This window comes from Antennarius striatus, chromosome 7, assembly GCF_040054535.1.
Source record: "Antennarius striatus isolate MH-2024 chromosome 7, ASM4005453v1, whole genome shotgun sequence".
Classification (NCBI taxonomy): Eukaryota; Metazoa; Chordata; class Actinopteri; order Lophiiformes; family Antennariidae; genus Antennarius; species Antennarius striatus.
The window spans coordinates 25,740,400-25,812,488 of NC_090782.1; the positions used below are offsets into that span (position 1 = coordinate 25,740,400).

At 47.4% G+C, this 72,089-nt stretch overlaps 1 protein-coding gene across 1 annotated transcript; it reads right to left on the reverse strand.

Moving 5' to 3' along the window:
• Window positions 1-6,620: 6,620 nt before the first annotated feature.
• On the reverse strand, window positions 6,621-43,142 carry LOC137599412 (BMP/retinoic acid-inducible neural-specific protein 3-like). Its single transcript, XM_068320333.1, has 8 exons — window positions 42,693-43,142; window positions 42,193-42,515; window positions 29,924-30,114; window positions 28,544-28,728; window positions 16,174-16,279; window positions 15,543-15,779; window positions 12,466-12,688; window positions 6,621-8,502 (listed from the first exon to the last, which is right to left on the reverse strand). Exons 2-8 carry the CDS (start codon window positions 42,459-42,461, stop codon window positions 7,386-7,388), a joined length of 2,328 nt encoding a protein of 775 aa, XP_068176434.1. The 5' UTR covers window positions 42,462-42,515; window positions 42,693-43,142; the 3' UTR covers window positions 6,621-7,385.
• Between the last annotated feature and the right edge of the window lie 28,947 nt (window positions 43,143-72,089).

Below are 72,089 nucleotides of genomic sequence, written 5' to 3' on the forward strand. Positions count from 1 at the left end.
CCTCTACCACCAGGCCCTGACATGATCACTGTGCCTCCCCCCCGCTGTGGATCCTGGGGGTTATCTCCAGCTCAGATCATGTCCGTGTTAGAGAACACGCTTTAATAAAAACCTCACTGACCTCTTTACTCTCCACTGCTTTTGACCTTTTGGCAGAACTTCCTCTTTTTTCACACTTTGAGCTCATTTTATAAAACTCATTTTATAAAACTCATTTTATAAAACTCATTTTACAAAACTCAGACCTTTTCTTCGTTCTTCCCATGTTTTATTCACACTCGACCCGAGACAACATGATCTTCTTCCACTGCTTTGCTGAATTACTGCGATTTAGAAAATAAAATGAACAAAAGGTGTCTCCTGGTGAGAACTGGTCATGTGTTTCAGGCTGAAAGCTTCTTAACCTTACAGGAGAAAGTCACCAGAGTCTGATGGTGATGGAGTCAGGAGAGGAGCGAGGCTGGGGGGGCAGAAAAGAAGAGAAGAGAAATGTCTGATTAACACTGGGAAATTACTTTGACTACATTTCAAGGCTGTATATAGTGCAGATGGTGCAAAAACTGAAATATTCTCACATTTTAAAAATGGCAGAACAAGCTGAAAACGGGCTCTTGCGTCGTTAGGTAGTGATAATATTTATTTATTTGAGAGCCTCAAACGTCGATATATGAAACGCTATTAAAATAAAAGAACAAAACCAGTACTGGCTGTTCATTTCCAGCATTTCTCTTTTGAAAATGATTCTTTTCTTCCTCTAAACAGAAGCAAACGACTCTCCAGACATTCAGGAAGTGCTTTGAGATGGTTCCTTTAATCTAACCATCATCCATCTAAGACCCAACGGATGAAATCCGTCTCTGAGTGTTCATAAAGGACACGCGCTGCTCTTTCCAGACAAACTCCACTGACTGGAGGAACACTTGAACTTTTCTCATTAATACTCCATCAGCCAGCGGCTCCGATCCTCCAGCCTGGACTTTGCTTGCGGACCCAGACCGGCAGCTCCGGGCAGGTGCAGGAGAACCAGTGATAATTGGCTGGCCGGTGTGTCCGGGCGTCCAATGGGGTTGGGCTGCGACTCCAGGAAGACTCACAGAATGAGCTACTGCATCAAAAATTGAGGTTGGCAACCTCCGTGCACGTCTGGGCCATTTTTCAAATAAGCCTTTGTGGGCCCCGGAGGAGAGCTCGGCGCTCCCGCTATGATAAGCAATTGAAATAGAAATGGACACAGAATGTTTTTTTTGCTGGCGTGCATAAGTAGGCTGGGCAGGAGGGCAAGCTGTGATGTTCAAAGACCACCGGATAAGAGAGCAGGAACAAAATGAGACACTTTTTATTCTCCGAACCAACAAGGTTAAACATTTTTTTTGTTCTTCCTTCCTTTCTTTTAAGCCTCATGTTTCCGATTTCTTTTTGTCGCATGATGAATGGAGGTCATAGAAATGTGCTTTGAGAGCTAAAATGAATCATCAGAGGTTGTGATGCATTCTGCAGCCCTAACCTCCATTGTGACACGAGAGGCTGTAAACCTTGAGGAATGTGTTCTGGATCAGATCTGCATGACTGACGCTCAGATCGTCACTTTTTTCTGAGTTATCGTGAGAACGTTTTGTTATTGCCTCTAGAAATATCCAGAAAACCCAATATTTCATCTGTAGATCTCCGATAAATGAAGTCTGTTTGACACTCCAACAATCCTCCTGATCGACAAGAAAAGAATCAGCAGGAGCGCAAAATAGTCGTTCCAGAGCTTTGATTAAAAAAAGAAGTAATCCTGTCAAACATAAACCAGAAGAAGTCAAAAACCCTCCCCCCCCCCGACTGACTGTAAACCCCAACCCCCCAGTCCTTTTGGATTCCATCTTCACCGTGGTCATACCACCTTCAGGTGGAACCAGTTCTTGATGTTCTCCGGCTCTTGTAGTCCATCAAAGAAGTTTTATTGGTGATAAATTAGATTCATTTACCCCCCCTGGGAGAAATGCATCACATGCATAAAGATGACTTATACATCCCACCCCCCACCCCCCCAAAAAAAACAAAAAACAGTCACCGTAGGTCCAGCTGAACGTCTTCAACCTTCACGGCAAACAGGCCAGAACCCTGAATCAGCTTCATAAACACCCCCACAGCGTGCGTGGGGGTGTTTATCCACCCCATGCCCACCCCCACTCAGATCCACCTTTAATGTATATTTGCATTCATTTTACGCTGCGTTCATTTAGGTTGCTCCCGGGGCCAAACATTCTTTTACCCGGTCTGTTGGCGGCACGACGAGCGCAGGGGCCTGAAGGGGTGATTATCATTCAACTTGGGGGCAGCCGAGGGGCAGAAGTGAACGTGTGTGTGAACGCCTGAGCGGCTGGGGCAGCTGGACGGAACGCCGGGCTGTGATTGTAGCTTTAATGGGCGATGGGGGGCGAGAACACAACACATTCCAGTGGAATAAGGTCCAACTGATGTTTCTGCACACAGCGCTGCTCGACCCTACGCTCACATTGCTTTGCCTTCTGCCTGCACTACTCTGACCGTCCACCAGAGCGGCGCTCTGGCGTCCTCCAGAAGTTTTCACGTCTTTGCCAACCTGGCAGCGTCTTCCTTTCCACAGCGAGCCAATTGTTCGACTTTGAGGAAATCTGGGTGTCGGTCCAGCAGTCGGGGGCTCTCTCCTGCCCCCGGAGCTGGCAGCCGATGGAGACGGCAGGTGTTGGTGGTGGGGCCGCTTCCAGCCGCCTCGGGGTCACTTCCACTCCTGGTGCAGGTACATCTGCACCTCCGCTTATTATTTCTCTTTTTAACTCTTTCCAGTTTGTTGCCTTTGCTTTAAACTGGTGTCGTTTGGTGTTTTTCTCTTGAAGGGAGGGTAAATGGACCCACCAGTAGGGGGCGGTATTCAAACACTGTTACCCTCAGGTGACGGAGAATACAAAAAGGAATAAATATATGTACATATTGATATTATTGATTGATTACGTCCACCTTCCACCACAGGGATCCGTCTGAAAGCCGTGCTTTGAATCTGAGGAGACGCGTGAACGTCCATCCCATCTTCTTCTAACAGAAATTGAAACCAATCTTCAGGGAGTTGAATGAACACATCCCAAGACTTTTTTTTTTTTCAATAATCACCACCACAGCTCCGTTTCCAGCGGTAACAGGATCAGATCGCGGCGCCGGCTTGGAATGAAGCTATAAATTAAAACCCCCCGCGGACGTGGGCCTTTGGAGTGGTTATAATAAAAAGGTCACGTCTGAAATGTCATCATTTGTTCTTCATTTTGAAGTGTTGTGACCTGTTCATTACTTAGTCTTGAATAATACATGTAATAACGTCTCAAAGCCTCGGCTGTGATTCCAACTCATTTTTGTCTTTGCATGATAAGAAAATACAAAAGACACAACGGTCAGTTCATTAAAAATCACAATCAAATATTAAAATTGCCAGAATAATTGTTTGCTTTGAAGGAAATTTGAACCAGAAGAAGTTAACTGGTGCTGCTTTTTATCTTCACGCCAAATCTGACTCCTCAGAGTAAAGCAAGAAAAAAAAAAAGATTAATCCGTCCCAAATATCAGCTGCTTCCAATTAGTTTTTCACCAAAAAAAGAAAATGTTTCCTCTTGAATTTTTGCCATGCAATGACTTTGGTTTTAAAGTAAATGACTCTACAGCCCCACTAATGGGAATTACTCTGCTTTAGTTACCACCTGTGATGAGGTTAATGCCCCATTAACAGCCTTTATGTCCCCTTTTACAATCTGTTGTCTACTCCGGTCGTGACAGCTTTACGTCTCGTCTCTGTTTGGGCCGGTCAGGTGACCTGAGCTCCTACGTCCTGTTTGTGTCGGAATTTTTCATGAAAATGTAAAATTTTGGGGGCGAAAAAGACGTCGACTCGCTGCGGGTTCCACGGACGTCCCTGCTGGTCGCTGCACCGCGTGGATAATTTCAAACCAAATCACCACGCAGAAAAATAACCACAAAAAGCAAAACGACCGGCATCCTGATGCATGATGGGACTCTGTTCCATTAAGCACTGGAAAGGGAACGCTCCCCGCTGGTTGGGTGCAATTACAGCATTAGTCTGCTGCAGCGTTTGGGCTCCGGGTTGAGGAAATAAATGAGGGAAACATTGACGCTTGTGATGTTTGCTTTAACCAACTAAAACGTATGTTTTCCTGTTCAGTTTTGGGCGCCGCTGCAGAAACGTCACCTCTAAACTCTTTCATTTTTTATGTTTTCCTTGTGGAATTGAACTCAAAGAGCATTTTTTAAGAAGACAAACATGCAACAGAAGCGCATTTCCTGTTTTTTGGTTGTTTATGCTGATTTAATGTCAGTCTGGGGGAAATAAACGCGATGGAGAAACGATTCAAATTCAACATGTATTTTCCTCTTGATCCATCCTTTCATTCCACATTCTAGTAGAAAAAGGAGCAATTTGCGTTTTCCTGACAACTCTGGCAGAAAGCGTCCCGACTGTCTCCACGTGTGATGGGGAACACTCTGGGCAATCGCCGGCTCTGAACCTGAGTTTCCACGTTGGCTGCTTTCATCATGTGAGATGGTTAAACATCAGAGGGCAGTGAGAGAATGGCTCCCCGTGAACAGGGGGGGTGAAGCTCTATACGAGCAGCACAAAGGACCTGGGGGAGCCGCACTGCCGTGCTTTATTCCTCCACTTGGAGTGAGACGTAACCCCCCCCACAAATTACAAGAGACGACACACCAGTGGGAGAAGCACCTGAGATAACCAGCTTTGATGCTGCCCCCCCCCCACACCGCTTCCAGCAGACGTCCATCAGCACGGATGGAAACCAGGAAACCAGAAGGAAACCAGGTCCAGAGCCTCCAGAGACTTCCTGTTGCCCCATGTGGTGCACGAGTTAAAAATCACCCCCACAAACACCAAACTCTGGGTAATTTCCTGTCGTATCTTAGATCCAGGTAAGGATCCATGTAAAAACAGAAAGTAATTGAGTAAATTGATTATATTTCTTAGCCAAATCCATTCCAAATTACCACCGGGAAAAAAGTAACGCAGGGCTAAAATAAAACTCCACCTGGAGATTGGCAGTGTTGAAAACTAACAAGAATAGCTCTTAAGGATCTTCTCCAACTGTAGAATTGTACATTTGTTCCCAAGTGTTTTCAACACTCTGATCCAATTTGTTTCATTCTCTTAATCTCCTAAGCTTCCTGCTTTGAACAAATCTTTTTAGTTTTTTTAATTACTTGGTATAAAAACATGAGTGAATATCAGGACACCAGGTAGAGGAGCGTAGAGCCGTCTCCTGCCCAGATTCCACCTGGTTCTTTTACCCATTGAAGTGATTTCCTGCATTAACATCTCTCATTGTCTTCATTTTACAACCCAGTTTGTTAAAGTTGTAAAACAAAAACCAGGTTTTAAAGGTTAAAATATAATTATTTAATGAGCCAGGAGTTTCTCAAAGGATTTGCTGAGGGTGATTTCACAAAGAGAGAACAGCACAGGGTCGATGGACGCAGCTCAAACCAGGACAAAAACAGGGCTGATAAAACCTGCCAGTCCTCCTTAAACCCAATGAGCAGCAGCTTCTCTCCTGCTGAGTCCAACAGATGAAGACCTGCTGGACCAAACTGGGACTAACTTCACCCATTCTTCCCCAACTCAGTCACAAAACATCTCACAAACGGACAGACTTTAGAACCACTGCCACGCCCCAACAGCTGCAGACTATTTGAGGGCTCCCACTCTGATTGAAGACCTGGGATTGGAACACACCCAACCAATCAGGAGCCTTGAACTGGAGGAGTGGGAGGAACCAACCAAGGAGAGACACGCCTTCTCCTGATTGGACGTTTGGACTGATTTCCTGGTTTTGTGAACTTTTGGAAATGAAGTCCAGATCCGGGTTTCACTCTCCTGTGGAACTTTTGGGTTTTCTCCCTCAGTTCTGTAATAATAACGCGACGATGCTAACCGCTCCTGAAGACAAAGACTTGTGAGAGATTGGTTTGTTGTTAAAGACAGTTAAAGAAACTGAACAAAACATGGAGCTGGATCCGCAGCAGACTTTAGGATTCTTTCCTGCGGTGCACCAGCGCTACACATAATCACACGAATGACAGACAGTCTACAAAAGCATGCCAGGTTCACCTTAGATGGTGTGTGATGGACTTTATTAGCAGGATTGTGATGATTACACCAACGTGGTCCAACGGTATCTTGGTAACCCAACATGTTCTCAACTAAACCTGATTATTATACCAACATTCACCATCGTGGCTCTGCAGACGACAGAACGTTTGGACACGACCCACTGAACAATCTGGGTTCATCAGTTCTCATTTATCACCAGATAAATGAAGGCCAGAGGTTTTAACACGGCAGATATTTGATCTGTCACTATAACAAAGATATGTGTGATGTTATTAACCTCAATAATGGCACAGAGACGTGTTGGAAATGCTGGGGTTTGACTTTCCAGGTTCTCTCTGGTTGAAACAGGAGAAAGAACAAGGGGACGGCTGATTGGTGGCCAGGTGCAGGAGGCGGGACTTACAGGTCGACAGGAAGAAGGGTTGTGTGATGTATCACATGCAGGAAATCAAGAAACCACAGCTTCTATAGACCACACATAAAAATGTATTTTATTTAGAGTATTAACAAATTGTATAATACATTTTATAGACAGAGTTTTGTAACCTTTGTTTCACAAACAACCGCGTTATAAAAATAAAAGCACGTGAAACATGTATGACGTGACGCTGTGTCGATTTTCTTTTTTAGCCTTCGCCTCTCATCCGACCATCCTCTCCGTCTTCACCTCAGTTTTCCTCTTTTCTTACAAAAAATGTGACGTCGGCTTTAAAAACAGGAATGAATTTACGGCGTGAAGCTAAAAAACAACCAGATGTCCAATCAGATTAAAGATATGCAGCAAAACTAGTTGGTTTACTTGTTTACTTGTTTACCTGGAGGGTAAACCTGATGCCAAAACTACAAACAGAAACACATGCTGGTGTGTGTGAGATGATTACATTGCTCAGGTAATATTTTTATCCACGTATGTGCGTGACATGTGCAGCCTACAGACGTCATCACACTGGAACAGACTAGTGGCGGTAGAGTCTCCGATCACCTTATTGACTGTCTAACTTACTTTCACCAGGAGAGAAATAAAAGCTGTGAGGCAAATTTGGTGAAATCCTCCTTAATTCGACAGTGTTCAAATTTATACCCCCCCAAAAAACCCCTATAAGAATCTTAAATGCACTCTTGAGATCCATGACAACAATGAGAATGTCCCCCAGAGGTCCCTTTGCTGCTCTTAACCGTCACCAGGCCTGGGGAGTGTCTGCTGGGCCATCTGCACGCCTGGCCGCTAGCCCGCTTATTAGCTACATAATTTGGTTGTCTCGTATTCCATGGAATGGGGCTGCTTGGCGCTAAAAGTCTGCAGTGCCGCCTGGATCCGGGCCACGTCGGTGGTGGACAGTTTGAGTCTGTGTCGGAGCAGACAGGAGAACAGGTCCAGAGGCTGGGCTCCAGGCGGGGACAGCCGGTTGACCCGATCCCGGATCTCCAGCAGCTGCAGCAGGGCGGAGTCCTGCGATCCCTGAGTATACGGGTAGTCCAGCTGTAGAATCAGGTCCTGGATGGCCTCGGGGTCAAAGTGCATACTGTAGCCGTACACCTGGATGCTGTTGATCTTCATGTAGCCCAGGTTCCGTCCCGGTTCCAGGTACTCCAAGGGTTCATAGTAGACGCTTCCGTTCCCGTTGCTGGAAGGGCCTCGGATCCGGCTCCGCAGGTAAAAATGGACCGTCTCAAAAAAGGTTTTCCACTTGTTCCCCAGCGTTAAAGTCCAATTGTAGCAGTCGTAGGGAAGGTCTAGTTTAGTCCTCTCCCACTCCGGGTACTCGCTCTGCTCGATGGGCATGACCCAGCTCTCCGAGTGGCTCCCCCCAAACGGGTTGATGTAGACGGACATCATGGGGTCCAGGGTGCTGTTCTTGGTAAGGCAGATCTGCAGAGACATCCCCAACAGCATGTGAACATGGTTGGACTTGTACTTGTTACTCTTCAGCGTCAGCAGCATCCTCTTCCTCCACGACGGGTCAAACCAGCTGTTCAGGCGGACGTCGTTGCTGACGAAGATCCCGTGGATGCTGATGCGGTTGTCCCGTTTCTGCAGCAGGTAGCGCAGCTCCAGGTCCTGCAGGTCGGTCTCGAAGCCGATGTAGTGGTCGGTGGAGTCGGGCACCTCGTTGCGACACGAACCCTGGCTCAGCATATAGCCCTGGTTGCAGGTGGCGCAGCGGGAGCGGTTCTCGTAGGAGCAGGAGGCGCAGGAGGTGCCGTCGGCCACCGTGCACGGGATCACGCCTTGGCAGGGAGGGTGTTCGTAAGGACAGGAGCAGCTCCTGGTCTCCTCCAGGTAGGAGCCGATGTGGTTGTTCTCACTGCAGTACATGATGGACAGGATGTAGTTCAGCCAGTAGCTGAAGGGCCTGCAAGAAACAGACAGAGAATAGATTGAACATCAAACTGACAAACACACGATGTAAAGACAGAGGAGACAATCCTCTGGATTGACGATGTCACCGCTAACTAAAATCAATACATCTTAAAATTCTGATCTGGAAACAGTCCTTCATTTTCCCCCACAGTCTCATCCACTTCAAACCAGCCAGAAATCTTTCTTCAAAACAACAGCCTCCACCTCTGAACAGTTCCCTGTGAATCCCTGCTGGTCCAGACCATCTGCCATCTTGGCCTTTTGAACTCACTTCCATAAATCTCCAAAAAAGAAAACCAGATTTGAAAATTGTGTATTGTGAATAGACGGCGCGGCCCGAAGAAGATGTTTGGTGTTCAGGATGAGGGCTGAGAAAGCAGCGGTTGGCAAATGTTTGAGACAAACTATGATGCAAATCAAATTTCCTGAGATTGTTTGTGAGAAAAGGAACAGATGGACCGCATGACAAGAAAGTAATATCCCAAATCAGTCTTCCACTGTTTTTTTGTTTTTTTCCGTGCCACATCTGTCAGACATTGTTCAGAGTTAGCAATTTTCTTATTGTGGTGCAGCTTCCAAATTAGTTTGGGGGAATAATTTTCCACATGTAAGTAATTTAAAATCAGAAGCATATTTTTGAAGGCAAACAAATGAATAGAATTGTCCAAACAGGCAAACAAACAGCTGGGCTGCGCGGCACTGGGAATTTAAACTTAAATTACAAATGTTGGCCTGAACCCAATAAAGTCTGTTGAGCTTCTTTCATTTTACAAACCAGTTTTACCAATTTACCAACACTGAAGGAATTTTACCTGGAAAAAAAGTTTATTGAGATGTAGAAAAGATTGATTTTTTTTTTTCTGAGACGCTCATAGACTTGATTCAATTTTTTGAAAAGACAACTGGGTTTGATTTCAGATAAATGTGATGAATCAAGGACGGCCCACAGCTCCTCTTAAAGATTTCTACGACCAGACAATCCAATAACCTTGGAAATTGTTGTTATGCCGGAATCCCACAGAAATTGGAGAAAGAAAATCTAAAATTAAGACTATGTATGTGTGTGTGTGTGTGTGTGTGTGTGTGTGTGTGTGTGTGTGTGTGTCAGTTTATTGTGCACAATGTGAAAAAACAATTCTACAGAAAAATGTGCAGCTGTGAGACTCACTCCAAACAAATAGGGGGCAGTACAGCAAAGCAAAGCTGACCATTAGCTCAGTTAGCTGTGTGGCTAGCACCACCTTAGCCTTCTGAGAACTTATAAGTTTTTATACGAAAATGACAGGAATACATGTACAATGAGATGGAATCTTTTTATGTCTCAAAGAGTAAAAAAACATTTTTTTTTCTGCTTCAAATCAGTTAAACACAAAAACTCCTCACAATGAGGAACAAAAAAAAAAGAGTTAAAAAAAAGGCACAAAAGGCATTCTTTTCCAAATCATCAAATTTCCAATCTGGTGACGGTTTGGAGACAATAGAACGTGTTATCATTCCAGTGAAACTCATCCGTCAGGCAGGCGGAGTGTGTGTGTGTGTGTGTGTGTGTGTGTGTGTGTGTGTGTGTGTGTGTGTGTGTGTGTGTGTGTGTGTGTGTGAGGGGGAGAGCGTCGCCGCCAAACGCTGTGTCAGCAGGATGTGTCTGTCACGCAGACGCGGCGTGCAGCACGGGCCAAAGACGAGCCGGGTGTTCATTCCACAATCTGTTCATCGTCTGTCGGCTCATTTCACACAGAAACGTTCTCGTCTGCCAGTCTGAAACCCAAACCAACCCAACCCAACCCAAACCAAACCAAACCAACCCAAACCAACCCAAACCAAACCAAACCAAACCAACCCAAACCAAACCAAACCAAACCAACCAAAACCAACCCAATCCAGACCAACCCAACCTAAACCAACCCAATCCAGACCAACCCAAACCAACCTAAACCAAACCAACCCAATCCAGACCAACCCAACCTAAACCAACCCAAACCAAACCAAACCAACCCAATCCAGACCAACCAAAACCAACCCAAACCTAACCAAACCAACCTAAACCAAACCAACCCAATCCAGACCAAACCAACCTAAACCAACCCAAACCAAACCAAACCAACCCAATCCAGACCATCCAAAACCAACCCAAACCTAACCAAACCAACCCAATCCAGACCAACCCAAACCAGACCAACCCAACCTAAACCAACCCAATCCAGACCAACCCAACCTAAACCAACCCAACCCAAACCAAACCAAACCAAACCAACCCAATCCAGACCAACCCAAACCAACCCAAACCAACCTAAACCAAACCAACCCAAACCAACCCAGACCAGTGAGGAGAACTTTCCTCCACAGAACAGCCCCCCATATCGGTGACCCCAAACGACAGGAAACACCTTCAGGGTCGTCAGGCGTGGCTTCAGCAAAGCCCACTCCACCCAAAGTACGGGAAGAGAGACAAAACACCAGATCCTGTCTGTTTGCTCGCTGGAGGATTTTCATTACACGTTGTGGCGTACTCAATATTGAGAGACGGAAATACGATTTTTGAGGAAATCAGGGAACAAATAGAAATCCTGAATCCTCACATGTTTCATCATCACTGTCAAACCACTGATCACACGTATGGATCACACAGAATGAACTGCAGACTTCTCATTGCGTTTCCCTGCAGTGAAGCTGATCTCTTCTAGTGAAAGTTTTGCAGAAGTAACTCTGTTATCCAACTTTTAATGCGTCTCTCTCTACCTGGATGGAGTGTTCCACCGCTGTCTCTGAAACACTGCTGCGTTATTACGCCGCATTTCAGACAAATTACATTCCGGATGCAGTTTCCTCCGAAGCGGTGGTCAGTCTCTGATTATAAATCAGACTCAGCAGCTATTTTTATTACGCCACCCTCCTCGTGTATTTGGAGCATCTAAATAGGAAAGGTTCAGAATAAATATTGCATGAGACTAAATTCATGCTTTTCACCTGTGGCGCATTTCTTCCACTTCACCGGTGGCTGAAGTCTGTTTGTTAGTGGAGGGACAGAATGTGCTTCGCTCTTAAAAGGGGCTGAAATTCTAAATATACAGTAGACTACTCCATTTATTTATATCTTGCCATTATATCATATTATCATGTATGCGACAGCATCTGATATGTGTGACAAGAGGGAAATTGAATCCAGCAGCCTATGGTTAACAATATATCACTATTGCATGTCTTGATATTATTCAAAATGCTGGTATGATGGGATTCCGCTCTATTTGACGAGGTGTGATGAAGATGAGGATGTAGCTGCAGCTGAACCCCCCCACAGCAGAGGAGGAATCTCTGATTTCTCACCTGAAACTGCTCTTAAAATAAACTGTCTCTTAGCCGCGCCGACTGCTTTTTCAAAGGTCGCCGTCTGGCAAACCACACGACTCAAAATAGACGATGATGATGGTGATGATGATGGTGATGATGGTGATGATGATGATGATGATGATGGTGATGATGATGATGATGCACAGAGGAGATGAGGAAAAGCTATTTTTCTTTTCATTTTCCTTTCTTCGCAGTCCCTTCCAAACAGCGTGTTCTTTCCCAGCAGCGCTGTGGAGGTTTAATTTCACAGGAGGCTGGCTTTGATTTCCGGATGTAAAGCCGACCTGGGCTCTGCAGCCGAGTCATCAGTTGTGATGCTGTGGTTCCCTTCAGAGGACCCTACGCCTGAGAATCAAAGCATTAATATACTGTGTGTATGATTACCATAATAACTAGTGGGGGGGTTGGAATGGACTGGGGAAACGAAATGAGCGCTGCCGTTCACAGCCTGCTCGAAAGGACTTGTGATGGAGCTGCAGGCTTTGGAGTTTTTGCTTACTTTCACACACAGCATCATAGTATCACACACACACACACACACACACACACACACACACACACACACACACACACACACACACTGACGCTCGGCGGGGGCTCGTCGTCTCACCTCTGCCTCAGCAGAATAATTGTGGGCTGGCTGCGACACCTCTTGCTCAGGGTGAAGAGCTTGCTGACGATCCGGCGCGCTTTGCTGCCGAGCTGCTGGCTGCTGAGCTCCAGCTGCTTGTAGCGCGTCAGCACCGGAGGCTCCGCCTTCCAGAAGTACTGGATGGCCGACGCGTTCAGGGCGTAGAACGTGGGAAGCCTCCGCACGAAGTTCTGGAACTCGTCTGGAGGGCAAAGGAGACGCCAGAGGTCAGACTTCGTTTGCTGGGGTCAAACACGAGAGACTCTTCTGTGGGGGCTCAGACCCACCGGGGGTGGGGGATCATACAAAGCTTATGCTAATGCTCTGCACCAGAGCTGGACCAGGAGTAATAATCCAGGTCTGATGACAGAGGATAACATCTGCACAGCTGCTGCACACAAATGGAACACAGCAAACATCCAATAATAATAATAATAATAACAACATCATCATCTCTGGGATGAGTCGACGGGTAACTGACAGTGCTGTTTGTAATTAGTTAACGCCACCTTGATAACACAGCATCTGATTAAAAAACCAATTAGGGGTCAACGGGTTCCCAGGCGTTCGGTGTTCCTGTGAAATGAATACGTTGATTAAACAGCCGGTAATAAAACACCTGAAAGGCTGTTTGGAGCCGCTGTGCACCGCCTGCACCTTGAACCAGGAGCGTCCACCTGTGTCTGTTCACCGGCGCCACGCCATCACAGGAGAGTGGCTTTGTTTCACATTTAATCTGGATTAAATTATTAACGGATGCGTTTCTTTGAAAACGGGCGATAACGTTTGTATTTACTTTCATCGTAGCGACTCTTTGTATTTATTAGTGAGTAGGATTCAATTTGTGTCTTTTTTTTTTGTGTGTAAATTTATAATTTTGTAAATGATTTCCACTTTTTCTCAGGTGACGTCTTTTAGAGACGTGGTGTTTGCTTCTGAAAATATCAAGAGGTGTGATCTAGAATGCGTGTTGAACAGAAGACGTGAGCGCCGTCCATCGCCTTCATCAGGTGAGTTCTGTTCTCCACAGCTGATGTTTGATCGTCCTCGACCCGTCGGACCGGGGCTCCTGGAGGGGTGTTATTATGTTCTAAATGAGGACATTTATGTAACATGCCTTCAATGTTCCATCCTGATGTTGCTCATTATTCCCATTATGCCCACTTTTCCTTCCTGGTTTTCAGAATGAAAATGCCAATAGAATGCGACCGTTACACGTTGGTGGATATTTCCACATCCGAGCTAATCATGAGTTAAATACAGTCCTAACAACAGCAAATGCACCTGTTAATGGTGTCTGTTTTCTGGGGGGGGGGGCACTGCAGGCTGCTGCTGAAGGAGAATATTTTATCGGTGAGAACAGAAATATCTCATCCCCGGGAATCCAATCTCTCCTCGCCACGATTACCCTCTGGTTTGGTAGGAGGAGTACTTCAAGAACAGACGACGCTCTCCGCTCCGGAGTAACACGAGTACAAAGACACATTATGGGATGGAAATAACTGTTCAAGTGAGGGAAAGTCAAATGCCTTCACTTACAGTAATTTCCACACTGTAAGGCGGGATCTGCAGGTACAACATCAGCTTTGACATCATGGATGTTGGGTCGGTATCACCAACACACCACGGAGGTGTCGGAGAACTTCCTGCTAAGCGCTATCTCCTGTCGCAGACACAGGAAGTCCCGGATGTGCTGGCTGACCATTGGCCGTGGCCTTCGTGGTGCGTTCGGGTCCCGTCGTCTCGTCATGAACCCAGAGACAATCTGATTGGAGCGGCTTCCTGACTCCATGCTGGTCCTCATGGGGGGTGTCGGATACCACATTTTTAATTTTACTTTCCTGACGGAACCTCCTTAAGGAATCGATAACGTTCTACTGTCTGTACTCTGTCAGATCGCTCTTCTTCCCTCCGCATCACTGCTGATGTTCCTCCGTCAATCAAACACACAAGCAGATCTGGGGTTTCATAGGGAGCCACTGATTCAGTTCTTTATTGAATCCGGCACTGCAGGGCAGCCTGCAGCTCGTGTTATTACCACATGTGTTCATCAAGTTGCCCTCGGTGCAGAAGCGAGCATCCAGGTGATACCACCTGCATGGTGAGCGACCAACAGCTTAAAGCGGGGGGGACGTTTCTCAAACTGTCCATCCGGCCCCTGGATGTGGTTCACGGGAGGAGTGGGGGTTAATGGGTTAAACTGGGAGGGGCTAATGTCTGGAAGGCTTTTCCTTTGGTGGCTGCGATGCTTCGCTGACCTTAAATGAGGTCAACAGATAAAATGGCTGCAGCGGAGCTGCAAAGCGTTACATCACCGGTTACATCACAGGCTGCCCAAATAGTTCAGCGATGCTTCAGTCCTGGGGAGGGCCAGCTGGTCCTGTGGAACCTGCCTGGACCAGAGCTGTGAACCCCGCCCTGTCCTGGACGCTCATGACGGACTAAATCCATCAGTTTGACGTGTTTCCTTTACAGTCGGTCATGTTTGTAATATCTCTCTCTCTATGGGACACAGAGGGACACACAACCAATCAATGGCCAGATCTGCTTCGCTGTGGTATCGGATTTAAAAAGATTTGTCTGCTTTTTCAAAGTTATTAGCTGCGACTCTCCTCCCCCAGGAAAACAAGCATGGAAAGTAGAAAAAGTGAGAAAGTTTGTGAAGAAAAGCATTTTTAACGCCACCAAGAATCCTCCGGATTAATAATCTGCACCAGGATTTGGACACGGACCAACAGACTGCTGGTTGAAATCTTGCTGTAGAAGCTACAACATCCCTCATCCCCATCCGTGCAGGTTGGTTCAGAAGCCAGTCGACTGCTCAGAGTTTTGATTCGTCCTTGAAGGACCACGGCCGCAGTCTGAGAGAATCAATCAAATCAAAATACCCCCATCTCGGCTGTTTCAGTAGAACCTGCCCTCTCTGGTTTCTCATCCCACGCCACCGTTACCCTCCCTCATTTTCTCCGCCCGTCGGGTATAAATAGGGTCTAATTGCTGTCAGTGGGGGGGTCGTGAGATGATCGCAGAATAAATAAAAAAACCACCAAACTGACCCGACTCCTCAAAGTCTTGGTTGGCTGTTTTCCAGGATTCCTGGATTTTCAACAAGCTGGCCTCCATTGCCCTCAGCTCCACCTCGGGGCAATTACACTGCGGGTAGTCGGCGGTGCATCGGCACCAGCAGTCGTTCTCCCGGCACACAAACTGGCCCTCTTCATTACAGCCGATGTAGCTGAGCGCCGCCTGCACAAACCGGGCCCTCAGGTACTCTGGCAGGATGGCTTGAAGACCTGCGGCGAGGGCAAAAAGCACAAAACAAGCATGGAAATGTTGCCTGGATGGATGAGGAGGGGGCTGCTGGGGTGGAAAAAGAGGCTCCTATGGCTGCGTTAAATCACAGACAGCCAGAACTCATTTCCTCTGTTTGTTGCCACGCTTGACATATGCTTGGTGTCACATGCGATACGCCGGGATTCACTTAAAGTTTGATTTTTACTGCATAGTTCTGCTACCGACGTGAATCATTACTGACTGGGATCCGCCAGCATGCACAGTAAAGAAAAAAGCCAACGTGAGAGAGTGATTGGAGCTAAATTCGTTGTGACACTCTGAGGAGCCAGCCAGAGAACAGACACTGTGACAATTCCATCAGAAATTGGGGAGTTCAATTATGGATGGCCAAACCTTGCAAATGAATCTTGTTTTCGGGGCTCTGAACCAAAACGGAGCTGACAGAATCGAGGTTGTCATAGTTACTGCATCCGAGAGGGCCCGTCCTTGTTTCGGTCACCTAAAGGGAGACAAACAGGCACATGACAATAATCCAGAGTGAGGAAGCTGTTGGTGACGGCATTAAAGATATACAGGGAGACGGGCAGAGATACAACCATGAGGAGGGAGGCTGAATGAGATGAACTTCTCCTCTTCGGAGAAACACAAAACATGTTATGCATCCTTTAGATTGTGCAAATCACATTTAGGGGACTGACTTTGTGAGTCAGTGGGCTGGAAGTGGAGCCGGAGCCAGATCCCGGGGGGGGGGGACGTAATGAGTAAGTTCTGCTGTCATCTGTCAAATGTAGCCCCGCGTTTGGGTCGACTCATTACGCTGCCCACTGACACTCCTAACGCGCTAAAATCAATTGTGATGCGGGTGTAAGCACGTCCTATTCAATTATCAACGCACCTGAGGATCCACATAATTGTTCGGTTCAAACTTCCGCATGTAGTCGGCAATATTATTGAAGAACACGGGCTGAGATGTGATCAGAGATCAATTGTGGATATTTTCTTCAAATGTCGCTTGAAGGCGCAATCAGCCATACCGGACAATTATCGACCTTCATTCCCAGGGTGTCAAACACAGATAATTAAGTTTGTGCCGGCACATATTTAGAACTGTACTCCTGTTACTTTAACTTTGTTGAACTCAGACAAAAGTATTACAATCAATGGAGGAGAAGCAGATGTACTTTGTTGCTTCTTCTTCAGCAGCAATAATTCTGGTCAAGCTCTGAAATCAATCTTTATTCCTCAGTGGTGTGAAGATGACAAACACCTTGCATGCTAAACATCCTCTGTTATCTCTCGCTGCTAGCGGCTACCAGTATCTAAGCCTTGCGGTTGATTGGGGCTGTAAATGGTGAAAGATATAAGATTAACTCTATTGTTGTTGGGATTATGGCACCAGGTTCACAGCAGAGGCAGTTTCTGATGCAAGTAGCTCATTGACAGAATAAAATACCCAAGAAAAAGCCAGTAACAATGACACTAAATGAACGACTAAAAGTGTTCACATTTCCTGGCAGCTCTTTCTGGCTGTATTTCTATAACATTGACACACGACACACATGGCGCCACAAGTGATTTCTGGTCATTTTGAGGCTCCTTTGTCGGAATTGAAAACACAACCACAATGCAATTATTACCGCCGGTCGGTGTGATTACTTCAATCATGGACAATCAGGCTTTTTTTACCCCCATTATCATCATCAGAGAGTAGTTTGCACAATTGGTGGCAGAGAAACCGGCTCAGGAGACCCGGACACCTTTCTCGCGGGACGCCGGGACATCGAGTCTCCTTGAGACGCCGTGTGACACCTCGAGGAGCTGCTGAGGGCTGGGGGGTATTAAATTACTGCAGCTTGAGGGGAGAAACACATTTGGTTTGCCTGAGGTTTTTTTCTCGTCTCAAGAGGAGTCTTGTTCAAATCTAGGAAACGGTTCAGTGACATGAAGTGAGGCGGCAAACAAGTTGGCACAAGTTGTTGGTTGGGCCCAGAGAGAGGATCTCTTTCCTGGAGATACCACCATCGTACCCCAACCCCACACATCTGACAGTCTGTCGTACAAAAGCTGCGTAGCTGCAGGGAAAACTTTGGATCTTTCTCACCTCTCTGCAAACGGTTTGCATTGGGGTGTCTCAGTGTTGGAGAACGGCTAAAAGTCTGGGGACACAGGAGACACTTGGTTTTGCACAACTATGCTAATTTGGGCTAATTGCCACTGAGCTAATTACCCAGCACCTGTGATTCATCCTCACCTTCACATCTGTGGCAGAAACCCACGTCTCCGTAACGCCCGAAGCTGCTTCTGTTTAATCTAAGAGATTGGGGTGTTGAGGGTCTCGCTGCCGGTAAACAGGAACTACATTACAGCGTTTCAGCGGCGAGCTTTTGTCGCTTGATGTATTGACCTCCGATGGCGTCGAACCGACCCGTCGCCTTCGTGATTTTAATCAAAGCTCCTCCCGCGTGCAGCAGGAAATGATTCTCCAGGACGAACGTTGCTTTTGAAACTGTTGAGGCAGATAAGTGATACTCCCGCCGACGTGTTTACACTATTACCTCATGGGTGACCATTAACATCTGCCACCCATCCCCCACTCCAACACTAATTCTGTTTTTAAATTCTGATCTAAACGCTGCCGTTCCACATGTGGGTCGACGACGTACGACATCGCAGATAGAGCACCTGTTTCTGTCGGTGCTTTACCACTACTTACATTTTGCAGCCATTATGCTGAACTCCATCTGAATTAATCACTAATACATGAAGACGCTCCACAGACGCACGGCTGGAACACGTGTGTGAGCACATGTATGTTAGACACTCCAGGTACAAAAAAGTAGGGATTAGGGTTGAGCCAAGTACTCGTTATCCGCTACGGATAACACTTTTTTGTACGAGCATGCTACGATACGAGTATAACTTGTCAATATTTGTGCTCGTTCATTCATTCATTCATTCATTCATTCATTTTCCTGACCGGTTCTTCCGCTCTCGCGCGTCACGGGGAGCTGGAGAAAGTTGTGTTGAGTACAACAATCCTGACAATTTGTAGTTCATAGTTTCCTATTGCATACGTTGTATTCATTAACGCACTTCAAAATTATGTACCGATTTAAGCCCCACCCATTTCTGGTCAAACTACACCCACTTCCGGTTTAAGCCCCGCCCACCCAGAGTACAGATACGGATACAGATAGTGGTGTACTCGCTCATCCTGGTAGGGATGTTCCTTCAGTCAGTTTCATTTTTTTATTTCTTATCCCCCTCCATTCTTTTTTGGGAAACGTTGGATGGGAACCAGAACAAAGTGTTCTCCAGTGTTCTCCAGTGTTCTCCATCTCTTCTTGGGGGACGTGAGACGTGATGCTGACGACATGGACCGGCGCTGGCGAGCGTCTCCAGGTGATTAGACGGAGCTTCTCTTCTCAGAGACGCTGGTCATTTATTAAACTGATGATGGACTGTTCCGCCCAATGGAGACTGAAGGGCCAATCACAGTGTAGAACAACGTGAACGGTGAGGAGGAAATGAAGTGGACGCTGTTGGGGGTGGACGTCGTTATTAACCCATCGACTACAGTCAGCATGAAAGGATCGATCTACAGTTAAGGAGATGATGTCATCATCACATGTGTATGAACGCGCCGGTCGGTCCCTCTACCACTCTGTCTGTCCATCATTATCTCTCTGTCTCGCCTCCATCTTCAGAGTTCTCTGGCTCTCTCTCCATCTCAAGCCCTTTCTCTATTTCTCTTCATCTTCATCTATCTCATCCTTATCTCTCCAGTTCTGTCTCTCTATCTTCATCATATCTTTCCATCTCCCCCTCCCTCTCTCCCTCCTTATAAAGACCATCCATTACAAGCTAACGATGCTTGTTAAGTGTCGTGTCTAAAATGTTCCTGAAGAAGTGGGGAAGTGTTGATTGAAGTGAAGTGTTTGATTGTTTAACTTCTTCTCTTGCTTGTTAACTAGTCCTCCAGATCCACCCTTCTCTTTAAATATGAGGTACTTATTTGTTAGGATTATCTCAAGTGCACCAAAGCGATGCAAACGTAACTAAAGCAGTCGGGATCCGCCCTTAATTATTGCTGCAGGGGTGGAACCGAGGCAAATTAAGCAGAAAACAGATCACCTTTAGATAAAAGTAGAAAGACTTGGTTTCCACAGATCTCACAGTAACATGAGCGTAGCCAATGGATGACTTTAAGAAAAGAGCCTCTAGAAGTCAAATGAAAAGTGGTATTTCAAATATAGACTATCCATAGATACCGACGTGGATCCAAGCCTTGAAGGCAGCTCGTCGGATTTGTGCTGGATATACCCAGATTAAAAAAAGTCAGACTATACAATCTCCTCTGCTTGGAGCTCATGGTTTGATTGTTCGCAATCTCGACTCAATCATGCTTGAAGAAATCCTGATTTGGAACGTACATATCTCCAGGCGTAACGGACAGACTGTCAACCGGAGGGGAAATCCATCTCCTTCGCTGTCACTTGCAAACGATTGTCAAACACCGTGATGGTGTGTTCCTTTAATATTTTCCGACAAGTCCGATAGCATAAAAACAAAAAAAAAAAAGCCCATCTCCTTGCTGAATTAATAATAGCGGCGACGGTATCCAGGAGGAAAAGGGAGCCGCCGTGGGCAAGGAGGCGGTTTTTCTTCTGACATCTACTTCTGACAGCTACAAGGTCAAAGGAAAGAGACACGATGGCGAATGAGCTGAGAGCTTTTAACGTGCGACATGCACCCGCAGACACAGTCTCCTCCACAATATTTTCAATTTACATTTAGTTAGAGTCTCTAGAATAACATCATTTTGGGTGGGATGGAAGCAAAACGCGGGTAGGGGGGAGGAAGAGCACCTTTGCTTCCATTCACCTCCATTCAATTTTATTATTATTGACGTGTTAACACAATTAATTAAAATCTGAGCGGGCTCTGTAGGGATCCGCAGATAATTTCCAACACAGACAGATGCCCAACTTAAAGGGGAAAATTGGCCAAATGCTAATTTAAAGAGAGTTTTTCTATGCATAGCAATGAGGCCATCTGCAGAAAGAACCCAATGGAGCAGAGCATGTGTGCACACTCAGCCTCCTGCATTAGAAACCCACCCCCGAAAAGAAAAAATCCTTTCTGTATATTTCACAACTTTCAAAGCCTTGACAGGGCAGCGTTTGCTCGGAGCGAAACGATTCCACCAATGTGATGTGGGGTATGTAAACGGCACGGTTCGCTCGGCGGGGGGAATTATTAATGCACCATAATTGAGTACATGATAATTGTGCTGACTGTGTTGGAATAACTAACAGCTGCATTTAATGGAACATTTAATTGCACTTAAAGGCATTTCCTGGTATAAGCAGTTTGTGCTGCTTACACATGCTGCAGACGAGATTTATTGTACGTCTTCACGGTCCAGACGATTCCCTAAAATATTCCTGATTCCAGAAGGGGTTTAACTTCTACTGACAACACTGTTTTCACCTGAGTCCACTTCCTACCAATAAACAAGGGGCGGACGCTGGTTAGCATTGGTTAGCACTGCTAAAGCATGTCACTAGAGCAGAATTTTAGCCTTATGATGCGGAGCCTAACGCATTATGTGTGTCCATGGAGGAGGTCAGGGTTTAACAATGTTGAGTCCATGGTCCTCTTGTTCTGACTGGCGAACACACAAATTTGTGAAGCGCCTGGAAATTGCAAATCAGTGTTCAGTATGTAGCCCAGACTGCAGGGGCCGGGGATCGAACCGAAGCAGACAGCAGATCTGCCCCTGAGCCGCACTGGCTGTCTGTCTTCCACAAAAATCATGCACAGAATCACAAACCAGCCAGCGATTTACCACGAGATCCGCCCTGAGCTCGGCTGGTTTCACTCCACATGCAGGCCCATAAAACACAAACTAGAACAAACAAGTCACCGGATGTAGTCGGTTACAGATGGACACGGAATTACTGGAAAGACTGTCGGTCCTCAGAGCCAGAAAATAACAGTAAAGAACCAGCAGGTCGTTAAAACTTGTTCAAAATGTTAAATTCTGCTTTTTCTTGTCATGGTGCTGATGGGAACCTTCCCTTTTCTTTCGCATGTCACTTGAAAGTTGCACATACGTGATCTTTTTTGCCCACAACTGAAAAGCCTGCTTTAATTTCTGATAAAGATGATGATGACCAGAGAGTAAAGAGTAAGAAAGAGTAGCTGTCTGGGTTACCGTTCAGGGCAGTCGACCAAAAACCGTCTCCTGTTGCCAAGTCGTGCTCAAAGCTCAAATTCTGGAATAGTGACGTTAGCGTCACGTAGGAACGGGACGGTTTCTGTTTCAGGTAGCCCTACCCATGTTAATCCAAGCCCCGCCTCCAGGCACATGAGGTAGCAGATGCACGACGACGTTTGACCGGTGTGAGGTCAGACAGGAAATCTACTGTAGGCCTATTTTGTCAAATGTGAATATTGACATATCTGTAAAACTAAATACATGATGATGAACAGTCAGCCGGTGAAAACACTGTCTTTCTGGAAGCATTTATTTCACTTCAGATCAGGAAATAATCTGCCCTGTTTGAGCTGAGTGGTCCACTGCAGTGAATTTAACCAGTTTTAAAGTCAGGTTTTTAATATGGCGTATTTTGCCAGACAGAGAGGTAAATACGCCACTTTGTCTGGCTCGAACCTCCGTGAACCTCACCACACGTCACTGACAGCTACAGAAATAAATCTAATTTGACTGTTTTCAGATAATTTTGAACTACAGTAATTTGCAGTACTTTTACCAGTAAATGTCAGCCGCTAAGGAAAACACCCAAACGTGTTGACTTCCTTCTAAGCTGATCAGAGGTACTCACAGTCATGAATGCTCCATCTAGTGGAAGGGTAGCGCAGCTACACCCACTAGCTTTTTAAATCTATCTTCATTTTTTTTATTACATGCACCTTATAATCCAGTGCGTCTTATATATGGAAAATATTATAAAATAAACAATTCATTAAAGGTGCGCCTTATAGTGCAGAAAATACCTCATACGAGTTTGTTAAACCGTGAATCTGTTGGAATCGGACCGCTGACGTCTAACAAGCGTCTTCAGTCTCCTACAGACGCCTCAAGAAGCTCTGATAGCCTCACATAGTCTCCTCGTTTCTATCAAACCTCCACCGGGTTTGTTCCTGCACTGGTTTATTTGTTTCCCGTGTTGTCAGCAGCCCGCCTGATCGGGGGGGGGGGGGCAAACCCTCCCATGTGAGCCCCGGAGGAACCCGTTCTCAGCTTTGTGTCACATCCTGTCAGAGAGCCGGGATCCGGCTCGCCGTCAGACACACAGTTTAGGGAGACGCTCACAAAGCTGACACCCCCCCCCCCCGCCCCGCAGGCCGGCGTACGAGCGTGGGGTTCAGGGCGCCTCGCTTCAGCTCAGAGCAGGTGGAGCCGGCGTTTGGCGTCAGAACTACGACCAACAGCTGCAGGTTTGAGGCGGTTTTCCTGCAGCGAACGGAGAGTTTAGTGTCCAAGAGGAGTAACGAACAGAACCGGAGAAAAACGCCAGAATAATCCTGAAACAGGAAGTCCCTGCTACAGCTGTTTCTGAGAGCTCCAGTGAATATTTAGAGCTAATAAATGGAATCAAATGAAGAAGCGGTGCTATTAACACACCTGTGTGATCCCAATCAGATCACGGCTCATTCAGATGGATTACCCTGGGTGTTAGCGGTGTGGGGGCTCTGCAGGCTAACGCAACACTTAGCCTGTTAACATGGTGCGCTGATGGAGACCGCTCACAGGAACATCCATTATTAACCACGTAAAGCTTTAATATTATTATAAGAGCGTTACGTAAGAGCATTCTGATGATTAAAATTCATCACCGCTGCGAATCCCTCCGATGAATTATTCCACAAAAACAGTGTAAATGTCAGCGAGTGAGCGGGAGTGGTCGGGCTGAGCAACAATGGACTTTAAATGGCTGCACTCGCTGCTACTTAGAAAAAAAACCTACATGATAGCATTAATGTTTCACGGAATTCATCGCTCATTTTTAAATTGCCTCATTCGCGGAACCTTCAGGAACTGTCGCTCGCTTAATCACCGCGGCGTAGTCGATGTGAAAATCCACATTTGCATCTGAGATGCATTTATGCCTGTTTATTCAGTCTTTGAGGATTTCCATGCACGTTTTAAGACCACTTTGTTGCCATGGCTTACGCTCTAATGTCAACCCGCGACGGATAAGCTTATAAAGTATAGGCAAGAAAAAGGAAAGAGGAAGAAAACAGCGTCAGATTTTTTATTATATGCCCTAAAAAAAAAGATATTAAAGCAGCTGGAAGCCACAGGGGCGAGAAGAGAACCTGGAAGATAGAGGAAATAATACTTATGTTGTGTTAAATTCACAGAGAAACTAAACTATTCTATTTTACAGGAAGCTTCCGTCATTTGAAATGAGGCCAGAAGAGGAAATCTGAATTCTTTTTCTTCTATATCGCTGGAACAGATTAAAGGGAAACAGCAGGAAGATGCAAACTTATTTTAAATCTTGACTTTGTATTTAGATCTGGGACTAAAGCTGAGGCTGTCTTCGTCTAAATAACCGAAGAGCAGAGGCGTCCAAACCGTTCCCGTTGAACTATCATCGCATTTGGTACCAAAATCTGATGTTACCTGAGACTAAAATACGTGACGCTGAGGGCATTCCAGCACAGCCCTGCTGCTGGTATGAAGGTACGGCTCCTGGTTTTCTCCTGGTACAGCCGTCTAAACGACACCTTAGAGTGTTCATATAAAATACATCAAGGAGAGACCCGACACATTCTCCTTCAATTTAAAGGACCTGGAAACATGATGAGAAGACAAAAAAGAACCTTTATGCTCCTCTCTGAATAATGAAATCTACTTTAATGAATTATTCATCTGTGCTCACGATAACGCCTCTTTTCTTCCCTTAAACTTGATTGTGTTTTGTGAATCTTGCCGTCCAAACTGCCCAGAAACCCAGTCGGCCGTGTCCCCTGCAGCCGCCTCTCAGCAGACATCATCTGATCTCCCAGGCTCCAATATAACTTGTGTTCTCTTCTTCTTCTTCTTCGCTAAATGAAGTGTAACGCCGCACGACTGCCTCACCGCTCAGGCTCGCACGGAAAAATTGGGTCAAACATTCCTTATCGCTTCTCCCTGTCAATGATATTCTCCTCCCAACTTGGGTTCAATGAATCTCGGATAGGGAGGAGCTGAACCCGACTGCCTTACACCTTCATCCCGGTTTGGCTCAATAAAAGCCGTCTGTCCTCGTCTCGCCTCTCGGTGGGTCACGTGTGACGCCTGAACTCGTACCGCCAAACGCCTGACGAAAGACACGTCTCTCAAAGGGAACGACCCGAATGGAACGGCTGATTCGTCACACGATGTACGGTAGGAGCCGTTTCTGCCACTCGTCCCTCTCCCGTCACGTCTTTGGTTCTTTTCCAGCGCTGCTGTGGGCCAGGCCTCCCGGCAAAACACTCCAAACACTCCTACCCGTTAGAAAGACATTATCTCTGAAAACCAGGGGACCAGCAGCTCCTTAAAGGGGGCTCTGCTTTGGCATGAGGTAAAGACCCGTGTCAGAATTAAAGAATGCTGACGCCGTGAATATTTCACATCAGTCACCTGAAAATGCCTCCCAAACAAACCTACCCCGGGGGCAACTTTCTCTATTCATCTCAATCAGGGGGGGTTTTAGCAGCACTTTGGTTCACTGGCGGCTGCCAAATCAGCTCAACATCCACTTGCCAATTCACTTTGGAGAATGTACAGTTTTATCTGTGATGGACTGTATAGTGGGGCATCAGGAAAGACAAGCCAATGAAAAATGTGCTGTGGCTCAGAAAAGGAAAGTAATTTAGCCGTTTTAGCTGCAGCTACAGAGGCAGGATGAAGGAAATGGACTCGGAGTTCTTTTCCCGAGACCGTTCATCTCCGTTTTCTACCCCGTATTAGACGTGGCATCCCTTACCAACATATCACTCCACCAATAACTCTGTGCAGGCATGCAAAGTAATAGAAAACTGAGCTCGCATCAGTGGAATGCTGCTGAAAGGCCGGATTGGGGGGGCTGACCACCTCCCTGTCCAATCTATGATGGTCTTCTATTATAGACTGGACATCCACGACTCCTCCTGCACGCCATGCAGCACTAGGGGTTACCTGTCCTGCTAGCCAGGTGAGGTTTCTGCCTCTACTAGTAGTGGGTGGGGCTTAAATGTCAGCAGACATCTCCTCTGTGACGTCCAGACCAGTCCTGAACATCTTCTCTGCACTGATTTGGGAAAGTTTCCACAGATCTTACGGATGTGGACACAGATGAAGAGCTTATCCTGCACCTCTGGAAATGTTTGGGGGGGGGGGTTCGCTATAAATCCAGTAAGGGACGACAACAAAGAAGAAAAACCCTCCCCCATGCCTCGAGTCCTGGATGTATTATCTGTACTGTAAAGTCTTTTCACCGCCGTCGACCAGCCGACTCCGACTGGTCGAGGTTAACGCAGAGCTCTCCTGGTTCTTTACAAAAGCTCTTCCCTCCCCTTTGCATCCTGTTCCTGTCAGATTTTAGTCTCACCCCCCCGGTACAGCATGTTGGGATTGTGGTGAATAAATATGTAAATATACAAATATTTTAGCTAGATTACGGAACCGCCGCTACAACAACCGGCTCTTGTTGGGGGGATCTGAAGGGTTTGCGTGTGGTGCATCCAGTCAAAGATCTGCCCCTGCAGAGGCATATAGCTCATGACAAACAGACTGAAGACGCACGCGTTGTCTCTGAAGGTTTGTTTCGGCGTGATATTGCGTGACGTTAATCTGTTGTTTACCTCGAGCCGCCGTAAACACATTAAAGCTACGTGAGGAAACAGATTCCTCAGAAAAGCAGAGGATTCAGCCGGCGGTGCGAAGGGCGAATTCAGCTGATTCAATTTATTCTCCTTGATAAGAAGTGACAGAGTGATGAATGAACACAGCCTGGAGGTATTAGGAGGTAAAAGATGCAAGGCGATATTTACATCATAAGCATATCTTGATGCGTAGCGTGGAGCTGAGGATGCACACATGACGGAACGAGGAGCAACACAATCTTGTCGGCGTCTCCTCGTCTCGCTTGGACTCCTGCTGGTTCATGAAGCGTGACTCGGAGGCCAGCGTGAAGACTCCAACGTCACAAAGCAAAGCCCAACCCCAGACTGAATTCATAATCTTAGAATAGCATCAACTCTGATGATTTTCATGTCTTGATTATAAAAATCTGTCGCTTTCAGAACCATTTTCTCCTCATTCACTTTAGATTTCTTACATTTCACTCATTTATTTCTTATTTGGTTCAGTTATTTTTAAATATTTCAAAATGAAAAATTCCTTTGGGGTTTCTAATGAACTGCTTTATTTATTCCATCATCAGAGCATTTATTGCCTTTGGGATTTGGCACCCTGGGGTGCTGATGGCACTGTGTCATTTCCAGTTTGGAGTGTGTACTTCTATCCTTTAAATAATAAATACATTAAAACATATATGTTTCCCAGCTGCGGGGCAGTCACAAACAGAAAGTTCCAGAGCAAACGGGGGTGGGGGGGTCGTCCTCGAAGCGGTCCGACATGAACACGTCTGAGCCCAGAGACAAGACTTCCATCAGACACAGTGGAAGACGCCGGATTTATGGGTTCACTAAGATATGTGAAAGCTGGTCGCCCCGTAAAACATCCTGCATCCAGGGGGGGGGGTGGACAGGGGGGGTGGATGGATGGGTCAACAAAGCTTTGGGTTTCAATGTGGGGTACTGTCTTTCTTCTGTAACCACGGTGATAAAGGGCCACTAATCCGGATAACACCATCGCTCCTGGTAAATATTAAGCTACTGCCAGCAGCCAGGCAGCGTGTCATCAAGAGGGAACCCAGAGGGGGGGTCTAATCTGAAGATGCTGTGGTCTATCCAGACCAGGAAGAGGAGGTGACCTGAGGAGCGTTTGGCTTGGACATCAGTGGAGCCGTTCTGAAGGCTCCATCATCACAAACTGGTAAAAGCAGCTTTTAGACGCTCCGTCTGCAAATGAGGTAAACCTCTGCACACCACGGACCGAAGCTTCACGTCCTTTGAAATATGCTCCAATAATCTGCAGCGCCATGATGTTGTGCCGGCGTCCCATCGACGGGTCATTAGCAGTAATTGGTGCGTGTGAATACGTTCCATACCTCCGTCCTGAGGGGACGACATGCATCTTTAATGTCTCTAAACAAACCATCAATCCTGCTGCATGACGTCAATTATTTTCATATTCTTATTTAATAAATCACATCAAGATTATTGATTATTTTGCAATATATTCTGCACTGGAGTCACCAGGGAGAGTGACTCCAGAACTCAATATTTATATCTACGAAAACAGGTACACGATGAGTTAAGTTGGTGATTATATCCACAGAGAGCAGCAAAGTGAGCCCTGATTGGCCGACGGCGCAGCTGCTCTTCTACCTGCTGATTGCAGGATTTACATTCATATGGTTTCCACCTGCCTTGATTTAAAACATTCTCTCAACAAGTCAGCTCATCAAGACCGCCCGCCTGCGTGCAATTATTCCATTTATCCAGAAAAAAGGAGTTATTTCAGCAAAACAATGAAGAATTGACGCAATCATTTGAGAAAAAAATAACATAATATAGGCAATTTGAAAGTCGCGTGAGGATTTGATGTGTTTGATGGTGCTGACGACAGCCCCCGGGGGCGGCGGCGGCGCCCTACCTTGATGGCGGTGGAGGCGATCTGGATGTGGTGCAGCTTGTGGAGCGTGTTCTCCCGGTCGATGAAGTAGGAGGCGGCCAGCTGGTGCAGCGCCTCCAGAGTCACCGCCGTGCCGTTGGACTCGCTCGCCTCCGACGACCGACTCAACTTCCGCTTGTCCACAAAGATCATTAACGACTCTTCCCCTGTCGGGACACAACATTTCATTTACGACGCGCCGCGGTGAGAACATTCCCATAAAATATTCCAGGAGTGCGGCGGTAAAAATAACCAAGGACACCTTCTGTCGTTATATAATCACAAGAGGAGAAAAATATCACTTCTCAAAAACAACGTAGACGGCGATACGATATGACAGCTAACGATTTCGCCCAATGAGATTTCAGAGGACTAGAGACAAACTGTAAAACTATGAAACCCAGATTTCTCTGTTTGCTTCATCGTCTCTCTACTATCGTCTATTTTAAAAACTGTCGGCACTCATTACAGCTTCAGAGATGAGATGAAACGAGCTGGAAGCAGATCGCCATGCTAGCTTAGCTACGACTTACATTCTCTGGCTAACTCACGCAGATCATGTGAGAAACAAAAGGTCCACCCAAGCGACGCCGTGGCAGAGACCATATCTTCTAACATGTGTAACTCGTTGATATCCCTCATGACATTCGACGGACAGGAGGAAGACTTTCGGACACCAGTTGTTTAATTTACTCCTTTAAACACATATTTACAGGAACAGGAGGACAGGAAGTGAACTACAGTACGCCCTCGTTCCTCACGGTTAACGCGTTCCAGGAACCACAAGCAAATAGTGAATTCCGCAATAGAGCGACAAACTATTTATCCTATTATTTAGGGTAATTTAAACGTTTCTTTGGTGTCTCACGGAAGTCCAACACTCACGTCAGTGCGCTGCGTTCCGTGAGTCTCTGAACATAGTGCACTTCCTGATGTTGTCAGCCAATAGAATGCGCGTACGGTATCACATGATGGGCTACTTAAAATCCAGGATGAGGTGAAGTCGTGACTGTTGACGCGTGAATACGTGAGGGATTACTATATAACCCGTCTCTGCTCAGGGTTTGAAGTCTTAACTTCAGGATTTCTTGGTGCAGCTCTTGAACAGACCTTGGTCTGGTCCTCATCGTCCTAAAGGTGTGCCGAGTGCTTGAAGCAAACTGCGAACTCACTGCATGGCAATTCTGTTTCCCCCAAACCTAAATTTAGCCCCAGCCCTTCCATTAAAGCAGTGATAAGCTTCCTGGAACACTTCCCAATGTTTGGCCACCTGGATGCCCAATCGCTTCACCTCTTAACACCTCCTCCCTCCCTGGTGTTCAGGTAGCTCGCTAAAGTACACAATTCGTCTAATGTGTTTACCTCCCAGAGTAGCAGAGAGCAGGAAGTGGGTTCCGTATTTTCTGATAATGTTGTCAGTGATGGCGCCCAGGCTGGGCCGCCTGCCCAGCTGCCTAATGGTCTGCAGGAACTCGGGGTCCAGCGGCAACGAAAAGCCATTGTTCTCCTGTCTCTCCAGGGCCAAGCTGTTCACCTTCCAGCGGCCAAACTCCCTGCAAGACACAAAGACACAAAGACGCGCTCAGCACGAGGCAGGAGAGACGCCGTCCAACGGCACCTCGCTTTGTTTCTACTACACAGGACAGACGCCCATCGAGGAGACTTTCCATCATCGTCAAAACAGGACAGGGATACCGAGGCTGTTTGGAAACCTTTCTATTAAAACACCAACAAAGGAGCGCCGGTCCGAACAGCCGTGTTCTGTTTCCAGTGGTGATCCTAAAGCAGATAGAAGCGAACAGGAGAAGAGCTTCTGCCTCAGGAGGGGGGTCGTCTTCAGATCTCTTCCTGTCAGGCATGAAATATGACGTCTGGACAAGCTGGCGGTGAATCTGGTATGCGTCTCTTTAGAGGATGAATGGTCTCACGCTGTTTCTACCTCCAGCAGAGAACTGCCATGTTCCAGAACAGAAGGCATTGTGTTTCTGCAGCGGTTCTAAATAATAGCCCCGTCTCCCCCCGTCGAGGCGCCGGACAGGCTGTAATCACGGGTGAGGTTTTGCTGCGTTCACAGCCTCTTTCAGAGGAAACGGCTTCCGCTCCGTCCTTTGATACTCATCCCGGCCCTGAAACACGCCAGCAGCCTTTATCTACCCCCCCTCCAGACCGGGGGTTGCTGGAGATGCATAGATAGTCTTCAATTATATGTTTGGAAAAAGTATTAAAGACCTGCCAATCACACGTAGATGGGTGGTTCTCTGGCTGACGTGAGAATCATCCCACATGTGATTTTACAGGTTAAGGCTGTAATTGGCTGTTTTCATCTGTAATATGTAAATGAATAAATCAATATTCTGATTTCTGTGGGTTAAGGCACAAAATGTCACCATTTTGCATTTTAGCGATTTAGCGCGTGGTTGAACACAATCTGGTGCCGGTGTGTGTTCTGGTCCGTGACCCGTTTGTGTGTTAACGGATGAAGAACCGCAAACAGACATGATGTGGAACACGTGGTCTGTAAACCCAGTCCCATCGCCACACGTGTGTGCCGGAGCAGGGGGGGGGGTCGAGGTGTTGGTGCGTTGACCCCTCCACGACCCCTGTCCCCCCTACCACCCCCCTCCTGTGAAGGAGCGCCGTGCCGTTTAACCCCGTGATGACGGCGTGACGTTAGAGTTCCCATCATGCCGTTGATGAGGATGAAGGGTAAACTCCGCTAACGCGCCGTCACTACGTGGGCGGCTAACGATCCTCCGTGGGAGGCGGAGGTTATATATCGAATTATTTTTTCCTCTGGTGATGAAGTTCAACACGTCCATCACGGCGCCATCGCCCCCGCCCCCGCCCCCGCCGCAGCATCAGCAGCTTTTAGCCGCATCCCGTTCCAACAGTTTGAGTCCAATGGGATGCAGGCTGCCCCGACTGCACCAACTTTAATACCCCAAAATATCTCCAGACCCCCCCGGGGGGAGGGCAGCTGCCAATCAATTTCTCTCCAAAAGCGTTGAACCCACCCCCCACCCCCCCGAGACAAACAGGAAGCAGCAAACAGCTCATTAAGACCTGCTTCATGTCAGGGCTTCTCTGTAACGAGCCGCCATTAGTGCCCCCCCATCCACTGGGGTGGGGGGGGCAGCAGGGAGGCAACTGATGCACACTGATGGATGTTTATAAATGGACACACACACACACACACACACACACACACACACACACACACACACACTTCATGGATGACTGCAGGTTTGTTTTACTCCTAACTGCCCCAGTCCTTTGCTGATTGACTGTTACTTCACACCCCACACCCTAACCTAACCCCCCCATCGGGGGCAGCAGGGGTCTCGCTGCACGCCCCACCTGTCAGACCCTTCTGGCCAATCACAGAGGTCACGCGCCGGCCCGTGGAGGGCTGGGGGGGGGCGGTTGGACAGACAGGGGTCAGGCGCTGCTGCCCATCCATCACGCCCCCGGGGGGGCAGGGGGGGGCATGGTGCAGCCCGGAGGCGACACTTTGTGCCCAACATAATAAATCAGAGCCCCGCCCCCGGGGGTCACGATGCAGTTCAGACTGACCAATCAGGACAGACGAATGAACGATGAATACATGAGTGGTGACAACTTTAAATCGCTCTGAAATGAAATAAAAACATCTTCATGTCGCGTCTAAGGCAGAAGTCACTGCATTGTGTGTGTGTGTGTGTGTGTGTGTGTGTGTGTGTGTTGGGGGTTAATTAGTGAAGCATGAAGGAAGTGAACGGCCCCACCCTTCACGTGTAGCTGCAGCCGTGTTCCTTCTAATCATAATAACAGCTCTGATCCAGTTGGTCACACAGAGTAAACCTGGAATAAAGGATTACGTTCCTGGTTTAATTATTTGTGGAACGTCTCCATTCCCACACAGGAAGTCGTTCCCTCCCCAGCTCTGTTTGTGATCATCGGTCTCCACATAAAGGTGATTTACTGCACAATGTGAGCAAACTGGAAGGACGCCGACTGCAAGGAAACACGCGTGTTCTTGCTATCGGGGTAATTAGTGCACATTCTGAGGCATAAAGGGCTGCAGGTTAATTAAACCACTTCCTTTATGTGATGGATTGACTCTGGAAAACCTCATTTCACATCCGACTTAACGCCTCAAAGCCTTTATTTAAATTAAATACGGGGATCTGTTAATATCCATACGGTCACACCTGCAGCCACACGTAGGGATGAACGCTGCTCATTAGCATGTTTAACATAAATAGAGAACACGCCACGCTGTCGTGTGAACGGCTGGACGTCACCGGAGCACCGCTTCGCATTGTTTGTCATTTCTGGGGGGTTTGTCTCAGAACGAAGGAACGATGGAATCTTTAGTGGTGGTTTTGGCGTCCTCAGACGTTTACCTCATCCTGGCAAACATTTGCTCATCATCGCCCACGAGGCCGCGGCGGGAACACGGCGTGTTTTGTAGCTGGGTTACCCCAGATACCAGAATAACCTGCTGTGGAAAACAGTTGTTTGATGAAGACTCAAAGTTATTTCAAGGACCTCCCCAAAGAGAATTGAGCAAAATAAATAAATAACTAAACAACTAAAAACAGGCAGTGGAGGAGTCCTTCACGCTCGGTGAGACGAACCACGTCTCACTGGTTTGGAAGACCTTCCTCACGTTCAGCGCTGCAGCGTTCTGGGTTTAGTCTGGTTTGACATTGATCCTCCTCCATGTGCGGGACCATTTCAGAAATTAAGACTCGCAAATAAAGAGGCTTTTCATTCCAGCCACATCAAAAGATATTCCCTGTTTTTCTTCCTGAAAGGCACCTTGGTAGCAGCTCACTGTGAACTTTTTAATTGAACGGCTGATGATCAGCCTGAACAGAAGGAGTTTGGGAGTGAAATGGGATGTTGGGGTGGAGGCAGCAAAGAGAAATGTGTGTTTTAGTTATTCACGCGCCGCGGGGACGAGAAAACCAAAGCGAGATCACGACGGAGGATGAGAGCGTAATGATGTCGCTAATAGCTGCTGCGTGTGAACGCTCCTCAGAACCGCCACCGACGGCTGCTCCGGCATCTAACACACAGCACAACATTCCTTTGTGGAAATCCCATTAAAGCTACTGGGGAGGCCCCGTGAACACGCCGCCACGCCGCCTCCTGTACCGGATACTTGAGGAAAACGTAGTATTTGATGGTGGCTGGAGATGGAGAGGTCGCCACGGAAACGCCCACAGGGGACCAGTTTGAATTTCTACCAACAGATGGACCGTGGAACCCGTCGGGGGTGGCGGTCGGTTTCTTTTCTAACTGGTTTCATTTTTGGACTGAACTGGTCCCCATCAGATGTCGGTGAGCGTGGCGGCGTGTGGCTAGTTAGCGGGAGCCCTGCAGCAGCCAATTAGCTCGCGCCACAGCGTGAGGCGTCGTGTTGTTCGGGTCCCACCAGAGCGGACTTCATCAGCAGCGTCGGTGGGGGTCGACGTGATGATTCATGAGATAACACTCCAGGCTGAAGACTGGTTTTCACCCGCAGCTGCTGAAAACTTCCTGCAAGGTAGTTTCAAATTAAAAGTCCAGAGGACAAGCCTTCATTTCTGAACACAGCTTTTATCGTGAAGAACTTGTGAAACCAGAAACGTAGCTTCAGCCTTCTGAAGCGGCAAGAACATTAATTCTTCATGTTATTTGTGTGAAGGAAGTAAATTGATGATGTCACCGCCGTGTCGCCATGGGAGGAGCTGCGAGTTCGAGTCCAGGGGTGAATCACCTGGACCATTAGCGCACCACCTTCATCACGGGTTTCAAAAAGGTCAAGGTGCTAAAAGGTCACGTGGAACCCACTGGAGAACACGCACACACGGGATGAGCTGTACGGTATTTTCACGAGGCGTTGCCACGACAACCAGCTACACCGGAGCCTTACTGTCTGTTGGACAAACTGACCTCTGGGAAACGGTGTGATTTTGGGGTTGAGTTGGTGACGCGACGGGAAAACCTGGTTGGATGCTTTTTAAAGGCGTTCAGGATGAATCAACTTGAATTCATGCACTTTGACTTCATTTGTGGTGATTTCAGAAGAACCTCTGATTGATAATCATCTATCAGCCATCTGATAGGTTCTGAACCACAAAGGTGTGAATGTTGCTCTAAATGACGGCTTCTATCCGAACGTCTCACCGCATCGACCTGCTGGTATTTTTACTGAACGCCGGTTCGTCCTTCATATTTGTATTCCTCTGTTACCCTTTTTCATTTCTTTCCAAACAACAACAACACACAATTTCACCGCTTTACCTTATTTTGCTCAGTAAATCAATTCAAACGTCAATTTTTTTCAGAGCGAAACACTTCAGTGTTCAGAGAAGAGAGCAGCAGGAGGGGGACTTTGGTTAAGAAAAAAAAAAAAGCTAATTGTGTTATTGATTGTAGCTCCCATGAATATCAGGACACTGATAGACGGGGGGGCGATCAGAGGCTGAGCATCGTTTCAGCAGGATCGCTGAAATAAAGACCGCTGATCCTTTTTGTGCTGCAATTTGTCAAAACAGAGCTGAGAGAAGCAGGACAAGAGTCCCTGGAACCACATGGTGTTTCCACGGCGACCTCACAAGCGCACAAATGAAATGCACACGGAAAGAAGCGTCTCTGTGTGCTAATCACTAGCGTAGCCTCACACGTTAACACACGCAGGCTTCCATCACGGATGAGTCTTCACCAGTGTGAGCCCACTCCTCCTCCTCCACACCTGCCCCAAATCAGCTTCGTTAGCCCCGCCCCGTTCTCTCATTGGCCACATTCCCCTCCACCTGATCACCTCCACCTGACCCTCTCCTCGTCACCTCGACTTCATCTCAGCTGCTTCAGGGTCTGGATTTCAAATTAAAAGTCTTTCTGTTGATTCTGTCTCAACACCTGATTCGCAGTAGTTGCTTAACATGTTAGCAGCTAACATGCTAAACTGGTCATGTGACACGTGGACTGATGGCGGTGGGATTAATGGGGGCGGCACTCGTCTCACTCTTTAACGCAACCAATCGAATTTCTCTAGCGGTTTCAGACCAGCAGCCGTAATCCAGACCAGCAGGGGTTAAAAGTGACAAATATGTTTATTGATTATCATTTATTCCAGTTGGCTTTAATCCCCTGGAGTCCTGGCAGCGAATGGCTTCGGTTCTGGGGATGAAACCTCACCATCATTTGAATAGAACGGGTTTATTTTTTTAGTCTATTCAGAGGTCTGCCTGCGTGTCTCCGTCTGATACCGATGGTTCTTATTCCTCACGGCGAATAAAAGACGCGTCACAGCGGATCCTTCAAGAAAAGCCAGAATTGAAATATTAAAAAGGATTTAGTGCAAAAGTGTGAACTCAGGCTTTTAATTTGTAGGAGTTTAAGTCCAGTTTGAACACCAGAAGAGCCCCAGCATCAAAAAACAGCTTCCTGTTTGTACATTATTCCTCTTGTCTTTTTGTTTTTTTTTTTTTTAAATTTGTCATAAATGGAGATGTTCATAAATAACGTGAGGGCAGACACTAAACGTCCCAAAATGAGTAAAACATCAGTCACATAATTAATCTGGATTCATCTTAAAATTAATTAAAATGCGAGAGAAAAAAGCGACTGAGATGAACGACTTCCTCGGTCGGGGAGTTGGTGGGGGAGGGGGGTCCTCCAACACGAGCACGTCGCCCACCGATGATCCAACATGAAATATGAGAGCCAGGCGGCGGCGGCGTGCTCGCCGGCTCGTCTTCATCGTGTGAACATTAATGACTGTTAGATGATGACGATCAGGATCCTCATCATTCACACGTCGGTGTGGAAAGAACAAACTGATCACTAGTAGCTTCACCACCAACAAAAAGATCGATGTCATCATCGAAGAATATTTCCTAATTGTGAACACGGTTCTGCATTTGAAGCATCTCCACCCGTTGTCACCAGTGGTGACCTGTGCTACATGCTACCGATGCAGCTACAACACCTACAAAAAACAAGTACGTGAAACGACAATGCACAATATTTTCTGCACTATTAGGCGCATCTTCAATGAATGGCCTATTTTAAAACATTTTTCATTTTTAAGGTGCACTGGATTATAAGGCACACTGTCGGCTTTTGAGAAAATTGAAGACGTTTAGGTGCGCCTTATAGTGCGGAAAAGACTATCAATGCTGATTGTAGCCCAAAGTTTAGGATGTAAAACATCAATTTAATCTGAAATGAAGGTCAAGATAATGAATGTTGTGGATGTTTAATGTTGAAAGGAAGAAATATTTGAATTTGTTTAACCCTCGAGAACTGTTTGGTCCAAAAAAGGACATTTTTGTTGTTTTTATGTGTTTCTCCCCCAATAAATCAGTCAATTGAAAGGATAAATATATGAAAATTTGCCAGTAATTTCAGCCAATTTTCACTGTGTATACACATTACCTGATTGGGCCAAAAACGCTCCCATTGACTCCCATTATAACCACATGTTTTTCTTATACTATAAGTGCATATACAGTATATACAGTATATACAGTGTATATATATATATATATATATATATATATATATATATATATATATATATAATCTTTATATATTATATATGTATATTACTATATACAATAATGCTGACATTTTTATGAAACTAGATCTTCATTGTCTGCAGCAAGACAATGACCCCAAAATCTCCCCACGACCCAGAAACAGACCCAGTCTGTTTCACACAGCTGCTAAAACATTCATCCAACAGTTGTAATATCTTTATCAGAAGTATTAAACTGTGCACTAACTTGGAAATAGTCCGTATTTTGTGTTTTTCCCATTGGAAGAAAAACAGGGTTATAATGGCAAAATTCCACATAACCATATATAATAATAATAATAATGAAAAATATAATAAACTTTATATATACTGTATATGGATAGGACTGAAGTAATGGAAGAGATCTGATGAATTTAAAGACAAAAAAAATATTTCTGTATTACATTTTTTTTACACGTTTATGAGGCGGCTCTTTTTGACCCGATCAGGTAGTGTGTGTAACCATTTAATCGGTTTTCAAGGGTTAAATCACCTCAGAAACACGATGGAATGTTTTTTTCTTTAAGACGGTCATGAGACGGCACACGGGACGCAGCGCCGCCCTCGATTCTTGCTCACGCCTCTAGATGAGAAGCTTTCTTTATTTCAGGTCACGTCTGCACTCTGAGTTTTTATTTCTCATCCTTCATATAAAAACCTTCCAACGCCACGCATCCGTTCATCCATTCCAGCTCAGGCCATCCGTGCAGAATGTGGCCAAAGCGACGTGCAGAGTCTCTTTCACGGAGCCGCCCCCGCCAGACCTCTGGCCCTGATAACTCCCCCCATCACACACTTGTCAGAAGCCATAAGCTGTGTGCTGGATGAAGTCCTCGTCACTGCGTGGCTGCTGGTGATGAAGAGGAGGAGGTTCACCCTAGTTCTGTCCTGGAGACACGTTCACCCTCTGAGGGGGGAGGACGGACTCACATCCAGCCGCTCCGGCGTTGCTGCTCAGGATGAACCCTTCATCAGCTGTTTAAAAAAAATCCTCCCAGTTCCTGAAACGTCGATCGCTTTGCAGCCGTGATCGATCGCCTCACCGTGTCCAACGAGGTCGGCTTTATGTGGTTAACGTCAGCGAGGAGATGGACTGTGAAATGAACGATGATGTTTACAGCCGTCATAAGTCTTGTATTTTATTATTGTACCTTTATTGCCCTCAAATTGCCCCGTTATTAACGCCGTACCCACCGCCTCCATGCGCTCTGCTCCTGCTAGGATGAGCCGCTAACGGCTCTTCATCTGCACCTGATCAACCACCTAAATGGTCTGCATCCCGTCTAACCGCGGTTGTTAGCTGGAATATAAAAGCTGCTCTTCAGAAATGGCTCTCAGGACTTGGTTGAAAAGGGATCGCACAAAAACAACGCGACAGATTTCCGTCAGGTTTGGAGGAATGATGGGACATTGGGCCGGGAATAAACCTTTCAATTTTGACGCAGATCAATATAAAGGAAATCAATGTCCTGTTGGGAATCGTGTGAACGCAGACGAGTGAAGCGATCCTCCTTCACCGCCGTCTCCATCGATCGACATCCCTTCAATGCTGGACGCCGTGGTTTGGTTTGAAACATGAAAGCCACATTTATCTCAGCACAAACGCGTATTTTCTTAAGGTTAGATAAAGTTCACAGTCACGAATCAAAGAAAACATCGACTTTTATACAAAAGCGAAGGTCAAGGCTTCCTGGGCGAAACCCGATTCTGATCATCATGTGAGCAGAAATAGTGAATATCCTCAAGAAACCTTCTAGTCTCCAGTTTGAAGACGTTTTTGGTGGATTTTTGTCTCCTCTGAGTTACCCGCTAACGGCTGTTCCCACCTCCACCACCCCTCTGCGCTTTGATCGTCCTGCCCCCCCATCATGCAGTGTGTGTGTGTGGGTTAACATGGTAGTATTACATTGTTGTATTATCTTCACTGCTCACTTCCTGGTTCTCCCTGGTGAATTCCTGCGTTCCATGTCGCCCTGTCCCATTTCTCAGTCCCCTCTGAGAAGCGCTGTCCACACACACGATGGAACGCACACACTGGGCTCCACGTCCTCCAAATGTCACGAGTAGAATTACCCGGCGCACCAGGTATGGTAGCATCACGCCTCGGCGTTCTGACGTGTTTTCGCAGACAACTGAAACACTCATCCCGCCGTCGTGACGAGCGGCGGCTCCTCGCATCACGCCGAGTCGATGCGTGAAGCGACGCGGAGCGACAGGACAAAGGAGAGCAGAAAGCAGGGGAGATGAGGCGTGATGGAGAAGTTATGGCCCATGAAGAAGAAGAAAGGAGGAGCTGACATTTCGGCTGTCCGCGGGAAAATCCCGGCGCGGGAAAATCCCGGCTCTTCCAAATGATGGAATTAAAGAAGCGTTGTGTGTGTTGGGATGCACGGGTTAATGCCGCTGCTAACTCGGTCTGACTGGGACCTGTGCTAACGGGGCAAATAAAAAGAGGAGTGAACAAAAAAAGGACGGAAACGCTGTTAATTGTTTTTTTAGTCAAACATGCCCAGGTGTGTGTGTTTTACAGAAACAAACCCGAGCAGCTGTGTTCGGTATTTAATTACAGCCACAGAGCTGATGGGATTTGTGACCCGAGCTGAGGATGAAACGCAGCCCACGAGTTAAACACACACAAAGCTGTTATGCAGGAAAACTGCATTCTCCTGCAGTGAGGCTGTTGGTATGAATGGTTTCATAAGGGTGTTGGTATGAATGGTTTCATAAGGGTGTTGGTATGAATGGTTTCATAAGGGTGTTGGTACGAATGGTTTCATAAGGGTGTTGGTACGAATGGTTTCATAAGGGTGTTGGTACGAATGGTTTCATAAGGGTGTTGGTACGAATGGTTTCATAAGGGTGTTGGTATGAATGGTTTCATAAGGGTGTTGGTACGAATGGTTTCATAAGGGTGTTGGTACGAATGGTTTCATAAGGGTGTTGGTATGAATGGTTTCATAAGGGTGTTGGTATGAATGGTTTCATAAGGGTGTTGGTACGAATGGTTTCATAAGGGTGTTGGTACGAATGGTTTCATAAGGGTGTTGGTACGAATGGTTTCATAAGGGTGTTGGTACGAATGGTTTCATAAGGGTGTTGGTACGAATGGTTTCATAAGGGTGTTGGTACGAATGGTTTCTATCTGCTGAAGTCTTGGATTCATCCCTTCATTCTGTCTGATCAGGACTCGGGTCGAACACTTTCACCCAGACGTGTTTGGAATTAGAAAAATCACCATTTTTACTCAAACGTTTGTGACTGAAAGCTCTGATTCCTTCAGACGGAAGATGGAGTCACATCTTATCCCACCTGGGATGATATTCCATAATAATATTCCATAATAATATTCCATAATAATATTCCATAATAATATTCCATAATAATATTCCATAATTCTTCCCGTTTCCTGTACAGATACTCTCGGACGTGCCGGTGCAGGGACCGGCCAGCAGGGGGGGCTGCAGCTCCTGTTCCTCACCCTGACTCCCTCTCCCCTGCCCCCTGACGGGAAAGGCCAACCGAGCTCTGGAGAATATTTATGAGCTCTGGAGTGCAATTGGTTTGAGATCATTTGACGGGGGGGGGGGGGTGCACATGGAGATAAAGGAGAAGCAGAGGCTCTATTTGAACCCGTTGGTTTCCTCTCTGCTCTGAAAGAGTTTTTTTTTTGGCTCCAATGAGTAAAAAAAATCTGCCAACATTGAGAGAAGAGCTCTGAACTGTCCCCTGAAGGGCTCTGTAGTCCTGGTTGTGGGTTTAACTCCTGCAGATGGCGGCGATGACGGAGCTGCTGATCGATTGATCGATGCAGACGACTCAGAAACGTTTCCTGGTCGCCTCCTTCTGGACTCGGAATCCCCCCCGCCTCCGTTTCCTCACTAACGTCCTCCGGCGACGGGTCACCGCTCAGAGAGGAAGATTTCTGAAGCCGAAAAAGAGTTTTCAACTCGGGGAGGAGAGCAAAAGACGACACGAGGACGTTATTCCACCACGCTGCAGCGTCTGTTGGAGTCCTGCTCTAATCTGTTGGCTCACTTTTATTCTGCAGGGGAGCTGAAAAGGCCATCGCAGCTGAAGGGGAACGGCTTATGGAGCTGTCAGGTTCTGGACGTCCGCCCACAGAGGTCATCAGGAGGTACTGGGGTCAAAGGTGGGGCGGAAGGACGTTTGAAAGGACAACGCAAGACTGGTCTTTATGCTAATGTCTGATTTCAATGCTGGGGAAGGTGAAGGAAGACAAAGCAGGCAGGAGGATGGGGGCAGGAGGATGGGGGCAGGAGGATGGGGGCAGGAGGATGGGGGCAGGAGGATGGGGGCAGGAGGATGGGGGCAGGAGGATGGGGGCGGTCAGACAGAGAAGGTGCGGGGGCCAGAAGGGGAACATCTCCTCTCTGTGCAGGTATTGTCCCCCCCCCCCCCTCAGGCGCTAAATGCCAGCGTCAGTCAGTCCTCTGTACCACTGTAAAGCTCCATAGCACCAACACACACCTGCCTACGACACACACACCTGTGTGGAGGCGATCAATGAGGTGGGAAACCGTTCAACCGTTCAACCCCCCATCGAAGACGCGTCCGGAGGCTCCGGACGACCCCCCCGACCCCCAATGGAGACGCAGCAAACGGCTTTAAAACACACTTAATGTGACGGTGTGTGACGTGAGACGACTGATCCATCACACACACACACACACACACACACACACACACACACACACACACACACACACACTCGGTGATGCTCCCCAGCCTTTGTGAGGACCCGTCTACCCGTCCTGCATCACCAGAAACCGGATCCACAGCACACTGGTGTGAACGCGGCCCCCCACCAGACCGGTTCTGTATCTCTGCTGTGAACGCGGCCCCCCACCAGACCGGTTCTGTATCTCTGCTGTGAACGCGGCCCCCCACCAGACCGGTTCTGCTGTGAACGGATCTCAACATCGTGTTTTTGCCCCAATCAGTTTCTTCTTCTTCACTCTGAATCTGCCCCCCCAGCTTCACTGAAACACGTTTGTTCCTTTAATTCTTCCCTCCCGTCATGCATGCAGTCCTCCTGCCCCCAGCTGCCCCCCCTCACCTGTATATCTTGTACTTGGTGCTGAATCCCTGCTGGTAGCGTTCTGAGAAATCAGAGAACTCCTGGGAGCGGTGGAAGGGGCCCTTGTCCGACAGCAGCCAGCCCAGGGGCCCCGCGGAGCCGCCGAAGCCCGCCCCGCCGGGCTCGGCCGCCCCGACCCCCGGGGCCCCCCAGGCCCCCGGTGCCACCCAGCGCTGGAGCAGGCTCAGTGTGAAGCACCGCCATAGAAACATGAGGGCCGGTCTAGTGGAGGTGCCCGGGCCCCTCATGCTGCTGCCCCCGGCCCCCGGGACTCTTCATGCTCCCTGCGCTCCGGACGCGTCCTGACGAGGGGAGGGGGGACAGTCATTCATGGGGAGACACGACCGGACAGCTACAGCTGATCCCGGTTTGAACACATTTAACTGACATTTTCATTCATTTGCATATTTTAAACAATTCTTCCCTCCACGTGACGTCACGTGACGTCACGCTGATTCTGCGTGTCTGTCTGTTTTTACCTGAGTCCAGGTGTTCTGGTCCGTGATTGGCCGGGATGAGTGTCCGTTCGGAGCGGTGAGGTGTGCGCGGCGCAGGGCGCACACGGGGCGGCATCGAGGGGGGGGGGTCCGTCACTAAACGCAGACAGACGCGCAGTTCAGGCAGAGAACAGAGGAGGACATCCGACTGGATCACAGCGGCATATTCCCAGCGGGGGGGGGACGGAGTCCGGTAGGTCCAATCCAACGGAACGAGCCGGCGCGCTGCTCAGGTGGGGGTCAAACCGTCCAGGTTGACTAGATCGGGATTCGGTGAACCCCCCCGGAGCGCTCCTCGCTCCCCCCTAACTAATTTCGGCTCTGCAGACGCGCTGGGGGCGCAGAGACCCGCTGGAGCTGGACGCGCCTCTCCTCCTCCCGGCGCACGGGAAGTGTGTGGATGATCCGTCCCTCCCCAACCAGCTCCCTCTCTCCGTCCCTCCCCAACCAGCTCCCTCTCTCTCTCCGTCCCTCCCCAACCAGCTCCCTCTCTCTCCGTCCCTCCCCAACCAGCTCCCTCTCTCCGTCCCCCCCCAACCAGCTCCCTCTCTCTCCGTCCCCCCCCAACCAGCTCCCTCTCTCTCCGTCCCTCCCCAACCAGCTCCCTCTCTCCGTCCCCCCCCCAACCAGCTCCCTCTCTCTCCGTCCCCCCCCAACCAGCTCCCTCTCTCTCCGTCCCTCCCCAACCAGCTCCCTCTCTCCGTCCCTCCCCAACCAGCTCCCTCTCTCTCCGCCCCCCCCCCCAACCAGCTCCCTCTCTCCGTCCCTCCCCAAGCAGCACGCCGCCCAATTTCATTTATTCCAGCAGCGCGAGCGCACACCCGGTTGGCTGAGAGGTAACCGGAGGTGGGGGGGTAGGAGGGGAGGGGGGCGGGGTCAGAGGATGTTGATGCGCTGGAGTCGGATTCCTCATTGTGTGTGTGTGTGTGTGGGGGGGGGGGTAAGGTTAAAAACCCGGCGGAGGAAACCTGGAAGGGGGTGCCGACCTGAGTCCAGACAAAGACTGCTTTATCTGTTACACACACACACACACACACACACACACACACACAGAGACACACACACACACACACACACACACACACACACACACACACACACACACACACACACACACACACACACACACACACACACAGAGACACACACACACACACACACACACAGAGACACACACACACACACACACACACACACAGAGACACACACACACACACACACACACACACACACACACACACACACACACACACACACACACACACACACACACACACCTGCTCAGAATGACGCGACAAAAACAGAAAACCTTCAATAAAGATTTGTTTTAATTTCCCATCATTCATTGCAGCTTTTCCATCAAGTTTCCAGTATTTGAACTGTTTTTCTGGTCCTGGAGGAAACGAGTTGATTCCCGGCTCCATCCCCGCTCGGGGATCGGACCCCCCCCCGGACCCCCCCCCCCGGTCTGTGTGGAGTCACTCCGGTTTGTTTCTGAGCTGCAGATCATTTAAAGTTAGTTTCAGCTCAGGTTCAACTTTTTTTCCAGCTGTGAATAAAAGATGCTTTAGTGGAGATGGTGTCGAGGCTCATTAGGTTCCCCCCCAACCCGTGTGTGTGTGTGTGTGTGTGTGTGTGTGTGTGTGTGTGTGTGTGTGTGTGTGTTCCCGTACAGACCAGCCATGTAAGGAAACATCTGACAATGGAATAAAAGGAAGAGAATGCAGAGCTGCAGGCTGAGGGCTCGTTAGAGCTCCAGAGGGAGGGGGCCTGGTGTCTGGGGGACTCATCCACACCTGATTGGGGGGCCACGGAGCCAAGATGTCCTGCAGAGGTTCAGGAATGAAGGTTTGGAATGTCAAGGAGCCGGAACGACACCGAGACAATCCAGATTTGGAAAACGATTCCTCATCGTTTGTCCCCTCATTGTCGTCTCTGATGGAGGAGTTCAGGTCGGAGCCGTCGGTAAATCCTCCTGGCGGCGCCTAATGGCGGCTCTGACACGCGTGAAGACTCCCACGCCACGGGAAAAACACGCCGGCTGCTTTCAGAACGTTGAGGGAACAGATGGCTGATGGGAAAGCTTCTGCTACGCAACGCATGAAATATGTTCCGTGTGTGAAATTAGAACCAAGGATTCAAGGAAAATAGTTGCTCGTCCTGCAAAAAGAGGTTCCAATGCGACGGGGCGGCCCTGAGCAGGTGTGTCTGCATGGGGGCAATAAACACCGGGGCAGATCGTCTTCACACGCTGCTGAGTGGAGGTGAAGAAAGGGGGTCAAATAAAGACGTGCTGGTAAATTGAAATGTTCCCGGATGTCAGGAGATGCCCCTGGGAGTGTAAATGTCACCAGGAGGGGCAGCCCTTAATGCCCCATCGAGGAAATGAGAGCCTTCGATGGCCAGTGGGGGCAGGAATGAGAGATAAAATGGGCCATGTGAGGAGATCAGAAGGTCAGGGTGTACAGGATAGCGGCAACACCAGCCGATGCACCGATTATAGGATGGTAGGAATGCAGAGGGGCAGTTCCCTCTGGGAGTTTGGTGCAATCAGTGTTTCACCCAGAGGATCCTGGGAACTAGACAACGGACTGACACCAGTTCACCGATCGACGTGTTCTAATGCAGCCCCACCGAGCCTGAAGCAGGACGCCAGGGGTTAATTCAGAGAGTCAATACCCAGCAGTGATGCTCATTATCGGGGGGCCGCGGCGTGGGGGCAGCTCATCAGAGACCGTCTGCAGCATCAGCACGTCTGTGACGGCTTCACGACACCGGAACACGTCTGTTGTTCCAACCTGAGCAGCTCTAGAGCCTGAACCCCCCCAGAGCGGCTGGAGCTGGGGGGTCAAACTCAGGTCCACCACATCAGCATCACAGCTGTTCTCAAAGGGCCAGATGTAACTAATTAATGTAACTTAATGTAACTACTCCTTAATGTAACTAATAAATGTAACTAAATGTAACTCAGTGTAATGTAACTAAATGTAACTACTCCTTAATGTAACTAATAAATGTAACTAAATGTAACTCAGTGTAATGTAACTAAATGTAACTACTCCTTAATGTAACTAATAAATGTAACTAAATGTAACTCAGTGTAATGTAACTAAATGTAACTACTCCTTAATGTAACTAATAAATGTAACTAAATGTAACTCAGTGTAATGTAACTAAATGTAACTACTCCTTAATGTAACTAATAAATGTAACTCAATGTAACTCAGTGTAATGTAACTAAATGTAACTACTCCTTAATGTAACTAATAAATGTAACTAAATGTAACTCAGTGTAATGTAACTAAATGTAACTACTCTTTAATGTAACTAATAAATGTAACTAAATGTAACTCAGTGTAATGTAACTAAATGTAACTACTCTTTAATGTAACTAATAAATGTAACTAAATGTAACTCAGTGTAATGTGACTAAATGTAACTACTCCTTAATGTAACTAATAAATGTAACTAAATGTAACTCAGTGTAATGTGACTAAATGTAACTACTCCTTAATGTTAAATAACTGAATTTTTTACTTATTCTACTTCCAAACATTAGTTTGTAACTTGAATAAGGACAAACTGTAACGTGTTTGCTTCTGTGTTCTAACATAAATCCTTTTAATTTTTCACTCCATCAATCAAGGATCAAACTATCAATCAATAAAGAAAGATGAAGACATTAATTTGTTTTTTGTCAAAGTTAAAATAGCTTGAATTACTACACACTTTTTATGCTCTCGAGGGCCACACACGATGATGTGGCGGGCCACATTTGGCCCCCGGGCCTCATGTGCGCTGGATGCTGAAGGAGAGACCAGAAAAGCGTCGGTCGATGTCAGAACAGACGTTTCAGGAAGATCCACTCAATTATATGTGAGGCAAAGAGGCAACGCAGAGTAAACATCATTTATTCACTTCACTGAGGCCAGACACGTTATTAAACTTCATGTACTGCAAAATTGAAGTATTTCACACCAGACCTTAGAATGGAATACAGTATTTTTTTTAGTTATCGCTGCATTTTTTGCAAATGACATTAAATCAACCATGAATAACTTCACATAAAATAAATGTCACATGAAATAACACTACCTGAATGTCATCACAGATGTTTACCCAGCGATTCATTTATATTAAAAAAGTTAAAGTATCCCAACATGCATTGGGGCAGATCAGGCATCACTGCAGATTAACTGACATCAACTGTTCCATCAAACTGAGTTGAACGTGAGGAACGACGTTCAGACCTCCGGTCTGAAGCGACCCGTTTGTGTGTGTAACCCGACTCAGGAGACGACCCAGCCGGTTGCGTTCAGTCAGCGCCGAGACAGATAGTCATTAGAGGAGGTAAACATTCACTTACGCCTGAGCCGCTCATTGATGCCACTCAAGGGTCTCTGTGAGGAGCGATCAGGGAGCGCAGCGCCGCTGAGGTTTTAATTAGCCTGAAAACTTGACAGCCTTTTGTCGGCGCTTTGTCACGGCAGCGTTTGCCCAAACCTTCTCTGGATGGAGGGGGGGGGGGATCAAATGTTTACTCGACACATGATAAAAAAACGCGGCGTATCTATTTTTGACGCTTCAAAGCTGATGAGCTCTGCAGGATGAGACGTCGCTTCCTCTTTGGTTGGATAAGTTGCACTAAGTGGCAAAGAATGCAGCTAACCGTCTCTGTCGCTATAAATTATAAATGGTACCAGTCTGACATAAAGGGAATCACACAGGCGGCGTTTGAAGGGTTAGGGGTGAACGAGATGCGGCCATTAAAAGAGACAAGCTGTTTTATTGCTGACTGCGTCCAGCAGCTAACCATTAATCAGTGGAGGAATAAACGCTGAGCGTCTCATCATCAGTACGCTCTAGTTTCCCTCTGCAGACGGACACAGACACACAACAGCTTCACAGCATCACAACAGTATTGAGGTTTTTGTCGAGTGCAATAAATACCCTGTTTGTAATTAACTGTCCGGTTCACAGGAAGGTCTCCTGTTGTTCTCTGCTGTTCAGGACACTTCATTGTGCTGTGGGCATAAAGGAGTCGATAGAGGATGGATCAGGGTTCAAAAGCTCTTTCAAGGCTTCGTTGTGTCGCTCCATGCTCTTGGTTCTTGTGTGTCATTAGTGCCTTTGTCTCTGGAATGAAGACGGTTGATATACGTGAGCAAATGTTGGTTAAATGATCGTTATTGAGCTTTTTGTCTTCAAGTTCATTTAGAGGTTTAGAAGAATAATACTTTATTCCTGTAGGGAAATGTCTTTTCCACTCTGTTTTTCTATTTATTTTCCAGTGAATAGGTTCAAGACTACTTCTCTTTCACTTTCTAAACTGTACCTTTTTTTTTCTCTCATTGTAAAATCCAACTATAAACCAATGCTTTTTAATGATAGCATTGGGTTATCTGGTTTGCTTTATCCAGACCAGCATCATGTTGCGATCAGAGAACGTGTGTTCTGAGCTGCAGCAACATACATGTCCCCCATTGGTCCACAAACTGGTGGTGGTGGCCGATGACTGGGGTGAAACTGATGAAACATGAAGTCTGTCGGTCATGGGTAGATGGAGGGGGTGCGAAAGAAATAGAGGAACAAAGAGTCGTATTCCCAGAGGCAGCGGTCACATGATTGGCTCACGATGAAGGTGTCGCCGTGCTATTGGACAGAACTGAATGAAGGAAAGAGCAGCAGAGGAATGGAAGGTGTGTGAGAGGTGTGAATCATGGAATGTGTGAAGGGTCAGCCTTCCTGATCGGTTCCCCCCATGCTAACCGGAGCTGAAGTAACTCAGAGTACAGATTACTAATCCCTCCGACTGCTCCAGCAGATTAAACACGTGGAGACGCGTCGCTGCAGCTGGTTACTGTCAGGTGTTGAAGCCACGTTCTGGAATCCTACGACTAAATAATGAGCCGCTGATCCTCCTGTTGGTTAAAGACAACACAGTATGACAGGTTCCTAACAGGAGGCTGAGTGGGCGTCGGCTCCTGTCGCTCCTCATTCCTGTGAGGTTACGTATGTGTGATCATTCTATGCATTAAGGCGTTAGCCCCCCCCCCCACTGTGTAAGAACACAACACACACATGTGGATCCCTCCTCACCTGCCATCAGTTTAGTGTGAAAACAGATGCTACATAGCCCCCGTTAGTCCGCTGCTACTATATCCATATAGAACAAACACAATACCTCTGACATCATCATTTTACTTGTAGTTGTTTATCTTCTGGTCAAGTTTTGCTCTTTATGTAAAAGAAAAAAAAGCGTGAAAAATTAAGATTTTAAAGATTTTGACTTCTCCTTCTCTGATGTGATATTTCTACTTTAACTTTACAAAAACGTCTGTTGAGGATTTAAACACACCGTATTAAATCTTTTTGATTCCATGTTGTCGTGGGTTCCTTTAAGGAAACAAAACTGGGATTTTGTTGAGTTAGAATTTATTTTTAATAGTGTTTAAACCCCTGTGGACCCACCACCCGCAGGGCAGACCGATGGGGTCGGGTGCGCTGCCATATGGGTGGCAGTGACGACAGGGGGTCACGACGGACCAGACCCGGGCGGCAGAAGTTGGCTTTGGGAACGTGGAATGTCACCTCACTGGCGGGGAAGGAGCCGGAACTTGTGTTGGAGGTGGGGCGTTACCAGTTGGATCTGGGGGGGTTTACCTCCACGCATAGCCTCGGTTCTGGATCCAAACTCCTGGATAGGGGTTGGACCTTGTTTTACTCCTGAGTTGCGTCAGGCGTGAGGCGCAGGGCGGGTGTGGGGATACTCACAAGCCCCCGGCTGAGCGCCGCTGTGTTGGAGTTTACCCCGGTGGATGAGAGGGTCGCTTCCCTACGCCTTAAGGCTGTGGGGGGGAAAACTCTGACTGTTATTTGTGCATATGCACCAAATATCAGTTCAGAGTATTCGGCCTTCTTGGGGTCCCTAAATGGGGTCCTTGAAGTGATCCCTGCAGGGGACTCCATTGTTCTCCTGGGGGACTTCAACGCACACGTCGGCAATGATGGAGACACTTGGAGGGGCGTGATTGGGAGGAATGGCCTCCCTGATCTGAACCCGAGCGGTGTTATGTTGTTGGACTTCTGTGCTAGTCACGGATTGTTCATAACTAACACCATGTTCCAACATAAGGATGCTCACAAGTGTACCTGGTACCGGAGCACCCTGGGTCGGAGGTCAATGATTGATCTTGTGATCGTATCATCTGACCTTCGACCGTGTGTTTTGGACACTCGGGTGAAGAGAGGGGCAGAGCTGTCAACTGATCACCACCTGGTGGTGAGTTGGGTCCGTTGGCGGAGGAAACCTTTGGATAGACCTGGTAAGCCCAAACGAGTAGTGCGGGTGAACTGGGAACGTCTGGAGGAGGACTCTGTCCTTGAGGCCTTCAATTCACACCTCCGAAGGAGCTTCTTGTGCATCCCTGTGGAGGCTGGGGGCATTGAACCTGAATGGTCGATGTTCAAAGCTTCCATTGCTGAAGCTGCAGCTGAGAGCTGTGGTCTCAAGGTCTTGGGTGCCTCAAGGGGCGGTAACCCTCGAACACCGTGGTGGACCCCGGTGGTCAGGGAAGCCGTCCGACTGAAGAAGGAGGCCTTCAGGGGCATGTTGTCCCTGGGGACTCCTGAAGCAGTTGCAGGGTACCGACAGGCCAAAAGGACTGCAGCCTCGGCTGTGATGGAGGCAAAACAGAGGGTGTGGGAGGAGTTCGGAGAGGCCATGGAGAAGGACTATCGGACGGCACCAAAGTTGTTCTGGAGGACTGTCCGACACCTCAGGAGGGGGAAACGGGGAACCATCCAAGCTGTATACAGCAAAGATGGGACACTGTTGACCTCGACTGAGGAGGTTGTCGGTCGGTGGAAGGAACACTTTGAGGAACTCCTGAATCCAACTACCCCAACTGACCCGTCCTCTGTTGCAGAGGCAGAGCTGGAGGATGATGGGGGATCAGAATCAATCTCTCGGGGCGAAGTCACCGAGGTAGTTAAACAACTGCACGGTGGCAAAGCCCCGGGTGTTGATGAGATTCGCCCGGAAATGCTGAAGGCTCTGGGTGTTGAGGGGCTGTCATGGATGACACGCCTCTTTAACATTGCGTGGAAATCTGGGACAGTGGTGAAAGAGTGGCAGACTGGGGTGGTGGTTCCTCTTTTTAAAAAGGGGGACCAGAGGGTGTGTGCCAACTACAGGGGCATCACACTCCTCAGCCTCCCTGGGAAAGTTTACTCCAAGGTGCTGGAAAGGAGGGTCCGGCCGATTGTCGAGCCTCAGATTGAGGAGGAACAATGTGGGTTCCGTCCTGGTCGTGGAACAACGGACCAGCTTTTTACTCTCACAGGGATCCTAGAGGGGGCTTGGGAGTATGCCCATCCAGTCTACATGTGTTTTGTGGACTTGGAGAAGGCATATGATCGTGTCCCCAGGGATATACTGTGGGAAGTACTGCAGGAGTATGGGGTGAGGGGGCCTTTCCTCAGGGCCATCCAATCCCTGTACGCCCAAAGTGAGAGCTGCGTTCGGGTTCTCGGCAGTAAGTCGGACTTGTTCCGAGTAGCTGTTGGCCTTCGCCAGGGCTGCGCTTTATCACCAATTCTGTTTGTGATTTTCATGGACAGGATATCGAGGCGTAGTCGTGGTGAGGAGGGGTTACAGTTTGGTGGCCTGAGGATTGCATCACTGCTTTTTGCAGATGATGTGGTCTTGTTTGCGTCATCAGCCTGTGACCTGCAGCGCTTGCTGGTCCGGTTTGCAGCCGAGTGTGAAGCGGCGGGGATGAGGATTAGCACCTCCAAATCTGAGGCCATGGTCCTCAGCAGGAAACCGGTGGAATGCCTTCTCCAAGTGGGGAATGAGGTCCTTCCACAAGTGAAGGAGTTTAAGTATCTTGGGGTCCTGTTCACGAGTGAGGGAACAATGGAGCATGAGATTGGACGGAGAATCGGGGCAGCAGGAGCGGTATTGCAGTCGCTTTACCGCACTGTTGTCACAAAGAGGGAGCTAAGCCGAGAGGCAAAGCTCTCCATCTACCGTTCAATCTTCGTTCCTACCCTCACCTGTGGTCATGAGCGATGGGTCATGACCCAAAGAACGAGATCGCGGATACAAGCGGCTGAAATGGTCTTTCTCAGGCGGATAGCTGGTGTCTCCCTTAGAGATAAGGTGAGAAACACTGCTGTTCACGAGGGGCTCAGAGTAGAGCCGCTGCTCCTTCACGTGGAAAGGAGTCAGTTGAGGTGGTTTGGGCATCTGGTGCGGATGCCTCTGGGACGCCTCCCTAGGGAGGTGTTTCTGGCACGTCCAGCTGGGAGGAGACCTCGGGGCAGACCCAGGACCAGGTGGAGGGATTATATCTCAACACTGGCCTGGGAACGCCTTGGGATCCCCCAGTCAGAGCTGGTGGATGTGGCCCGGGAAAGGGAAGTTTGGGGCTCCCTGTTGAAGGTGCTGCCCCCGCGACCCGATTCCGGATAAGCGGTGGAAGATGGATGGATGGATGGAGTGTTTAAAAATTTGCGCTATAATATCTATCTATACCTATATCTCACAATTAATTCTCTATATCTTAGCTTTAGCGCCACTGCTATTTTAATTATTTGCACCTGAATGGTGCATGGATTTATACGACTTATTATCACGCATGAAGATATGAAGTCATCACCATCAAACATACATGTTTGGACAATGACAAACAAGTTTAACTGGATCTAAAAGTTCTCCGTGTTGTTTTTTAACTCGACTCATGTTTGCCTTACATTTGGTTCAAACCCATTAATGCTACTAGAAATAAAGTGTGATGCGTTTGAGGCGGTGGGACGTGTCAGCGTGCTCACATCCTTCTCAGATGCTCAGCCACGCTCCCTGTTGTTCCTCTTTCATTGAACGATTCTGACATTCGGATACGCAGGCGGGAACGACAGCGAGCACGAGGTCTACACGTGTCGGCGTACACGACGAGATCAAGTAGCCGCCGTGTGAGCTCGCCCGCCGCCGTTGGAGCCGGTAGAGCCTTCGACGGGGAGTTGTGTTCATTTACAGGTGCAAAATTGTTATTTGCAAATGTGGCCACTCCAGTTGAAAACCCATTAAACTTCAGAGATTGAAATTTAGTCTGTGTTGCACAGAAAGGAGTCAACATTATTTCATTTTTATCGAGTGGGAAAACAATTGGCTAACAAGCAGATGGCAAACTTCAGCATGTCTGGCTCTCAAGATGTCGTGCATGAAGCAATTACAGCGTACGCTCGCCGTCTCGTCAGTGATTCTGGGTTTAATAGCGAGGCAGGTACTGGCAGAATCATCCAAAGGGTGCAGATTTGATGGCATAAGGAGTCGAGAAAACATTTCTGATGCTTGTCGCTGCAGAACCTGGTATTTATTTGAAAAAAATTGATTCAATCTAAATGTAGTTAGCAGCAAAGAAACAAATTATGTGCTGCTGCAGTGCAGGAAATGTCACCTTCCTCCTCCCCAGAATATTTTTCCTGCTGTTTTCAGGCTGTAATTTCACATCTGAGTCATGAGGCCTTTTATGTAATCTGTCATTCATTCTGTGCATCCAATTATTAGTTTTTATTTAGTTTTTGACAAGCACACACCATTTGATCATAAGAAAAAAACTCCTGGTTGATGATTGTGTAAAGACAATCTGTATTCCTTTATTTCTGCGATGATGTCATCATCATTCAGAAAGACAAACCGGCCTACCTTCTGATTTAAAAATGTTGGAGCTGAATTATCCGTTCATAAAGTGCAAACATGTAAATAAACACATGATGCATCAACTTTGAACACAATGGCTCTCTTTAGCTGAAGAAACAGCGTAATTTTCTCCCAGCCCGCCTGAATGCAGCGCGGGTCTCATAAACGTGTTCTAATGCTTATCTGACCGAACAGACTGCTGGCTGGCGCTCCCCATTGTGTGAACCCTGTCAGCCTTATGTTCCCTCGTTTTGTTTTTACCTTTTCACAGTTATTCACCCTCGATGCCGGTTCGTATTTGGGGGGGGGTTCGTTCCCTCCGGCGGTGGGTGGTGAGACTCTTTACTCCGATCAGGTTGGACAGTGTGTGTGTTTGCAGAGAGGAGTCAGGATGGAACGCGCCCAGCCTCTGTCTGCTGGCTGGCCAATGAGACGCGGCCTCAGCCAACAGCCTGCGGTCCTGTTGGGCGTCCAGCCGCAGGCCCGCGGGCTTCGGTGCAGTCGGTCTGAACATATTGGATTATGATTGTTGGCCCATTGTGAGGGTAGCTGTCATCAGAGTGTGCTAACGGCTTGAGACGGCCATTCTGTTTCAGCCAACACTGCGTAGAAGACAGTTTTATAGAGACGGTCGAAGCCCCGCCCCCAAAGAGGCATTCTAATGCTACAAAATGCTAATGCTAAATCTGTAAAAGAACTTAAAATTCATCGGATGTCAACTCAACAAACTGACCTTGACCTACAGTAGTTTTCTCAAGGTCAAGCTCATCATCTCATTTTCATCCCCTTTGCTGCCTGAGTCATGTGCTTTGTGTTTCATCCTTCTAGCTGCAGCGGTTGTGAAGACGGACACACACTGACGATAACAACACATCACTGCTTTATGGGATGTGAGGGTTTACTGATGCTCCAATAAATCAATCAATACATAAATAAGTACATCAAAGGTTTGTGTAATCCGTACTTAAGTGCTTCTTAATCTCTTAATCACACTGACGCAGCTTAGAAGTCCTTTAGTACTATTTGGTAGTTTGGCTCATGAAGCAGGCTCTGTTCCCCACAGTGGCGTCGTGATCGGGAGAAATGTGGGAGGTAATGAGGTAAATATTGGACTTCTGAATTCTCCGATTGCTCTGCCCCAGATGTTTGCACTAATTTTTTGGTGACTGTTTGCTCGGGCCGGATTCCGAAATGACCTTGGCGCGGGTCACAACTCATCAACATTAAAATAATCTGCAAACTCCATTAGTTTGGAGGAGATAGAAATTATTTTGGTAAACTAATAACTGTCCTTGATTGCATTGAATCCTCTTCTCTGTTCATACTAATTCCTCCGATCAATGCACTAATGAGTCCTGAGGCCATTTCCTTAACGAATCGAGGCTGTTTGTTAGTCGTTTGCTTCAGGCGATATTTGAGACGAAGCGTTTCAGAATCTTAATAAAACAGAGAGGCAGATTTATTTAGCTTGTTTTTCTCACGAGAGTACGTTTTTAAAACGGAATATTTCAAAAGTAGAGCGTCTGTAATCTCTCCTTACATATTCATCATTTGTACATTTGTAAATCTCTGGTTGATAATTGGGAATTGATTTTGATTGTGCTGTTCGTGTGGGATTCTGAACACATTACTGAGACCGAAGCCTGCAGACGGACTCGTGGAGCTGATGCAGCAGCGAGCTGGACTCAACCGGTTAAATATAGTCTACTCAGGGTGTGTGTGTGTGTGTGTGTGTGTGTGTGTGTGTGTGTGTGTGTGTGTGTGTGTGTGTGTGTGTGTGTGTGTGCGCGTGTGTTCCTGACAGACTGTTTGTGTATTTGTCCGCCAGGCACGGCCAGATGCCGATTTGGGACATGCTCTCAGGAGAATAAAAGGCTTGGCTCCCTGAGACCTCATCATCCACCATTAACACTGGGACAGCGGATAGAGAAGCCTCTTACTGATGGAATGGAACGATGATTGACAGGTGAGGAGAGCGACCATTACTAGAACCAACCAGATGTAAAAAAAAAAAAAAAAAAAAAAAGGTCAGAAGGTCAGTGTTCTACCCCCGTCAGTCACATGACCTGTGTGTGTGCAGGAAACAGATGCATTGATTGCATTAGCACACATGCTAATGCTAATTGTCAGATTCACCACTAATGAAGTCGTCTGTACACACACTCGCCGGGGACGCCTTCGGCTCGGAGGCTGTGGAGGATTTCATCTGTCCGTAGGCCGCCTGCAGAGACATCAGCAGGGGGTCATCTGCATAGAGTAAACCACAGCTACCATGTGACCTCTGACGGCCAATCGTGCCTGAGGAAGCCCAAACATGCAGACGGTTTGAACCTACATCACTGCAGATAACCTCCTGTACGCCTCTGCAGCCCCGCCAACCTCATATTTGAAGAATTCTGGGTATTTATTGGCCGTGGGCCACACACACACACCGAGATGTAGCGGAGTGTGAATTCAGCTAAAGTGATTTTGGATGTTAGAATCTCATTATAAGGTTAATTTAAAGTATACATCATCGCAAATGGTATCATGTTGATGCATAAGTGTAAAGGCCGTTTTTAGGAGGCGAAGCGAATGCTTTACTTAAAGTAGAATTGATTTCTTCCTTCCTGTTGGTTGTTTACCTCACTTTCACCGACGGAAGGTCATATTTTTCTCCACCTTTTGAATTTATGCTGCATCATTACCCGGAGAGCGCGGCGGGTTTTTACTCACGCCAGGTGATTAGTCGTGCTTAAAAATGCAGAAATAATTGCGCTTTGAACAGTTTGTTTTACACAGCGCTCACCTTCCCTGTAAACGGCGAGGTCGGTCTCGTACGGACACACACACACACACACACAAACACACACACACACACACACACACACACACGATTCATTTATTTTAACAACAGCCCAAATTTGAACAGTTGCTCACAAAAAACGTAATCGTTCCTGCTGAAACACAAGCGGAGCGTAAAAGGCGTCGGTGTTGTTTCTCTCAAAATCTGGATCTAAGAGCTGGAATGAAAAAGGAAGGGGTGCGTGGCTCATGCAGGAGGGGGTCACACCATGTTATTTTCAAAGTGGCCGTGTCTCTGGTTTATTACATTTCTTTTCACTTTGGCCTCCATGGGGATGTCTGAAGGAGGAAAATACTTTTGTCATAGCGCTGCCAAGGAAACTGATAAACAGCCCAGAATGCACCGCTGCTTCTGAGAGCCCATAAAACATCATTTTCTGGGTTTTATTTGCTTGTCGGTGGTGGGGGTGGCCTCACGGTGCGACCGCCAGATGTTTTGACACCCTTCCAATTCCAGTTCCATCCCCTGCTGGCCTCCCTGTCCTCACGGGGGTCCTCTCCTGGTTTTATTTTTAACTGGCGGGGGTAAATTAATTACCTCCGGAGATCTTCAGCGGGAGGAACGGACTGGCACGCCATGCTTCACCATCAGACGCACGCCAACGTGCACACACACACACGAACGCGTGCACCAAAGCCAGCACCTGCTCATAAATCACCCCCCCCCCCCGCTGGGACCCGCTGTTGCTAATTGCGGTCATGTAGCTCGTGTAGCTACGTTGTTTAGCCTGACAATGATCGGTGCGTAGCGCGCAACAATGTCACCCCCCCCCGCAGATTTATTTACAAAGTCATAGGCTGCTCTTCAGCATACGAGCAGGTTCAAAGGTCGCTGTGGTTCACAGAATCCACCGCGTTGGCGTATGTTTTCACACTGGGAGCGGATTGGCCGAGGCTCAGCTCAGCTGGGGGTCAAACTCATATCCACTGGGGGGCACATCAGCATCACGGCTGTCCGCAAAGTGCCAGATGTAACTAATAAATGTAACTAAATGTAACTCAGTGTAATGTAACTAAATGTAACTACTCCTTAATGTAACTAATAAATGTAACTAAATGTAACTCAGTGTAATGTAACTAAATGTAACTACTCCTTAATGTAACTAATAAATGTAACTAAATGTAACTCAGTGTAATGTAACTAAATGTAACTACTCCTTAATGTAACTAATAAATGTAACTAAATGTAACTCAGTGTAATGTAACTAAATGTAACTACTCCTTAATGTAACTAATGAATGTAACTAAATGTAACTCAGTGTAATGTAACTAAATGTAACTACTCCTTAATGTAACTAATAAATGTAACTAAATGTAACTCAGTGTAATGTAACTAAATGTAACTACTCCTTAATGTTAAATAACTGAATTTCTGACTGATTCTAGTTCCAAACATTACAGTTAGACAGAAAAAACATGTTTGTTTGTTTCTCTGTTCTAACATAAATCCTTTTCATTTGTCAGGTTATTAAACCCACAGAACTCCATCAATCAAGGATCAAACTATCAATCAATAACGAAAAATAACATCAGACACAAGTTAGGACGTTAACTTTGTTCACTACGTTTAGTCAGAGTTAAGATGGGCTGAACTGCTGCATTGTGGGAAATGTAGTTTTGGTCAAAGCACTCTTTTGACCTATTTATTTTTAGACACTTTGACCTTTTATGCTCTCGGGGGCCACATTTGGCGTTCAGTTTGACACGTGTGCTCTCAGACCTCTGAGGAGCTTAGCCTATCACAGCTGACTCCAGACACAAGGCAGGGTTCACCTTGGGCAGGTCGCCATGGAGACAACATCACGCCTACAGTCCATTAGAAGCCCAGTTGCTTCTGATTCCATCATGATGTGACACGTATGTCTTTTATTTCCTTTTTTAAATACTGGGGGAACATTTCATTCTAATATCCAGTGGTCGTGGGTTCTGCAGTTCGGAGTCGTGCAAACAGGAGGTACTCGTAAACATTCACTTTTATGCGACACACTAGGAACATTTAAAAGAAAAGTGGTGGAGACCCTTGGAGATGTGGGAGGAATAGGGAGTTATTGATTGAATGAGGTAATTCAGAGGTTCATAAACAGGTAAATGTTTAAATCTGTTTGAGAAATCTTCGTCTTTGAATCTGAATTAAGTGCATTTTTCTAACTGGCTTTTGTGGGAACAACAACCTCAGAAACTAGGAACCAAAGCGTTTCAGCGTCTTAATGAGTTAGAAAAGGTCTCAATTTGGCAATAATCTCAAGATAAAACAAGGATGTTTAAATGACTTTCCTGAAATGGGAATAAAATTCAAATCACAATTGAAAATGACTCCCACGATAGTTTTAATCTGTTTGCGGAGGCCTCCAAGCATTGAGCTCAGTTTTCTCTTGGCGCTTTGGGCCCCATTTAAAGTTTTTTTTCCTCATTTAACTTTAAAAACTTTTACTAATATGTCAGAAGGTTGATGCAGTGTGAGGCCGTTTGGCAGGAGAATGTAGGAATCTGTGCTATGAAAGGGTTAACGGAGGTAGCAGCCATTGATCCAGGTGGGTGGATGCCAGGTTAGCATGTCCCTACAGTAGGACGAGTCCCTACAGTAGGACGAGTCCCTACAGTAGGACGAGTCCCTACAGTAGGACGAGTCTCTCCAGTGTGAACCTGAACTGAGGTGTGAGCAGATCTTTAGTAGGCGGAGCCTGATTGCAGATGGGATGCAGGTGCTGCAGCCACACAGGTGTCAGGAGACTGACGGGACCGAGGTCACTGAGGACAGGAGGGAACTGAACTGGTTCTGTGACAAATGTGTTCATCTGAAATAAATGTGTTAATACTGAGAGGACAAATCCACAGCAGAAACACAACGTTCAGGATAACGTGTGCAGGTCCAAAAGCGAAAGGCGCTTCATCCAAACAACAGAGTTGTGAATTTCCCAGTTTGGGATCATTAAAGTAAATCTAATCTAATCTAATGTGATCTAATTTCCAAGTGGGAATATGGGGATAAATAACGTGAACCCTTCCCTGAGGAATCCCATATCCAGTGATCCAAACATCCTGCCAACACCTGTGGGTTGTTTTCTTCTCTTATCTCTACAGACAAACCTTTATTTGACCTCATTACGAGAAGAAAAAAATGGAAGTTAAACACGGATGCCGTTATATTTAGAAGTCGTTTGCACACGGTTGACGTCTCAGTCCGGGGGTAACTCTTCTGTCAGCACCACGTTTGCCCGTTTTTACTCTGCGTAAACACTTTTAAAGCAGATCTGATTGAATCTGCGTTTCATTATTAAAGAGTGCATTATAAATTCATCCCCCAGCATTCACGGGCACTCAGTCACCCTTGACACAAAATCTTCCAAGACAGTCCATTCGCTGAAGGATTGTTCAGTAAATTAACCAAATCCCCGACTGCAGAAGTGTCAGGTAATGATTTCCCTAATTACACTTTAATTCAATTTTGTACTCTACTGACACCCTTCAGTGCGTCTGACTCGCGGCCCGTCTCCCAGCATCACTCTGCTCTCCCTAAAGAGGCAGGAAACAGCTCAGCACTGATGTCTTCCCTTCATGGTCGGTTTGCGGCCGCCGCCGTCTGAAGCAGACTCTCTGGCTTCTGTTTGGAGTCGGGGCTTCCTGAAAGCAAGAAGCCCAGAATTCTGAGGGTGCTCTTATGGTGAATGTGTGAACACAATCCATGCCCGCCTTTAATTTGTCTCCAACAAAACACGATAAAAACTTTTAGTACCTACCGATGCTTTCTGCATGTGCTGGCGCTCGATCTTGTGTGGCTTTTATAGCTTGTAAATGCTGAATTAAAAACAGAAATGTATTAGTTGGTGGTTACCGTGGTTTCACTTCTTATTAAAATGTTTAGATTTGTTTAAGGAGCAGCCGATGGAGCTCCAGAGGATCGAACGTCTACGGCTGCCTTTGTGTGTTTTTCTTGTATCGCTGAAAACGTGGAGCCGGAGGTTTGTTCAGAAGCGTCTGAAGCGTCTGGGAGCATGGTGCCAGTCACCACCTGTCAGGGAGGATTAGTCAGGTTCAGATCTGAGCCGCAGGAGCCTCCGTGGGCTTTTTTGGGACGGTTTTGGGATGTTTTCATGTTTTTGCAGGTGTAGATAGAAGAGCGTGTCAGACAGATCACAGCGCTGCTGAACGCACACGGCTCGCCACTTTCAACATTCATCCGGCTCAAAATGTGAGCAAGGAAGAGGAAATCACATCCAATCAGGAGCGCTGCCCAGGACGTTCCCTCAGCCGACGCTCACGCTGTGTGTCAACACGACACGCAGTGAAGGAGCCAGGCTGATGGAGTGTGTGTGACGACACACACACCGTCTCCTCCACGTCTGTAGGTGTGAGTGTGTGTGTGTGTGTGTGACAATGAGCTGGCGTCACATCCGGGATGTACCCTGCCTCTCTCCTGTAGCCAGCTGGGATGCGGCTTGAGACTGGAGACTGGCGTCACGCATCAACGCCCACGACTTCACCTCATCACGGATTCTAGGTCGCAGTCATGTGACACCATACTCGCAGTCTATTGGCTGACAGCATCCTGAAGCGCGCTATGTTCTGTCAGTCGGAGACACCAAAGTGTTTTAAACAGTCTGTCAGTGTTTTAAAGGTGATACAGATAGAAGGTGGTTAATACCAGTATGGGGGGGGGTCACAAACGTTTACATTACCATAAGTGATAAGATAAATAGTTGTTGATCTATCAATGAATTTGTTAATTGCAGCTGCGCTGTGATTAGCATCGACACCAGCCATGACAAACAGATCCTCGAGATATGCCCCCCCCCACGACAGCAGCCTGCAACCCCCAAGTAATCAGGCTAAAAAAAATATCTTCATTTATATGCAACAATTTTTAAATCCCAGACTTCCTTCTGTTTCCTCTAACATTAAACCCCCCCCCCACGCCTGACTTCCAGCGTGTCGTCCAGCTCGCCCTCTGCAGTGAATGCCTCTAAAGAGGGCCCCTGAGAGCCCCGCGTCTGGAACCGCAGGCGGCGCGTCCGCCGTAAGGCCGCACAATCTCAGCCGCAATAAGTCCAGAGTCAGCTGTTCTCAGGGCATTAACATTCAGACAGGGAGGGGGAACGCGCTCAGAGAGACGGGTGCACACGCAAATTGTATGGCGGCGTTAAGCATGCACATTTCCTCCGTAACGGGCGATATTCACCCACACTGTTTCCAGGGAAATTAGCATCGCTCCTAATGTGAGTTTCCAGCGGATTTTCTCCGAGGGAAACGGGGGAAGAAGCAGAAAATGACATGATGTGTGCCGGCAGAGACGGACGGAACAGGTGCAAATATGGCACAGAAAAGCAGCCCCACAGAGGAGCCAGTGTGGACATGTGCAGGCAGAAATATTTAGAAGCTAAAAACAGGGGTGGCACTTAGACTCCACATCCATCACAGAGGAGACTGCTGTGTTTGTTCAGAGGAGGACGGTGTGAGTGTGAGCAGACTGCTAAGTTAGACGGCTGGCCAGGAGACACACACACACACACACACACACACACACACACACACACACACACACACACCAGTCCAGCTTATGAGGTTTTGCAATATGGCAGATAAAAGTGTAGAGGAGACAAAAACCCCTGACAGTTATCGATGTGTTCAACAGCCATGAGGTAACAATAAAAACACTGGAACGGTTGTGTGGTCGTTTAGCAGCTGCCAAATGAAGCCGTTTGGCTCTAATGTATTTTAAAGAATGTAGTTATTTAGTTTTATTCACGTTTATTTACTACTCATTGCCAGAGTTAATATGTTGGAGAATAAAGCTGCACAGAACATTTTCAAAAGAACATTGTCTGGAATCATTTTTATCTGCATCCCTAATAATTACAGCGATGGAAGCGGTGAGAAACTGTTCTCTGTACCTGTCAAACAGGAATTTATCGTATTTGACATCATAATGAAACGCCGTCTCTGACACCAGGTTGGCTCCAATAGGATGAGTCGGTGTTGGACATCCAGGTTGAAGCCGCCGCCTCAGAGATATGGAGATTTCCATACTCACCCCATTATTGTTTAAGATTTAGGAATAAAGTTAAAGACTCCAGCTTTGATTTCATGCACCTCCTAAATATAAAAGAGTCACTTAAACAGTTTGACATATCTGTTAAAGTTAGAAATGAGAAGTTAAAGAAAAGCGCTGCTAGTGGATTAAAGGAGTAATCTCTGCTCTAGTCTCTAGAGAACACCTTCTGTGCTGTTCTTACCCTCCATCACCATAGAACGACGTGTCTTTGCCTCACATCACTTCCTATCTGCATCTAATTCCTTTTCTAATCCAATCGGACTGCATGTCATTACCTTCAGGTGTTGTGTGCCTCCTGCTCTCTGGGGGTGGGACAGTGTCCCTCCTTGACATTTGCTGAATAATCTCTCTTTGAACAGCGTGTCCTTGTTAGATAACAAAATGCCACTCGTGTCAAATCTGTGAGAAAGCGACTGCTGGACAGAAGACAACAAACCGACACCGGCGAGGTTCCTACCACCGTCCCATCAGGAGACGCCTCCCCAGGATGCAGGGGGGGGTCGAGGGACGATCGAATACATTTAGAAAGTGAACTAATGGCTGTTTAGAAAGAGCAGGAAAGAGGAAACAAAGCCTTTTGGTGACACTAAATAAATGGGCTGGTGTTCTTGTCACCTTGGTCCGTGTTCTGCCCAGGTATTTTTACCATTAGTTTTGACATATTGCATTGAAGGAGGAACTATCAGGGGAAGCAGCTTAATGAGCTCTTTGTCTTGCTCAATTTTCTATGTCCTATATAGTGTATTTTCCCCTCTACGTGTCTTTTTTCTTTTTCATGTTTTAAAGTGTTTCTGCTTTTTGGCTTTCCATTTCTGCAAACAATCAAATAAGTATCCCATAATCCCCCCAGGAAAATGAGCTGTGCTTTCTAAAAAGAGCTTACTCATTATTTACTCCATTATTTATTGGTATTGTGCTGTTGATACCGGTGCTGTTGTACACATTTGCAGGTAAATTATGATCATCACAGGGCAGCGACAGCCACAAACAACAGATCGGAAGCCTCAGACCCAGTTTAGAACTAACTAATGTGTTTGTGTCTCCCAGTATATCCTGTATGACCTTCAGAAACACAATTCAAATGAGCTTCTCTGCAGTTAAAAAGCTACCAGCTCAGATATCGGAGCCTTTTTTTTTGAGGTGCCATATGCATACAGACCTCCAAGTTGTAGTTATGAGTCAGAGCTGTGGGAAAATGAACAGATTGTCGACACACGAGGCGTTTCAGGCGCTTCTTCCACTCATCCGTCAAAAGCCTGTCTGACGGGACAGATGTGTTTGGATTCACGCACACAGGACCGTCTCCACGGGACACACGGAACACGTCTTTCCCGTTCTGCCTGCAAACGCCACCTCATCGATCAGCAGTAAGGTTTGAAAAACACGCAATCGAGCAGACTAGCATGAGCGCTGAGCAGGATTCATGTTGGATTAGAGGCTAACAACCTTTAATCTCATGTTCACGTACATCCTGTGTGCACGGCCGCAGCAACAAACCGTGAAGGTCCTGCTCCTACAGAACGGGTTGGACGTGTTGGACAGATGAAGACTGGGAGATAAACCATTTTAGCACCAGTACCAATACGGAGATCACCCATCTTGACCTCCTTGGCAGCTGTGGGTCCCCCTGGTGGTGGGAGGACCGCCAGCGAGATGCCATTCTGATTCAAGGTTGCATCGAAAGTCTCTGGAGAGCAAACATCCTGACAAGCACCATGTGGACAACAGAAGTCACATGACTTCTGACCTGGCGTTTAATTGCATGAATCATTGGGGCTCATACTGATCTAAAGGAATTAACATCCACAACTGCATTCATGTGAATCACATCGGAAACATGTCTGCCTTTATTCCCCTGGTATCAAAACCAGATAAACACCAAAAGTAAGGAAACATGATTCCCTGTCAGACGTCTGAAGGGTTCTTTGGTCGATTCCTGTGAAGTTCAACTCTCTGTAATTCAATAAAACTCCCTGCTGTGTTCTTGCTGTTCCGGTTGTAATTGTAGTCATGTTTGGAGGTGTTTCTGCACACACTCTGAGGCGGTGTGTTCACATGGAGTGGAAGAGAATTCAAAAATCAATTTTCTAATAATGTGATGTTGACGGAACAGAAAGTTCAGAACCGGGTCATGAGATCAGATCTGTCGGTGCTCAGACTGTCGAGCTACGAAACACCAGAAATATTATTTATGAAGAAAAAAAACCACTTCCCTGGTTGAAAACAACCGTCTTCAACCAATCACAAAGGTTGACATGGCTTTTGTTGCCCAGGAACGACATGGGTACTGTCATTGAAACGAGGCGTTTCATGCCATGTTACACCAGATACATTCTGATTGGACGGTTTGAAAATGAAAAGGGAAACACAACAAAAATAATGAACACATTACGATAAAAATGAAGGAATCCGTCCAAAATTGAGAAAAAAATACTCAAGTTAACCATTGGGATAGAGTTCATGTGAACTAGAAGTCTGCAGCATCATTCAGCACACTTTTAAAGTCATTATAAAACAAAGAAAATGTCAGCTTTTGTTTGGGAGATTGAAGTTTTACCCCGTGTGTTGTTTTTTCTGTGCAAAAAGAAGAAGTAATGAGCACGTCTCCAGAGGTGTGATTCCCATCTCTAGCATTCCATCGGGAAAGTGAAATCCATGCTAGGCAATCCCAGAGACCAGTGTGTGTTTGTCTGATAGCATAGCGCTAACCCCGGACGGCGACTGGACACCATGGAGTAATGTGGAAGATAAATGGCTGAGGGACAAGTGTTGAGTAAAGAAGCAATCTCGCCACTTTGTCACGGGCTGTCAGCGAGAGCCTGATGAAACTAAGAAAACCCAAACACTTGATGTATTGCTGCGCCGCTTTGCTGGCAACTTCATCACCGCTATCAGTGCACGAGTCGCTCCGGCAGAAATGCTTTTCCTGACCTTGTGTGCTTCAGCGCCACAGGCGAGATGCTTCCTAATGCACCGCCTCTGACACACCATCCTCTGGAGGCTCCAGCGCCGAGCTTCATGCAAACCGCATCCTCGTGATCTCAGCGAGCAGCTGGAACGCCACGCTTTACCTGCTGGAACCCAGCGGTAATCTTCTTTCCTGACCGTTGAATGATATTATAGTGATATTATAGACAGAGCGCAGCATTTCCCCTTTCCTTTTATTGCATTGTTCTCCACCATCAAACAGTACATTTCATTTGGCTCCTCCATCGCTGTTGTTTCTCCTCATATTAAATGGAATCAAAATGTCACGTAGTTTGCTGCAGTCATTACTTTTGCAAACTTTAGAAATTCCAAAGTAAATAAAAGTATTTCTCAGCAGCATTTTTTATATATAAAAAAAAAAAAACAGAACAAAAAGAAAAAGAAAATCTTTTTCCGTCTTGTTCTCTTTTAGATCCAGGTCCCCGTTAGAAAATAAAAGAAATAAATGAAAACACAGCTTCTCTCAGTGACTGTATTCCTTGTACTTTATTTCTCATTTGTTCCCATTTGAAGACAGATGAATTTAATGAGTGAAGAAATGTACAGTTGACTTAAAGGCATTTGAACCTGAAATTCAAATCGTGCTTCCTGGACTGCATGGAGCACGCTGGACATTAGAGACGCTGATGGCTGAACACGTCCTCAAAACCCCTGAAGGAGCAGCGTCGTTGACGGAGGTGAGAAGGTTTCCCCTCAGACGAGAACAGACGATTCACCAGGAGGTCACCTGTACCATTACGAGAGTAAATAGGAGGTTATAAAATGCTAATTACCCCACAGTGAGGTCATACGGGGTATTTTTGAACGCATGCTGGGGGCGGTTGTTTGCTTCCGGTCCCTGTTGTCTGCATCCGGCGCTCCACCAGGGGTTCAGGGGGTTCAGACTCCAGTCACCACGGAAGCCGTCGTGTTCGGGGCGTCGACTCTAGCACAGATGTTTAAATGTTTCACCCCCCCCCCCAACAAAAATCCATTCCGCCGGCCCCGCCCCACTAAATCCATTCCATCCTCTCTGCAGCTCCGTTAGCGACACACACATCCTTTCACCCCCCTAAGAGGTCTCTGCGCTCCAGCGAAACAGCGCAACAGAAAAAAGGCTTGGGGCGACGCCCCCGGTTGGCTGGGGGCGTCGCCGGGGACTCATCTCCATCCCATAATCTGGCCTGCCTCTGCCAATTCAGATTAGTTTCATGGAAACCAGCGGCACTGCCTGGGCTGGCAGCGGTGGTGATACCGTCTGTCTGCTGCGGACAGGACACGATGAACGTTCTTCACTGTCACCACTGGCCCATGTGACCCCTGGCCCATGTGACCCCTGGCCCATGTGACCCCTGGCCCATGTGACCCCTGGCCCATGTGACCCCTGGCCCATGTGACCACTGGCCCATGTGACCCCTGGCCCATGTGACCCCTGGCCCATGTGACCACTGGCCCATGTGACCACTGGCCCATGTGACCACTGGCCCATGTGACCACTGGCCAGCGTGACCACTGGCCCATGTGACCCCTGGCCCATGTGACCCCTGGCCCATGTGACCACTGGCCCATGTGACCACTGGCCCATGTGACCACTGGCCAGCGTGACCACTGGCCCATTTGACCCCTGGCCCATGTGACCACTGGCCCATGTGACCACCTTGATTTTTGTTTTTTTGCAGGTGATCCTGAGGGACGGTGATCTGGTCTTGGCCTGGCGGAGACTTCAGCTCAGCCCACGTCCACGTAATCCGGGAGGGAAGGGGATTACAGAGATGAAAGGATTCAGAAGCAGAGATTAAAACAGGGGAAGTGATGCCATAGGATGTAGAAATGAAGCCAAATCCTGGGCCGGTGTGTTTCTGTGCTTTCGTGTTGACCAGGATGTGACGGATCTTTTGTTCTGCTCCCTTCCTCTGGTTCTCCTGCTTCATTTCTTTTCTGGTTCTGCTTTATTTCTCCTGTCATTGTCCCGTCTCCTTTTTTCTCCGCTCATCATTTTTTTAACTTCCTTTCCTTTCCTCCTCTTCAGATCCTTTTCGCTCCTTCTCATCTCTCCACTTTCTCCTTTCCTCGTCTTCGTTTTTCTTGTTTCCCATCATCTCATCAGTTTCCTCCTTAGCCTTTTCCTTCCTTCCTTCCTTCCCTCCTTCCTTCCTTCCTTCCCTCCTTCGTGCTATTTGTCTTCTGTCCCATCAGTGAGGCCTACGGTAGGACAGATCTGACGGATTAAACAGCGACGACGCCTCCTGCTCCTTTATTTTTAGCGCTCCCTGCAGTGTTGAACACACGGAGCCTCTGCCCCCCCCCATCTGAGCTCTGACAACACATTCCCTCTTTTTTATGTGTGAAATTAATAATAACTAAATTAATCTGCTGTTTGTGTTGTTTCCAGCCGTTCCCTCTGAGGGGGGGTACCCTGTGTCGCTGTGATTCATGCGCCTGTGCCTCCCACCACAGGTTGAGGAGGGCATCACTCCGTGTTCGGGATGAAGGCGTCTGAAACTAAACCGGCGTCGCAGGGCTGATAAACCCCGTCCCCGTGTTTGTGATTGACGAGCAGCTAATCAGCTGACAACACGAGCGTGTACGGGCGTGGACGTCCCCGTGTGTTCGCTCACGCTCTAAATCTTCCCAGCATCCCTCGCTGGTGTTGTTTATCGACAGGCTGTGTTATTCTGCAGGCTGTAAACATGAAACGGATGCGGCGTGCGGTGAAAATCATCCTCTAAGTACACCTGGATACCTGGAAGGCTTCAGAGACGAACCGACTGAAACAAAAAGACCTTCAGAGGACGTAGATAAAACCGCTTCCTTTATGTCCTTCAAAGGTGTCTGACTGGGTGGAGCTCTGAGGACTTCAGGTCATCGGTTGGGTCGGCTGTTCAGCTGATGCTAACCAGGAACGCCTGGTTGGAGACGCTCCAACCTGACCCCAACCAGCCAGTTCCCACAACCCGACCATCATCTTCTTCTTCTCAGCATCTGGACCTCCCTTCCTCGTGCCACCGCCTGACGCCAGAGGTTTACACATTTCTACTTCCTGTTCATTAGCAAACCAGCTGGTTTTATTCACAATCACAGAACGCTGGGCCATCGATCCGCCCACAGATCCCCTCACACCTGGCCTTCATGTCGCGTTAGGAGGGAGGAGGAGCTAATTAGAGAGAGTCCTGCAGTCCACTGAGGTTGGAGCAGTTTGCTTTGGAACGCCTGCATTCAGAGCGAACACGCGCTCAGGGAAATGCCTTAATAGGAAACCAATTTGAAATGATTCACCTGCAAGGGAAGAAAACTACTTTACAGCGGCTTTTATTGACCGGGCCAAAAAATTGCTTATTGCGCCGGATGGGGAGAAAGCTCCATTAAAGGAAGGTGTGGGACTTCTCCTCCTATTTTTATCGTTACTCCTCGTTTTCCACATCCTCATTGGCTGATATTACCAATAAAAATTCAGCTAAGATGCATCGCTGTGCATCTGCTATTAATAAAAGACTGCCTCGCGCTAGCCGGTAGCATCCCGCTTCCCTTTCTCTCTCCATAACGGCTGATTCATCCGTCAGACGCTGCTGGTGCCTTCAACCCCGCAGACAAACTCAAGTTCCCTCTTGTTTCCCGGTAATGAGTTGTGAAATTGCAATGGGAGAGAGTGACCTTTTAATCCACGGGGGCTTTGAGAGTAGCACGAGCTTGGCTTGGAGCAAAGAAGAAACACTTTCCCATCATCCAACAGGAGGTGTGAAGACTAATTGTAATGGCAGGAGGTTGAGGAAATACAAACACTACCTGATGCGAGGTGTGACTGTCACTACTCTGCTGGGGATGGACATGGAGGAGATGCTAGCCAAAAGCTAGCCATGCCCACCCCCCTGGCCAAAGCGACGTGCATGACATGTAAAGACGTCACCTGATAGGTGAGGGTTTCTGAGTGATGTTGGGTTTTCATCAGCAAAGGTGGTGAAGACCCAACATCACCCGATGCATCACCCACATCCTGACGGACAAACTGATGTATATTTGTTGTTCCATCTTTGCGATTGCACCGACTCAATCCATCCTGTTTGAATACTAAATAGTTGGTGTGAGGGTGTTTCTCTGATGGTTTGGGGCCTGGTTTGTTTATCTGACCTGTTGTTCACGTCGTCCTGACCTGAACGCCGTTTCCACCTGCAGGAAACTGAAAACGAAGCTCCTCAACCACAAGCCGAGCGACCAAGGCGCTCAGAGATGATGTCCCGTCAGACCTTCCCTGTTAGCATCTTGTGAGCCAATCGGAGTGTCGGGATTCTGAACAATGCCGACAACGCAAAGCAAAACATTCCATTCTGAATGGGAGTCCTTCTCGCTGCCTCCTAGTTCACTGATTTTAAGCCGAGTCATCAAAAAACTTTTAGGACCGGAAATATAAGTCATCACAGATTAATAATGTTTGCACAGAGGCGAACACAGGAAGCCGGAGTCCTCCAATGCATGGAACAATATGCAAATAATATTATAATTACAATTGGGGTTTGTTTTATGAGTCGCCAGGAGACATATATCTCTGCCAGCGTCCTGCTCGCCGTGTGTTTTACTGCATCCTCCGGCGCCGTCACGGCTATCGCTCCTGCTCATGATTCACCCTGTCCTTGTGATTCACAAAGAGAGACAGGTGATGACATTCCGCTCCTCTGGAATTACTGCCCCCCACCCGGTGACCCGTGCAGGGGTCAGAGCTGTAATGTTCACGCTGCTGGAAGCTGCTTGGATTCCTCCTGAATTAGCTTTTAACTACCCAGATAAAGCTCTTTATGTGGAGGTAATGTTCAGGACTTGTCAGCCAGGTTCCACTATCTCTGTGCTGCATAATGATGTGTGAGCGTTTCAGGCTCTTTATGCTAGCAGAATGGAGACTCGCCCGATGCGAAGGCAAGTAATAAATTACTCTGGCAAGATTTGACTTCTGCATAAGTCAGGAGGAGCCACCACGGGGGGAACCAGATTGGAGATTGTTTTGTGTGCAGAGAGTGAATGTGGGGGGGTTGGTTGTGTGCTGAGATTAATGCATCTGCCCGCCGTGCAAAATGCATTTGAATCTTCAAGTGCAGTGTGAGCTGCAGAGCAAGTGTGAGATACATTACGTTCAATTGCGTATGTATGACTTTGGGATTCGGCGGTGATTTGCCGGTAGGTGTTACTCACCAGCGGATGTTCGGGGGGGCAGAGGCCAGCGCCGCCACTCTCATTTAGATGGAGCGCATGGAGGCAGCCGTTCATGATAAAAGTCATTACTCCAGGCTCTGGTGGGAGGAAGTGGCTCCAACCAGCAGCGCTGACAGAAATCCATCATAGAGGAATTGTTTGGTAAATGGATCCAGACGCTACGCAGGAAAAACGTGATTATGTCCAATTATGAGGATAATTATACATGTTGGTAGCGTCAAAGTCGCTTTAATAATAAAAGGCACATTATGGAGGTCTAGAGGGACACACGAGGTGCAGGAGGTTGTTTGTGAGTCTCTTTATGAATCATGCAGGCCTTGTGGGACTAGCATACATGTTAGCAGAGCGCTAGCTCCATTCCATGTCAAAGGAAGGCACCGACACGCCGCCGTAATGTGAACCGGATTCAGGGGTTGGGTCTGATGGGACGCAGGAGGGGCAAAAGCAGGATTATAATATTAATCAAATTACCCCCCCCCAGCAGCAAAAACAATTAGAGCATGCTGTATCCACAGAAACTAGGATAGGGGTTATACAGTATATGTCTATATGCTGCTGTTTGAACATCCATGAATCAAACTCAAGTGAATAATGATTTGATGAAGCCGTGTCTAGTCTGTGGACCTGAGGCTGATGGCAGACTGCCCATCAGTAGAGACTGAGAACATCAGTGTGTCATCAGCAGACGATGGCGAGCAGAGATGGAAAAGTCACGCTGACATCAGTTTAAATTACCGGCTGCTAGTTACTTTGGTTTTTCTTTCATTGCTTTCTCAGAGAAAGAAACATTCATAGCTTCCCAGCAAAACTGGACATTTCCCCTCCATTATGCCCCAATAGCCGCCATTGAAACGGGTACAGCCAATGCAGCCTTTCTCCTGCTACCGTATCACATCCTTCTACCTTGAACTATATTGTACGGTGTTTTATTTCCAAGTCAGCAACTTGCCCTGGGGTGAACCCAAAGCGAGCCCTGCTTCTGTAAAGGCATTCACCAATGTTAACTGCTACAGCGTTGTTGACCTTCTCGCAATATTGATGTCAAAGATTTCAGTTTGAGTTAAGCCTGCACGCGTTCTGAGCTGAAAAGGGATTGTTGCATACTCCCAGAATGTAATGATTGTGGAGCGTTTACACCGACCAGTCAGGGTAAAAGTAATTGACTTTGGCTTAGACTGAAGTCTCTGGAGCGGGGAGGCTTCACACCTTCAGGCCAGCTGGTGCAGGAGGTTCTGGCAGCGCGGCGGAGCTCCGCCGGTGGGTTCAGTAGATACCTTCAGCAGAAGGCTGCTGCACGCCTGTGTTCTGGACCCACAGGTAGGTCCCAAAGAAAGACTGGAAGCTCTGCTCTGTTCCTGTGGTGGAAGGTGTTTGGATAGTATCTGAAAGAAAGAGGAGGAGGAGGAAAGTTAAAGAAGGGAGGAAGGCCTCAGGAAGGATATGTTCAGCGATCTAAAACATGAGATACGTGTGTTTGAATTGTCTTTAACATCGGTGACATAACATCCATTGGATATCTTCTCACCCTACGTAGGATTTGAATTGACAAATAAATATTTTGTTCTTATGTACTTTGCCCTGTCTTAAGAAAGCCTCTCTCTCTCTACCACATTCC

Excerpts from the sequence above, each read along its gene's own strand:
- LOC137599412 (XM_068320333.1), bottom strand. The coding sequence starts at position 42,461 with ATGAGGGGCCCGGGCACCTCCACTAGACCGGCCCTCATGTTTCTATGG. Across the intron at positions 30,115-42,192 it reads ACCAAGTACAAGATATACAG|GGAGTTTGGCCGCTGGAAGG; the intron begins GTGAGGGGGGGC and ends TGTGTCTTGCAG. Across the intron at positions 12,689-15,542 it reads CCAAGACTTTGAGGAGTCGG|ACGAGTTCCAGAACTTCGTG; the intron begins GTCAGTTTGGTG and ends TTTGCCCTCCAG.